We start from the raw sequence: 72,089 nt of genomic DNA, 5'->3' as shown, positions 1-72,089 counted from the left end.
TAGAAGACAAGGGGCCCTAGGAAGCTTTAGAAAGTGACAGTTTTGCTGGTCTAAAAATAATCAGACATAAACATCAATTCCATTTAAAAAAGGTCCAACAAAAAAAAGCTACCCCAAACCCACCCCCCAAAACCAACAAAAAACCCCCAAAACCCAAACCACAGAGGTTGCCTGTAGTGAGGCTGTGGTCATATCACCATTCCTCACAGACAAGAAGCATGCCGAGATTCTTGGTAAACACAAACTAGGTTGGGAAATGAATTCCTGTTTGAGGGGCCTGGAAGCATTATTTGTGCAAGGGGTACTGTCACGGGTTTGGACTTCCCCAAGATGCCTTTGGACAGCACCAGGACTTGGCTGATCAGCTGGTGCAATCTTTGGTGCCTAAAGCATGATCGGTTCCAAAACCTCAGCCCTTCTACCAAGTCCTCAACGTTTCCAGGCTATCAATAGTCCCAGGGGACATAGGGAGAAAGGAGCCAAACTAGTGGGCTGCTGGCTGAGGGTCCCGCTCCCTTCCTTTCGTGGCATTGCCTTGGCTCCATGCCTGTCCCCGCTCTCCTTTCTTCCCCAGGTAGGCTCCTATAGCGTGTCACAGGCAGCTAGTGGGCATATGGAAAATTCTTTACATGTCTGAGAAAAAGGAGATATTCAAGAACCTGTCTTGGGTCACTGTAACAGAAGTGTAAAATTCACAGTACATCTACTTCTGTGGCTGGACTGCAGTGTAGAGCTCTAACAAATGAATAGAAACTATCTAATCAGAGCAGCATGGGGCTGGGCACAGGCTTTTCTACCGTGCTTTGAAAAAATGTTAACCCAGGTAGACAAATACTGAGGAACAATAGATGAAATCTTCCACTTCTAAATGTGAAGGGCAGAAGGGACATCTCACCTGCCCTTTTGCCCAAGAGGCTTCATTATATACCAGTCTCAATGGATTAAGACAGTGCTGAATTCAAGGGTTTGGAGTTATCAGAATAAATGAATTTATCACCTCTTCTCAGTATTACTGAGAATTCGGAGTTCAACAGCAAGTCTAAGCAAAAATGCAAGTATGTCAAACACTCACTGAAAGTTGTTGGCAAACTTAATAGGTTGATTAAAATGTTTCTTGGTTTCAGTATGTTCGGTGGGTTTTTTTAATTTGATTGGAAAAAGGAGGTGAGGGAAACACATCTTAAAGACAATATCCTTACAGACCAGGCAACTGGCGCAGGATTTTGGAAAAGCCATCCTTTTAAGTGAAAACCTGAATAAAAGACCATAGACATGTCAGAATTTGACACAGAGGTCACGTGTTCTGAGCAAAGTAATGGAAATCAGTTTGGCCCACTTCATTTGGGCTCTAACTTAAAAGGCCCCACCAGCAATCCAAACAATCTGAAGACATATAGACATTCCTCTCGAATTTAGCCAAACAGAACAAAGCACATTTAAATAATACTTTTATTAGCATTTCATCATAACCATATGCAAAACTACGGTATGACATACAGTACTACACAGCAGTGGTTTGAAAAAGGAACAACAATCCCAGGCTTAGAATTAAAGCCAAAAACCATCATAACATAACTAAGAATTTGAGGATTTCACTAACATTTCCAGGAACTTCCCGATAACCTGGATAACATGAACTTACGATGGGCAGAACACTAGCAGGCTTTTTGCAAGCAACAGGCAGTGCCCACTGAGGGCTTGATGCTGCAATTTAACTCTAACTTTTGCAAGGACATTCAACAAGAGATTTTATTTTCCTGCCACTGAAAGTATTTGGCCTCATCTCAAAGTTACAACAGCATTCTCAAGGCCACACTCTATATCAGATACACGATTCCCCTAAACAAGCCAGTTCAACTCATTGACCTGCTTTCCTCCTCCTTCTCCCAGTCCATCATATTTTATAAAATTAATTTTAAAATATGATTCATCTAGACATTAGATAAGAGCTTATTAATACCTTAAGCCATGTCAGGATTAAAAAGAAAAAAAGATAGATAAGCGTTGATAAAATTACTCGATTTCAGTCAGGAAAAACATGCTTCTCATAAGAAAATCTACTCATTAATTATCCTGAAGATGATGGAGCAGGGAGGATACATCTGGAAGAGATATTATTTGCATAGTTAAAAAAGGATACAAATATAGAACGCACCAAAGTTAAGATTTTTCAGTAAAAATGATTGCACAAAAAAAGTGAAATGTTTTAAAGTATTAAAACGAGAGAGAAAACAACCAAGACATTTGCTCCTAATTACCTTCCTCTACTTTAGCCAGCATGCAACTATTTAAATAGGCTATTTCAGACTATCTTTACCTAAGTATTCTATCAAGAGAAGGAACAGTACAATTTTCTAGCACTGTTTATGGCAAAACACACATAATTTTCTTCAAAATCCATGGCCAACATCAGAAAGCGGTTTTCATTCCCAAAACACAAACAATTTAAATTCATGAACTATTTCCTGAAAATTTATATCATGGAAAAATTACGGAAGACGACAGCTGAAATGAACAGTATTCCAATTTCTGCTTCTTTTCTAACATGAAATATATTCTTTATCCAAAAAAGACTGTGATGGTACAGACAGATCCTTTGAAATCATGATATAACATTCATGTTCACCTCCCACCATCGGAAACCTTGTCTAGTTCTAAAAGAATTTTCATTGAGAAACTCAGGACGCTGCTTCCCTAAGGTCCTAGCAGGCCCTACTAGTGCAACCTATAGACATCAATTCCCCTAAGTATTTCAGAGGTCTTCAGAGAACCTCTGTTGAGGCAATACATCGTAAGACCGAACTGCAACCTGTCTTCTGCACCACCCTAAGCTCTCAGAAGGAGTCAGGCTCCCTCTCGCCCACACAGCGGAACCCCGTGTGTCACCGCGTGGCACCGGCGCCGCTAGCAAACGTGCAACAATGCCATCACATCAGCAAATAAATCACACGTGCCACCCTGAGGCAAACACTGCCCTTCCCTTCTCCAGTGCCAGGGATGACAAAGTTGCACTTGTGCGTCAGCAAGCCTGTGCTGCCAAGGGACTCACCCCAGCTTCCTCCAAACTCAGAGCCACGAGAAAATGGAAGAATCTGAAGTTCTCTTCCACTTTTCTTCCCAAAAGTTATACCACTTGACTGCTACAAATGATGACAGTCAGATACTGAAGCTAATGCCACATAATAAGCAAAAGAACATATACAGCGATTCAGCTTTTGTACCTATGTTTACACCTGCTTGCACGCATGCATTTCTGTGCAAACAGAAACCGTTGACTTTGAAAGGGAGCGCAGCGCCCATACTGCCAAATTCAAAATACAGGATACTTAAGAATTCTGTCCAGTATAAACATTAAGGGAATCATTACTCAATTTCCTGAGATTAAATTCACAACAGTAAAACTGTATTGTAAACTTCTTTACACTGAATTACTGTTCCTTCTAGCTGTAATTGGCAGGGAGCACCGAGTTAAGGGCGTACTGGTTTTGTGGGGTTTGGTTGTCTTTTAAGAGCTTAGAAAACTTCAACTCAAGAGATGAATGTTTAGGGAAGTTATGAGTGTGATAGCAAACAGAGAGTTGTAACAAAAAATATTCCCCACTTTTAACTATCACAGGAGGTAGCTGTGTCTGGTATAATAAATCCTTTACTGCACTAAGTAGTAAAAAAATCTATTCAACTGTCCTTAAAGTATTAATTTTAGTGCCATGATTACAAGACTATTATTACCTTAATGAAATTCATTCAGTTTACAAGCTAAAAAGGTCTATGGCTTGAATATTGGAATAATCCAGTTTAATTAGGATAACAATGTGAAAATCGCTCACATAACAATTGTGAACAATTTTCTAATGGACTTAAATTATGCACTTGTAAAGGACATTGACAGATGCTATATTTACTTTTCCTGGGAGCACACTGGAGATCTTTTAAGGAGGAATGTCTAAGCCAGAGCAGATTTAGATACCTCAACACGTCTTAAAATTGTGGGTCCAACCCAAAGGCATTATACGCAGATCCACTCTGCCTTTGGTGACTCGGAGTTAATAACAGTAAAGACATCCCAACTTTCTCCATCTCCCTCGAAAATAAAGAACAATTGTCTTAGACAACAACAATTATTAATGTCTATATGGCCATTTACATCTGAAAAGTGCTATCCAGGTAATTAAAGATAACAAGCAGTTGGATACTACCGTATGGCTGGTTAGTTGGATAAGCCCTCCCTTTTAAAAGTTTGAACAGTTACAGACATTAACGAGCCCAGCATTAGGTAAGAAGCATCCTTTCAATGACAGGAGAGAGAGGGTCTGAATTTCAGCAAACCCAGCTTAGATAATTCTTCACGTACTGCTCTCAAGGGCCAAGAGACTCTACACTCTAAATTGTGGACAGAGTGCTATTTAGGATCAGAAAGAATATTACTTTCTGATCTTAGAGGCCTCGTGCTTGGCTCAGTCTGGAGCAACACATGTTCTGAACATACTGAGCGCACTGACAACGCTTGAAAAATTAGTAATAATTGTCGAAATCTTTGCAGGACTTTTTCCTGTGCCATAGAAGAGAGTTACTGCAATCTGCTCCATTTTAAATTCCTTAAAGGATAGTTCTTGCGCTCCTGGCAGGCTACCAATTGGACCCTGATTTTGGCAAAGCATTGGGTCTTAAGCATTACACACAACACACAGCTTGCAAGGATGCATTTCCTGATGAAGTTCCTCTTCATGGCTGAGGGCAACAGCTAACCTTGGTTTAACTCCACTGATTTCAAGGAAATTGAACCGAAGGGATGAATTTGGAGCAGAGTCAGAGCTGAGTGCCATCGCATCACAGGGCAATTTATAATGAACGGTCTCTCCTTACGTTCTTGGTACCTTCTACAACGAGCAAAGGCTAAGCACTGAGGATTCTTGGACTTATTAGTGAAATCAAGATGAACAGGAAATTAACTTGATTCAGATCGTAATATTCAAATGAAAAGTCAAAAAAGTTTACCTATCAGAAGTTTTATGGCAAAACTAAATAATCACCCTCAATTTACACTCCAATAAAACAATCTATGGCTGTCTTCGTTTTCAAAAGTTGTAAAAACCCCAAAGTGAATTTAAAGTAATTACACAGGCAGGTGCTTACTTTAGAAGATGACACACCAATGCAAAGTGAGAATGTAACAACTGATTCAATAACTGGCTGCATTTAGATAGAATATTGTTCTGTATTTCACCATTAGGTATTTCTGAGCCTAGTGACAAGAGAGAGATAAAGAGCCTCTCCACAACCATAACCAGAAATTAAATTCTCAAGAAAAGAAATACAATGAGATGTTTAGTGAAATGAGAATATAGGGGTTTTTTTCAGAATAAATATCTATGTGTGGTTTTACAATCAATATACGTATTTATATGTGAGGTTTGTGTGTGTGCATGTGTGTCTACATACATACAGATTGTTTGCATAAATGTTTAACAGGTTTGCATGCTATGTGTATTTAATACACACACATTCGTGAATTCCTACACAGCACTATGAATTCCCCAACCTTTTTTCCCATTGTAAGTTAAGGGTTAACAATGTGATCAGATTGAAAAGAGCAAGTTTTAAACTGAACGCAGAAGTTAGTGGCTACTATAGACTCAGTTTGTTTTCATCTTCATTGCACAATGGTTTTGTGAAGCTGACAGAAACTACTGTAATATTTTCTCTTGCAAAGTCTGTTTGCTAATCAGTAGTGGATCTAATCAAGGACCTAATAAGTGCATAATGGTACATTTGCTTCCCAGGAGAAACCACTGTTTCTCATCATACCAGAAAGTACCCCCTTACAAGGTGCAGCCAGGATCCATGGACTCACTGCAACAGTCTAATAATTTAATTGCAAGCCCTTAGGCAGGGATAACTTAAATTACAATTAGAGCTCTAGCACCGCTGCTAACATCTGTGTTATGAACGCTGCACTGATTAAAGGTTTTTAAAAGAGAACTCAGCACTTCACACTCCAGAACAAGTCACTACACTAACTTTGAAGTCTTCTATCTTACTATTTTAATACTTGTGATGCACTCTGCCTAGTCTCTTCTGTGGGGATTCAAAGGATCCAAGCTCAGTGTGGTGTCTGCCCTTTGAAAGGCCTACAGGGGTGTGCTTATATTAGAAATACCTTTTTCGCAGGTGGAATACACACAACACAAGGCCATTCTGCAGCACTAGAAGATACGCACCATGAACAAACGCCGCCTTGCCACCACCTCCAAAACCACGATAACCTTCTGAAGGATGCAGAGATCCTACAGCAGCAGAACAAGTCCCTGTTCTCTGCATCGCAGCACAGATCCCAGTCCTACAGCGGGATTCTTCAGCGTGCACCCCACATACTGTGCAGAGGCCTGCGCCGTACCAGCTGGAGCAGTCCGAGCCCTCTAGTGGAGCTCACCCCGGTTTCACGCTCACATCCATGCAAAGCTCCGCATAAAGGTGGTTTTTTTGCACAAGCCAGTGATTTTCCTGTTGGCCTACAGGACTGCAGCACGTAATATGGTAAATCACAGAAATAATAGCATACGTGGAGCATGTAAGTATGTTCAAGACTAACCTAAGCAGAAGCGTTCATGAATGTTGTGACGGCGCAGTGACAAAGAGCGGTACTCGATAGCAGCCTTCGCAGTGGATGAAAGAGCTCAGCAAGCAACGGCAGCGGCACTGTGTAGAAACCTTCTCACAGGTTGCTGCTCTGTGCCATCTGGTGAAGGCGGAGCCAACCTGCTACGGAAAGACGTGCACGCTTTTTTACAGCCACATCCATAACAAGAACGCTGTAGCAGTGAGACCAAGCCTATGGTACCAACAACGTCAGCAACGCATAAAGCAACCACAAACACCTTCCCTCTGTTTTACTGCAGTCAACCTCGCCATAACACAGCAGCAAGATGATACCCAAAGAATGATAAGAAAGCACAGAACTGCTTCCAGATACTGCTAGGCTTCTGGATTGTCCAAAGGGAAAAAAATCTTAATCCATCTCACACACTTCATTTTGTGCCATGTGTAAATGTATTTAAGTAGCTTGCACTTTATACATGCTTTTCTGCTAAAAAGCTTGCACTTGGCGATGGCCTACCAATATTAGGCTCCCTACAGAGCGGAGCTCTGTTATGGGGGAAGGCCTGTAACACCCCAAAAAGAGAAAACATGGGTGTTCAAACCATTCCTCTGCTCCCATCCCCCATACAGCCCACATATGCAGATGACATGGATGTGAAACACCAATCAGACTCAGCCTTATCAAAGCTGTAGATACATTTTTCTTTAGTTTTTCCACCTTGACTGATTAAAGTTGTATACAAAAAGCCACTAGATCCCTTTGAAACCATGAACCGATGCTTTATAGGTTCTAGTTTGCTATTTCTTTGCAGCAATATAAAGGAGGCAAGAATATCAGGTAGGGCTCAGCACGTTTTATAACCTTTACAAAGCGGTAACGAACAACACAAAGCCAGCTCCCTTATCTTTCGACCAAGCAAAAAGATACAGTTGGTGCTTGTTTAGCCCCAGTGGCAGGACACCGCCCACTTCCGTAGCTCTAGTAAGAATCCAGCAACTGTGGTTTTTTAAACTGTTGGGTTAGAAAGGTGTTGGGTTCAAAACTGCTGCACTCTGTGGGAGAATCAAAACGGTCAAGGGTAAATATAGCACACAGACAACAGATTTGATGATTCAAGCAAGTTATTCCCCTTCCAGATAAGCCCTTTTAGGCTAGGGAGGGAAAGTTCGGTGGCACTAAATCTGTTTTTGAGGCAACACCAAAACCCACCCTCAGAAGACGACACAGCAGATTGTTTCCTTATAGGCAGTACCTCTAAGAGTCTATTGCTCTATGTTTATCTTTCTCCAATGCTAACTTAAATAGGGAGTCACTCCTTCAAGAAAAATTTGGAACTGCCCCAGCAGCAATACTGCCGACCTGCATACACAGTGGAGTACCCATTCAAGAGCTCTAATAAACCTTACCTTTACTAAACTTTTTAAAAGTCATCTCCCCATTCTTACTTTGATGTTCTTGAAGCCCTTCACAAAATGCTCTCCAGTGGGTAAATTACGGGAGACCCAAATGGCATCACCTCGCCAGTACTATACCGATGGCCACAGCAGTCAAGGTCTGTTATTTTAGAGCAGGAAGACCCCAAAGACCCAATTTCCAGCCTGTTATGCAGGTACAAAACTCAGCAAGCAACGAAGGTCCAAGTACCAAGTGGGCCATGAATTTATTCCAATCCTGCCCACAAAGACGTGGTGTCCCAGTATGCAGCTTTCCATCCCGAAAGCAGTAAGCCATCAGTGGATGGCCATATCATGAGCTAGTCCTTCTTCATGGCCTATTTTTAAGCAGCCCAGCTTTCCCAGCCTGCCTGCAGAGCAGAGGAGCTCCTGTTTGACCCACAACATGATTACAGCTTGGGAAGCAGCCTCCTCTGCTGGAGAGGGCAGCAGCCCTAGAGGAATGCAAATACTGCATACATGAAGCAAAAAAACTGCAATACGCAACTTTGATTTTGTGAAACACTACGCAAAATTCAGCAATGCATAAGGGTGACAGCTACACGGAGCCTGAAGTATGTGAATAAAAACAGTTTCCCTTTTCTGACAGGAAATTCCACTGTTTGAGACAACAAAACAGAAAGAGCAGCAGCCCTTAAGATACAGCCCTCACAAAATAAACTTTTTTTTTTTTTTAAGAGAAGAAGAATCTTGGCATATGGTAACAAAAACTATATAATTCTCTTGATCTTTAATCTCTATGCCAATGTCTGTTTTGCAGATTATGGCCTCAGCTACTGACAAATCTGCTTAGTGAGTTTTTGGCTGACAAATCTGGCAACACAAATGCTGTCTGAAATACATTCAAAAGGCTAAACATTTTCATAATAGCTACTTTACACAGCTTAGTAGGTTTCCCTTTAGGACACCAATTTGATTTTTTTAAAGTGACAGTGTTAATTTTTATGATTACACACAGAACTGAGATTTTTATTTAATACAGTGGGTCTTCTAAAGCTTTTCAAGGGGATCAACCACTTTGCCAACAGACGGGTGTTACAGCAGGGGTGATTACAGTAATTTTTCATGTAATTGGGAGTCACCATTTGGTTGCTATCTTTCACATGCTTGTTGCCTCATCATATAATCCTTCATAATGGGGGTTTGTTGTGTGTCACAAGAACGTGCCAAGCAGCCGGGAAATAATAAACACAGGAACCCCTGGCTCATGGGTAGCATGAGTGTTTCAACATCTGCCCAGCTTCTTTCAACTGCAATAAATTTCAGCTGATAGTAGTGACCCAATATGAAGGCATTTTGTTGTTGGTTTTAGGACAAAATCTTGAACATCACACTTCATTATCTCAGCTACCGTGGCACAATCCGTAAGGACACAACTTGCCAACAAACGACATTGCCTGATGTGAAAAATCATCATTCATTAGAAATTAGTAGAGACATCAAGTTCTTGCCCCAAGACGTCTGGGCTCTCTGTGAACAGCAAGAGTTGTCCTTTACAATTATTGGCTGCGGTTTGCTTGCATTAAATTATAAGTAATTTCACAGGAAATTCTGAAGCCATGCCACCTCTAGTTGTGATCTCATCAAATCTCCTCCAGCAAAGAAAGAATAAACAGGGTCAGGACGCTACAACAGGAGTTCTTACAGGGTTACCAAGTTCATCCTGACACAACAAAACACGTAAGTACCTGCTTAACACTAAACCCAAGAACTGCTCCATTAAAGTTAATAGGACCACTCATTGGCTTAAAGTCGAGGAAGTACAAACGTGGTCCACCAATTCCAAGCCTTTGGGAGACTGCTGGAAGAGGAAAAAAAAAAATCCCTTTGGGCCATTTATGTTTTACGGCTCCACCAGCCAGTCACAGAAGCATGTCAGTACTACCTGAAATAGGACATCATTGTTTTATGGTATAAATGGATGGCACTTGCACCAAAAATAAGCCCCGATATCATGCTGCAGCCTTTCCTCTATGCCAAAAAGAGATACCAAGACTGAGGAATGAGTAACCAGCAAAACGAAATTCAGGTATCGCAAAAATGTTTTCAACAATTTAATAGTATTATGACCCAACGGGAAACCAATGGCCTAGAAAACAGAGATTGCTGTATCACATTCTGGATAAGCTGTGCAGTACAATCACGACCTTGTCCTAATGTGGTCACTGCAGATCCTACGGGCCCAATGCCACTGTTAGCCCTGGGCCTGGGCAAATCCAGACCAGGGAGTGGCGGTCCATAAAGTGGACTGCCGATCCAACTATGGTTGCTACAGAGATGCCATTGCTTCAATGACACATGAAGCACATGAAAGACTCAAATATCAGTGTTTGGAATATTTAGCTGCCATTAACTTCAGTTTGGTGCTCTCAGTGACCTCATTGGACTTCAAGTATATTCAGCATATCCCAAGATAATCCCAAGGGATTCTGTAAATTTGGGGCTTTATGTGTGATGAAAGAAACAAAACCTACATTTAAGTCCTTGGTTTTCCTAACTTTAGAAAAAAAAAAACCAACCCCCAAAAACCAAAAAAAACCCCCACACAAACCACCGCCCCCTCAATTCTTTCAGATTACTATTAAAATAAACCCACCTCTAATACGTTACTAACTAGAAGAATGCCATTTACCACACTGAATTCTTGCTCTGACTTTTAGATTTATGTTTTTATATGTTGTCTCTCCAACTCTCATAGACAGAATGAGATGGACAATACACTGGCTGATATATGTAAGCCCTCTGTAGCCATCTATCCTAAAAGCAGCCAAATAGCCTATCACATAGTGCATTTTACCTTGCCTGTAGTCAGCCGCTGGAATTTCACTTCCTAGATCATTATAATGAGAGTGCAATTTTTCACAGCTATGCTTCAGTGAAATCGTCTCATATAACATCTACCTCTTGTTGACTAAGAAAATGCGTATAGATTCACATTCCAATTCTTGCGAAGCTTTTTAAAGTATGCACAAGCAAACAATACTTAAAGCTGTAGAACAAAGTCCTTTGCTGAGGAATAGTTTTAAAGAACACAGGTGACTGCCCTACTGGCATTTCTGTCTTTCCCATCCTGCTCAAGAGCATAACAGCATGTTTTGACAAGTCTAAGAAGCCTATTTCTTCATTACTTGTAAATGAATTCCACAGCAAAATGCAGTCCGTGCACACATGGTTGGCCTCTTTCATCCTTCATACAGACACACTGATGTCAGTAACAGTAATACAGCATCAATGTATGTATCGTATTAATGACATCAAATAGAAACCTACACAAAAATCTGAAATACAAAAGGCACTATTTACTACATTAAGAAAGACGTAAAACTGGCTAATGCTGAAGCAGCAGAAGCAAACTAGTGTATCTAGGGAGAGGAAGAAAAGATCATGCCATATCCCAAGTATTTTGCAGTCGGTGTAGAAGTTAACTCATCTCTGTCTGGACATTATTCAGTTTTGCATTAGAAACAGACAAAAGTGCCTTAGGATCTGAAATATTTTCAAATTCAGGATTTAAAAATAATGCTTTTGCTAATACAACAGTGGTGATACACGCTAACAGATACATGCCAACGTGAAGATGTCTTGTATCAGGAAAGGGAACAAACTGTCCAGGATGCACTGGGACAAGTACATTCAAACTAGCAAAATTATAGTCATAGTAAGGGTGGTGATAACATCTGTGAAGGAACTGATGAGGTGATGTAATGCATGTGAACACATAAAGACAGTGGTGAATTCAGGCTTTAGTCAAATAAATTAGGGAGCTTGTCGTGTAATGGAACAGATCCTGGAAAAAGTCAGCACAGAAAAAAAAAAGGAGGGTCAGGAGAGAAATCAAGAGACTGTCATGTAGGGGTGAGTGTAAACAGACCTGTCCGCTACTCAGGTGGATCCCAAGGAGGTGTGCAGGAAGGATGACCTCAGGGAGCATATAACTCCTGGAACAGAAGGGAGAATTGTAAGACCTGCCTCAAGTAAAGGAAAATGCATAGTAAATGTCACACAGAGTGCCTGCATCACACTGGAGGAAAAACCAGAAATTCCCAGGTCAGGACAAGGCACTCTGTCTGCAGTGTCTTTGAAATGGGACAGTTCCTCGAGACAAAATACTTTCAACTCCAGGATGTTCCTGTTAAAATTAAGAAATGTAAGGTTTTCTTGAACTTGGTAAGTTCAAACATTAACATCCTAAACCTGACAACATTTATCTTGGAAACAAATTGATTTTTATTTCTACTAGTCCCTGTTTCAATATTCAGTATGCCAGGAAGTTTTTGCATTGATTTTTGACCAGTTCCGTAACAGAAACTGTAGATCCCAGCAGCAAACAATGTTCAGGCTTTCCGTACCAAAGACAGCTTCGGAAGGTAGTCTGGGACAGCAGGACAAACATATTATCTTGATGTTCCTGCTAACTGATGGGTTGTTATTAACTGTTGAACTGCTTAATTAGGTTTTATAGTTAACAGCCTGTTATGATTAAAGGGGACAATGCATGTGCGTTGTTGAGCTATTGTTTCAAACCATTTGCAAATTCAGAAGAAGCATCACTCAATTCACGCTCGGGAGGCTCCCTCAGCAAGCTGAAAGGAGAGAAGCTTTCTCCTCTACAGAGGAAAACTCTCCATTTAGGCATGAAGCGGGTGGATTCCCCAAACCAACTACATCCCCAAAGGGCAGCAGAGCGCCCTGTTCTGGCACAAAGGGCCCTGACAGCTCTCCTCCTGCCTTGCAGCATCATCCGCATCTCTAGGTCTGACCTTCACCACATGGCAGAGAACACTGGCCAGCTCACCAGCGCTGAGAGTATGGTTTCAGTAGAGTGATTTCACTGAACTCCAGCACCTCAGCTTTGTTTCTGTTTTCCGGGAGTTAACACTCCCTTGGTTCACCTGCATTTTAAGTTACATTTTCCCTATGCGTCTCGATGGCACAGCACAGTCCTTTCCTGCTATTCTAGGCTCTTTCATACTCTCTTTAGAATTCCCATACAGAACCTAATTTCTACACTTTCTCCTACTTACCTTTTCTAGTCACCAGCTGGTACTTTTCATCTCTTTCTGGAAACCACTCAGTCTCCCAATTTAGTCACACATTCACTCCGTTTCTCCTGGCCAGCCGCCACACCTTCCAAGCTTACTTGGTTGTTCTCCTCTTAAAAGGCACGAAACCCTTCAGACAATCTCTGCTAGATTGTGTAGCAAACCCATCCCCTCCAGAACTGATAATTTCAGAAGGTACCATCAACTGCCTATTCAACGAATCACTGCTTGTTGTCACCCTTTCTTCTTACTTATTCATTTCTCCTCATTTTTATCCAGCCACACAATTGAGAGACCATAACTGCACTCTTGATTTTATAATTATACAAACAGTGCATAACTACGCATTGTGAAAAACTCTCAAAAAAATCCTGTTAAGTGAAGATAATATCGTAGGCTGCTTGGGGGAAAATCAGGTCAAGTTACATTCTGCATAACCTTCACAATCCTCTTTACTTTAACACAAAGATAATAGTGGGCTAAAGAATCTTTCAAGCCATCTGATTCTTCCCCTCCAACTATTCAGATCTGTTACACGAACTTTTGCCCCATTTTTATATAAGCACAGGTCAGCAGAATCAGCATCTGTACTATACAGCTAAAATAGTGCTCCATGCCCCTTCTACACCCTGTTCTAAAACCCTGTAAGGGCATATCCTCTCCTTTGTGCAAAAATGGACTTTTATGTAAAACGCATACTGCTAAGGAGCAAATTTCTCTTATTCACAGACTAACCAGTAAAAGAAGAGTTCAATTTCTTTCCACCTTGAGTCTTGACCTTTCTCCAGGTGGAAATTACGTACAATATGAGGTAGACATATACCTACTGAAAGACAGAACAACTCTCGCAAATTATTTCACTCAGCCTAGAGAAAACAGGTGGTAGTAATTTTCATTAACTACAGCTCTATGCTAGAGTTGATCCCACAACCCAGTGGTTAGAAGATCTCCATGCAAATTCTCAGCTGCTGCCATCTTTCCATTGACTTCAGTATTGATTGATTTCAATGGCACCTTGCATCCACGGATTCTGCCTCTAAATCCTGTTGTCCAAAGTATTGAAAATATTGAAATTGAAACAAATTCCTCAATTTTCTCTCCAGTCACCAGACAATAGCAGAACAACTTTAATTAATACAGTCATATAATTACTTGATGACATAAATTCCTGGCTGTGTACGGAACAGAAACTCCGCAGGTTTCAGCTCCGTGGGAATGCAACAGAATGGATTCCAAACAAATAAGGTTTGCCAGCTTGTTTGGGACACAAGGCCAGTATTCTTCTCTATTTCACTTGTTGCTGTCAGTCAGCTGTCAGAGACACGGATTTTTCAACAACCAAAAAAATGAACTCAGACATTAAATAATTAAGAGGTGTTTTGGCATGTTCAAAGCCTGTTTTGGCAATCCACAAAATGATACAAAGGCACCAGGACCCATTAGGTCCCCAGCCTGGGAAATATTCTTCAATACCAAGATAACACAAGTCTTACACCTCACTTCTCTAATAATCTTCAACAACTTGGCCCTTTCTTTTTTTTTTTTTTTTTTTTTTTTACCTAGCCCAGTCCTTCTAAATCTTTTAAGCAATGCTTTCACACTAGTGATTTAAATTAGAGCAAAAAACCAGCATATAAATCTAATGAATAAATTTCACCAATTGCAAGCTCTCTGCTGCAGGTTTTTCTGAAAGTTCTAGAGAAAAAAATATTGTTGCTAATTATATGTTATTTATGAAGATGGAAGACAACTGAAATGCTTCAGTCGTCAACCAGTACGTGCAACTTCGTGTCCAAATTGAGGCTGTTATAAAGCACTCCCTCCGAGAAGGCAGGAGTTCAGTCAAGTTGTCAGGCGCCAACTGGTAGTGACCACACACAAATTGAAGCCTTTTTCCACATGTGCAGGCCAGACAGTCATTTTTCTGAGCTATAAATTAATGCTCTGGCTTCTTGACAGACATGATTTTTTGGGGGGGGTTGGGGGTTTTTTATTAAGGTGATGATTTTCTTGAGAAACTATTTTGTACTGTGCTTGCTTTAAATGAAGACTTCAGAAGGGGTTTTAAGAGGGCCTCTGAAGTAATTATTAAGTACCACTATTTCCACGATAAACTGGATTTACATGGTAAGCCGCGATTGCACATGCGGATCTGCTGCAGTCCAGGGACTGCCAAAATGCACAAAGAGTACTGCTGCTCTCTGGCTTTCCAGGCAAACACACAAAATCTTTGAAACAGTGACATATGAAACAGTTTGGCTAAAGGGCAAGGAACATGTTATCCACATATGACATTACTAACTGCAACTAAGTACATGCATCTAAGAAAGTGACTGCACACCAAGTGCTTATTTAAGCACTTAGTGCCTTGAGATACCTGCTCTGGGACACAAGCAGCTTGACATGTGATAGCAGCTCTGTTCAACCCAACTGGAGATGTTTAGGAAACCCAAAAATGAGGTGCCATGTGTCAAAAATTGGCCAAGTGGTACAAAGCCTAACCCAGCTGCTCAGCACAAGGGAATTCTGTGCTGAATAACAGCGTGAAAGCTAAACCTAATCTCTTATCCAAAGGACAGAGAAAAGTAGTTTGGGGTTTTTTATGATGTTATTGCGTATACCTTGGTAGTCCTAAGAGTCTGGGAATCTGGAATAAAGTCTCTCATAAGTACACAGGAGAGAAGGATAAAATTGCCGCCAACTGCTACTTCATAAGGAAGAAGCCACTTAATCCTAACTATGCAGCGATTGGTGCTACCTCCAGCAACATCTGTCTTCTTTCTTCCACTACATTCCAGCTTATTACTATGAACACAAACATTGTCACTGTTTTCTCGAGCTCCATTGCTTCTGATTTCTTCAGAGCCAGTCTTGGTAGAAATCATCTTTCTTCTGCTGCTATAAAGGCTGCATCTGCCAGACACAGCCAGTGCTGACAGCTACAAACAGGTCAAGAGTGAGATTCAGTTCCTATAAAGTGAGTAGGAGTCTTGATGCTGATGTTAACGGCGACTGGATCTGGATCCAGAAGTTCTAATTTTCTGCTGGAAGCCTTCTGAAACCTCCCAAATGTCTGAGCTCAGGCGAAAAGAATGAAGATAGCCTCACTAACCAATGAAACACCAAGCACACATGCAAATCCCTATGAAAGGAAAAAAGATAAAAAGGCCTTTTTGCCCTGCGTGTCCTCAAACATCCTTTCTCCTACTCTTACCTGACTGTCAGGTCCCTTACACAGGCGTGGCATAGCACTTTGTAAAGAAATATTCATAAATGATTAGCGGGTGTAAAACACTACTGTTATATGTTGGTGTAGCACCTGCTGTGTACTTATTTGCACAGGTGTGAATGACGATACAAAGGGAAAGACAATGGTGAATCAGAGAACCATTCGGCACTCACGCTGGCATGCCGCTGGGCTCCAGGAATGGTCTGTCACCAGCTCTACCCCGACGACATATTGTGCATACACTGAACAGCAGCTGCCAAAGCCCCAGCATTTTCTTTCCACCCTCTCGCCTAGTGCACCTGCTGCCCAGAGCCCTCACTCCGCTCCTGCCAGAGCTGCTTGTTGCTTTTATTCCGTTATTTCCTCTCGTGCCTGAAGTGCGTAACACATTCCTTCAGTGGTGGCAGAAGGAATATTTAATCATTTTAATTAGCGGAGGATGGGCATTGTTGGTCAGTGGCTCACAGGGCTCGTGCCACATTTTGTTTTGTTTGCCTGGCTCCAGCTTCCCCGAGACCAGATTCTGGTCCTGCAGACTTCCAAGGTGGATGTGGGGACGGAGTGGTCCACCTGGACCTTGTTGCAGCACTGCTGCCTCTTCTGTGATAAGCATCTATAGATCGCTGCTATTTTACATCCTTGCCGCTATTGCTACCTTTGTGGATCTGCTGATCATTTTACACTTTCTATCACAAGCTTTCCAAGTCTGGATTTTCTCACAAAAGCAAACACCCCTTTCAATTTGAAAATACAACCCCTACAGCCATCTCTAATTGCTGCAAAGTTCAAAACCATCCATCCTCATCATGTAACAAAAGGAAAATGACACCAAAAAGAAAGTAAAACCCACACTTAACCAATGCTAATGGCCAGCACCACAAAAACAAGCTGAACTTATGAACCATAAGCCTCGTTTGTCCTTTACTGTGAGTGATCTCTTCTTCTGTTGACAGGGATCCGTCACGTTCTCAGCATTACTTGAACTCAGGGGTGTCTGTCTACGAGTGCATAATACAAAGCCTGGCATACAGTCTTGAAAGTACAAGTAGTCGCACTCACTGAGATCCAGTGAGCCTGCAGGGAGCAAGCTGCTTCACTCTGAGGAGCAGAAGTCTTTCATGACAGCCGCTAGGCTTTTGCTTTTCTTAAAATAAAATAATAATAAAAGAAAAAAAAAAAAAAATCAATGGCACAACTGCACCATCCCTGGTACTAAAAGGATCGGGCCCGTCTGGTGATTTCAGATGTTGCTCATTTACTCAGAAATTAATCCTCCCTCCCCTCATATTCAGAGCCACTTAACGCCAACCAACAATTATGCCATCTGATCACTAAAAATAAAATAACTTTTCTTCTTTGTCTCTGAATGTATTCCTTCAGGACCCATTTTTTTCTGCTGTTCAGTGAGCCAGAGAGAAGGATATTATGAGTTCCGGGTGTTTAACAAACAACATGACATGCCACACTCTTGAATACAAGTGCAGGTCTTCAGCTTTCACAACAATGGATCTCATTTGGGGGCTAAAAATAAAAGGCATGATTTTAAATTTGTTTAATCTTTTGGTTAAGTAAGAAATGTAGTCATGGTCACCATAATAGCACTGAAATACAAGTCATGTTCTGTCCAGAGAATGAACACTTATGTTTTATGCGCAGTGTTGAAAAGATAAACTGTGTTAAAAAAACCCACTCATGAAAGACCAGAATAAACGTTACGTTACTTTTGGTACATATGTAACAATTAGGAGCTAGGTCTTACAACGGTTATTCCCAACAATATCAGCAGGATTACTGAGTAATCCTCAGAGGGTTGCAGGATCAGACAATAGTGTTCTGCCCAGTTTTCATATAACAACATATCTCAACACATCTTTCAACATCTTCAGCCAGAAAGTAAATTGGTCATGTAGCAATTCTCCACTAAGGTAAAACAGAAAAGGCTGTCGTACCTCTCTGCACAGAAAGGCACCTTAATATTTAATGTGATTAATTGAGGGTAGATTAATGACTGAGTCAACAATAATTCCCATACGGAGTGTTTGCATAGGAGTGTGTGGGTATGCTTGCAGTAGTATACTTGCGTGCAAAAATCAAACACAAAACCTGATCACATGTTCACAGCTGGAAACAGTGTTAGGCTTTATTCAGTAAGGTATAAGGCACTATCATTTAGCTCTCCCACAGCAGGAGGAAAAATGGTGCCACAGAAGAGAACTATCACATCAGACACACTCCAGGGGTCTCTTTTACCTACATTGTTCCTCTCCCAAATGTAGCTCTTTAAATTTTAAATAGAAAAAGAACACACAGAAACATTGTGCAGTACAAAAATGTCACGGTGAAAAAATGTGGAAAACATTTCTCATTAAGCAAGGTAAATACCCTAAAGTTCACATGTAGCTTTGATGGTGCAGTGTGTGCCTTTAAGACTTAAAGAAACACCCACATCAAAGTGTTGTCTTAGGATGGTGGGGCTTTAGTTCAAACACAGCCAAGTTGTACAATAGATGATGTGGTAAATGGCTACACTATTTTTATACTGAATAAAATATGGCAAAAATACAGGCTGGACAGCACATTTTAAATTTGTTTCAATTTTTAAAATTTAGAGAGGATAATTAGTCTATGCTCATATTTTTATAGCGAGCTATGCCAAAAACATCAGCGCAGCCTTATACTTCTTACTTGTATTTAAAATACTGCCTGAAACATTCAGAAGGCTAAATACACAGAAACCTAGCAGAAACACTGGCAAAGCACAAGAATCTCACAAATGTAAAAAAATACAGAATATATTTCTTTATTCTGTGCATTTTTCAAGGTAGAAAATGCATTCTGAGAATTCAGTTCTATACCACTAAGGAAGATATTTCCTCTAGAAGATACTCAGTGTATTTCTCCCTCATCTTTCCTATTTGCGTATATCCATTTACCAATACAGTTTCACTGTGCTTTTTTTAATTCCGGTGCGCACAGACAACAAACATGCTTCTCTCCATCCCACCCCTGGCTCCCGGGGAGCACGGGAGCCCCGCTGCATCTTGCTGCTGGGGACGAGGACCCTGTGGTCCCCCATCTCATGCCCCACTGCTACATCAACCCCGGGAAAAAGCTATGCAGAGCCAAGGAAGGGGCTTTGGAAAGCAAGCAGGACATCACCCAGCTGAAGAATAAACGCTTACCACACAGAAGTCAGAAGAAGTTGGCAGCACTCAAAAAACTTTGAATATACTTTAACCTTCAAATTTCAAGTGTGAACCATTATCAGAGCTTTCTAGCATTGGCCCCATTTCAGTGAGAACGGGCTTTGGGAAACAACGAGTGCTCTTAGAAATCCCACCTATAGAATATTTCACTATTGGCATTAATACCTTTTATAGGAGATGCCTAGGATTTTAATGATAGTGCCTTGAGCAACTATTGTTTATTTTTATGTTTATCACATTTAGTGGAAATTGAAATACATCTGAAGAAAAATAAACTGTTGTTCACATTGCCTAATACATTTGTTAAATATCAGTACAAGACACTTGAAATGATAGACTGTAACTAAAAATAGGAGATGAAAAAATGTAAAATTACTGTTTATTTAGGAGAGCTAAAAAAGTTCACAAGAGAAATATTGTCAGAGTGCAAACATGAACTGTCAGACCTACCTTCTCTGGTATCAAATTCTGAATAAAAATACATCCATTAAACAAAGGTTTAAAGATAAATTATTTAAAAATACATCAATAAAACATTAAGCAATGCTGGTTGCTAAAGAAATATTCTACAAGGCCAGGCAATCACACCGTTAGATACCTTCCTTAGCCATGATGATTTCATAGAAGAAGGGGGGAAAAAAAAAAATGCATAAACCACTTCATGTAGCTCAGTGATGTATTATTTGATAGGGAACACTTTACTGCGAGTGTCCATTAACTGATGCTTACACTGTAACTCACAGTATATGACATCCATATGAATCTCAAATTAATTCACTACTATCAATGCTGTTTAAATGAATACTATGTGGATTGGGGCTCTTTTTTGAACAGATTGCATCTGTTCATGTACGATGATCTATATCTGAATTGAAGGGGTTGCAGTGTGCTGGGTACAAGGAAAATACAGAAACTAGTACGAGAGGTTTAATCTGGCAGCATAGGGAGATCGGGAAGCATGTGGATGTTCTATGAAATGGGAGGGAAAAAGCAACTGCAGAAGACGACAAAAATCAGATCATAGCAGTGATATTAAGAGCAACAGGAATGCACACACAAAGAATAGGAACTGTTATTGTGTATTGACAGAGACAGAGAAACAATGCACCAGAGGGTGAGGGAAAGATGCTGTTGGGAAAAAAATTTGGAACAGAAGGGAAGTGAACAGCCTTATGGTGTGTAAAGACTAGGTAGTGATTGAGGACATGGTAGAAAAACAACCTGTGAGGTAGACTAATTGTGACCAAAGATAAAGATAATAAAATGCCTGAAAAAAAGGGGCAGAAACAGATACAAACTCTTGTTTCAGGGAGAACAGCATAGGGCCAGTCTAGCATCCCAGGACAGGGATTTCTCTGGGAATGGCCCACAACCAGATGAGGGCAATAGAAATCAAACAGGTCTGCCACACAGGAAGAACAGCCTATCTGTTTCATACTTAGCTAAGTAGAGAGCAGAAATAGTAAAGGAACAGCCAAAGAGTTAGGGGTTAGTCCCACAGAAAACCATTACTTTTTATTCAGACAGCCTGCCAACTGAGCTAATCCTGTAACCAGCCACAATCCAACTCCATAAAGTATGACTGGAACTGCTGCCGCCGCCGCCGCTTGGAGCTCATGCCGCTCGTTCTTCACTTCATAGTGTTTCTAAACAGACTGTCTTGGGCTTTGAAGAGTTTACTCAACAGGGAGATGAGCAAAGAAGAAGAAAAAGATGTTAAGTTCTGCTACTGATACAGTTCAGAAGTAGGACTGGTTTACTTAAGTTGACTGCTAGACTTGACACTGCACTTTTTAATGAACACATCATTTGGGGGATTTATTCCCCGTAAGTGCTGGCTAGCACAGAAATAGAGTAGGTAGCCCAAATAGGCTGAACCGCTCTTTCTCCATAAATGCCAACACATGCACACACACAAAAGAGTGAACTGCAACAGGCAAGTGGCAGTTGTTAGGAGAGAAGGCTTTGTACTGTTTTATCCTGTCTAGGCCATGAGCGATTTCAGTTTTACATCAATCTGCAATCGTCAAAATAAACATATTCACAGTAAAGGGCAAAAGAAACACAATATACATAGGAGAGTGGTACTCCCTCTTACATTGTTTTTTCAGAAAAAAAGAGACCCAGAAATACTTCATCTTTCCTGTATGTCTCCATAAAAGCACAATATTTGTACTTCTTTTGTGCCAGCATTTTTAAAAATTGGTTTCTGCCTTTCTTCTTTGATGTTTTGCAACCTTCCTGTTAAGGTAGCTACTTTCTCAGAGAGACACACGCCAACCTTCCCTCAAGACAAATATCCTTGCCAAAACAATAAGCAGAAGTTTTAAAATTGCCGTAAAATAAAGCCTGTTGTAAAATAAATGGGGTTTGATACAGAGTTCAACAACTTAAGACCTGGAGCAGGTTGCCTGGACATCACTGGTTCGCAGTCTGAGCACAGCTCTGACATACTTTGTCTTGCGGGTGTTGAAGATAGCAATACAGGATCATCATTGCTTGTGTTCTCTGCTCTATGGACCGCTTAGATAACTTCAGTGGGTGTTTTATGACAAGAGGTTTAGAGAAGGTCTTGGAGGCTGGGACACAGCAGCCCCGTCTCCATGAGCAGGCATCGCAGTCCACAAAAAGCGGCGCTCTAGGGTGTAACAGCTGATGCTGAGGACACATTTGGGGGTATTTACTCGAAAACTGTTTGGTCTCAAAACCAAACGCCCATTAGTGGTACGTGCATACGCGGAGCGTACCTTCGTGTTTAGTGTCACACGGTTCGTGGCCAGTCCAAACTGCCATGCACCGTGAACCAAGGGGCGGGATATGGGGCCACCTGGAGATGCGCTTCAAAAGCGCGCTCCTGATCGCTGCTAAAACCCTGGAGTAGAGACACCCGCATTGGGCTGTCAGCCTTTTTGTACAATTTAGCTAAAACTGTTTCGTACTGTATTTTAAAAATACATGAAATCATTGAAAAATTGAAATCTAGAAGGGGGAGGGGGAAAAAAATCCTAACTGTTCCATAGTTAATGTTACATTCAACAGTAATTACTTAACACATACAAAGCTCAATTGCATAACCTACAATTCTCCCACTTTGTGTAGGCTCCTTTGCTTCTACTTTAAATAAAAGAAATTCTTTTCATTTTGTCAAGAAAACTTTTCTCTACCTCACTACTGCATGACAAGGGAACAGATGGCAATTTAAGGGGAGAATTTATGAGAGCCACAATCTTAATGTTGCATAAAGAAAAGAAAAAGACTCGCATCAAAACCACTGACAAATGTACTTGCTAATATTAATGCACTCCCCATTCATCCAATATGCTTCCTAATTGCTTTTCTGTACATAATAATGTGGCACCTGCTGCTCAACATTGCAAGCGCATCAGGATTTCTCCAAAGTCAAACAGCTCTGCAACTGGCCCTCTCCCAGTGATAAATGTAGAGCACTGTATCACGCACAGTTCCTGTCAGTGGCATAATTAAAATTTTATACTTACAGAAAAAGATAGTAAACAATCAGTTCTTAAATGGATTCACAAGAGGAACTCTTGTTACAGCCAACTTTATAATTAGTATGCATCATGTAATGCTAATATATCCATGACAAGAAAATAGGAAAAATGTAGAAACTCAGTTGTTCTCTTTAATGCAATGTTAAACTACACCAAAAAATGAAAGCAATCAGCCTATTGTTACTTCAGTCTTCTATTTTCTGCTCTTCATTTTCCATTGAAAATAGCTCGGCACATTTTGCACTGGAATGATGGTCGCTCCCCAGTGCCACATCTCTGGAATTTTCAAACAGCCACTAGGATAGGTTTCAGCTTTATGATGTTTATTCATTTTAATTTTACATTAGACAAAAAACCGTAATTTATTTTGAACAGAGTTAGGGCCAAAACACACAATCTTTATTAGCTGACAAGACTCCCACTGACAGAGATATCCAAAGCATTTAAATGCATTTTTCTGCCGATGTGGTTATGCATCATCCAAAATGTGACATGCTATAAGCAAAAAAAAAAAAAATAAAAAAAGCATTCACATCAAGTGTCCTAAATTAACTCCTCAGCCTGACAATATTAAGCAGAACTGAGATGCCATATGCTTTTTGTTTCATAGTGGTCACACTTCTATCTATTGATACAGAATACACATACATAGTTGCATAGTGCATGTATACTATGTACATTTCAGATTATGATCCGAATATTTTTGATAAAATTTCAGTCTGCATATATGCACCTGACGTATACTTTTGCTTACAAATACGCTGTTTACACTCATGCATGCTCAAACCTATGCACATGCATACACTTTTGCTTAGTTTGCTAATTGTTTTAAAATAATTTGCTAGAATAATTCTGGAAATATAGCTATGTGAGAGTCTGCTCTGCCCCCAAAAGCCATACGCTGTATAGGCACGAGTCTACAATCATTTAGTGCTCCAAAGTTTGAAGTAATATGCATCCCAAGACATGTATTTTTAACTAAATCAGTAGTTTGCATTTTTAAATGCAAACTAGGTACTAGATTTAAGAAACTTTTTTTTTTATTATTCATGGCTTCTATCACTTTGATCTTTAATAATATTTTTAATTATCTTCTAAGAAACAGGGCAGGAAAATTATCCTATAGCCTATTCAAAGAAACATTTTAACACACTATTATTTATGATACTACCAGCCAAATCACAAGCATGGGTTTGCACAACAATGCTTCCATCCTTTTTTAATGGAAACAATATGCAAAAAATAATTTAAAGGAGCAATATTTTCTGGAACAAAATACAAAAAAAGATTTACTTTTTACAAATGTCAGTGAAATGTAATACATGCTTGGAATATGTGTTGGCAGGGAGACAATTCAAAATGCACCCGATTCACAAAGACATACTGGTAGCCTGCTTAGAATATAATAGCCAAGATGTAAATCTTCTTTATCTTCACTTGGTGTGATGATGTGCATGCCAAAAATTAAAATACCCTTCCAAATCACTGCTGCTGTGTTGCAGAGAGGTAAAGATTTCTGAGCTGTGAGGAAACCCAAAGGTCTGAGACATACTTGCATTTACACAGTGTTCTTTTCTCTGTGCTTTTCAAACAAGAATTGTGGAAAGTTATCTCCATTTATAGCTTCAACATTTTTATTGAGTGCTATTTCTTCAAAGTAATATTGCAGAACATCTTTTAAAAATGTTCAAGAATCTGAAAAAACATGAATAGCAATGAATCCATTTATATCTAAACATACTCAGTGTCCGCCTAACTAGAGCTATCAAAAGCTTCATTCTTACAAGCAAGTGAAAAATTCTGAAGTCAGACTCCTATCACTTAGTTACAGAAATGGCCCTATTTCAAGGGTCAGAATTGCATCGTCAAAACAAGAAAAAGCAAATTTTTTTTTTAATTCTTTTTTTAATGTAAATTCCCATGAACAAGATGGTCACAGGGTGTAAAGGAAATCTGGAGGTGGCTTCCAGTATTTTTTCTGAAGAGTAAAACAACTGCTGGGCTACAGGTATTTGGAGAAGTTTACCATTTCAGCCTTTAGTCATCTGGGAGAATACAGCTATGTAAAAAAAAAAAAACAAAACAAACGACCAAAACCAAACAAAAAAAAACCCCAAACAAATTCAAACAAGGGAGCAATGTAATCTGTGACTGGGAATACCTTTTATTGCTAAAGGATGAAACTGGCTCACAGCACACATCAATGCAATCTCCTCCACACTCCTAAGGTTTTCTATATGGACTGTGACAAGGAAGTGCAGGTGTTAGTACAGGCTGGGACAGGGGGCACACAAAACAAAATAAAATAAAAAAATTAAAAGCCCTGCCTTACCAATTTGTTTTCCGTGATGGAAAGAGCCATTCATGCAATTACTCATCCCAAGAGAAAGCCAGGAACACCAAACAAACTTTGACACTTAAAAGTCCACTCAAACAGATCAGCGAAGCCGGAAGAATTGCAATTGCATGCACAGAATTGTAGCCTTTGAGAGCAGGAGGTGAATCCCGCACAACTGATCGTCTGGCTTTATCCATACTATGGCAGTCAGAGCTATGGAGATCCAAATGTTTCCAGGTGGAATGAAAGCACACATTTGTGCAACAGGTTGGAGTGGGGCAAATTCGTGCCTGGTGTAACTTCACAGGCACCAAGTGAACTGCATCCAGAATAATTTTAAGCAGTAAATATAAAGAGACGATCCCTTTTCACTGCCCCGCTAATCCTGCTCTCACTGCTGCTAAAACCCAAACTCCCACTGTCCTCAGCGATGCAGAATCTGGCCTTCTCTAAAGATCTCCTAAAATCCCACCCCCAATATTCTAAAAGCGCTGTATTAATGGGCAGAAGAAAAAAAAGAAAAAACCCTGTTATTCTCCATTACTGACAAAGGCTTTTTCAAGTGAACTAGAAGAGGCGGGAATGGCATTCCTATGTAAATAACAGGGAGTGGCACTGAAGTATTTATTGGGTATTTCCCCCCCTGCTTTACAGGATCCCCCTCAGCAGGAAACATTCTACTTTAACACAGATTTCCTGGATTTCCAGCAAAATCCCTTGGCGATTCCCCGTAGACTGTACAAAGGAGTCAGACAGCACTCGCAATTCTATTAAGCACCATTTTAGATTAACCCAACTTCCATAGCCTACCTAATATAACACATAAATATTAATACGTTATACTTAGTTCATCTAATTAGCTTTTCATTGTTTTAACCTAAGTGCAATCTCACATCATGTTCTTCAGTTCTCTAATACTAGATGTACTCAGCACAATATGATAAATGAAAACATGTACTAAGCTAATTAAAACATAGTTAAAAATCTGTCTTAGCAGAAGCCAAACTGAACCCCTCAGTCTCTGGCAAGGACCATTTTTTAATTCTGATGATATGACTTCATGTCACTGAAAACTTCTTCATATGGAAAAAGCTCCAGCTTGTATTGAATGTGGCAGCCTGCCTGCTTAGAGGACAAGCTGGTAGGAACGTAGCATCCCAGATCTCCTCTGAAGAGCGATTCCAATTCAGTGTCCTAGCCTTGATCTTCAAGGCCTACCACGACGTGCCAGGCTGAGACTGCAGCAAAGCATACTTGCCCTTTCCAAACAGGAACCTCTCCTAACAAATGCATCAATGTAAACTCTTGTGAATAGACAGCGAGCTTCACGATATTTGCTGTTTTCCCTGGGATACGACTGTCTGTCTCGTGGCAGACTGACCAGGTACTTCACCAAGCGCAGCCGGACAGCACCTGGCTCAGACATGCCTTGCTCATGGTTAGCTTGAGCACAGGCAGGACCCAGCTGGGGTCCCTCTGCAAAACATCACATTGACCTGTATTTTCTTGTTGGAACCTGTTTATTATCAAGAAATTATAATTTTCAGCCCTCCTGGTTACACAGAAAAACTGTAAGTATGTCCCAAGTATATACTTCAGAAGGTTACAAAAAAGGTGGCAAAACACCCAACACCAACAATGTATTAATTTAAAAAAAATGCAGCCCTACCTCATGATTTTTTTAATGCTTGGGTTTCCAACAACACAAGTGCTATCACGGGTAATAATAAAATTTTAAAGCAACAACAGTGATGCCTGCAAAGAACAGGAAACCCAGATTTTTTGGCAGAAGGGCCACAGGTGTGGAATGTACTGTCACAACATATTAGAAAAGTTGCAAATCTCGCCACATTCAGGGCAATGTAAGACCCCTCACTTCACAGTAGTTCAAATACCTCCAGGATATGGGTAAGAAGAGATAAGAAAGAGAAGTTTAAAAAAGAAAAAGAGAAACAAACTAAAATAGTTGAACTGAGTGACTAAGTAATCATTCTAGAGAAATACAGATAACCAATCTCTTGCAACTTCTCACAGAGAGAAGAGATATTGCAAAAACATGAGGGTTGGGTTGGTTTTTTTTTCCTTTTTTTAAATAGTGTTTCCTTACAAATATCTTCCCACCTTGGGGAGCATCTCAAGTGTTTAAATTTAAAGTTAATCTTATGCATATACATACACTGAAGTCACTATCTAAATGTTAAGCATATACCTAAAGCATTACTAAATAAGGGTACCACTCCAAAAGAAACATACTGCTGGGCATTCTTAAATGCCTTCCTGCGCTGTGACCTGACCTTCCTCGTGGTTACTTTCCGCTAGTACATACGACTGACAACTGATGGGACCTTCAACAGGACTTCTGTGGAGTGTTTTCCAAAAAATCTATTCTCCCTTTCTCAACGGAAATACACTTATACAAAGTATTATCACTTGGTAAAATTCTTCTTTGGCAATTCTGCTCCTCTTAAGATTTTCTAAATTGGATTTTTTTTTTTAATTTAACCCCCCCCCCCCCCCCAAAAAAAGAAGAAAAGTCACAGCACACAGCGTAAATATGAGCTCAAATTTACAAGATACATAGCAATAACATGTATGCATTTAGAAGTTTAATCTGCAAAGGCTTTGTCATATACATTTCAGGGGGACTTCCTGTAAGAATAAAGAACTGAGGGAAGAGGCCTTTACTTCTGATGCCTTTCAGGAGTAGGTAGAGCAGAGGGAAGACTTTTTTCAGCTCATCTTTCTGTCAGACCTGTTATCTTATTACACCATCACAGGATGAATGAAGGTTGGGATATACTTTCCCAGACCATTAAAAATATGTCATTAGCCAATCATATTTTAGTATGCCAAGAGGAAAAAAAGGCAAGCAAAAGCCCCACTTTAACAGATTTTTCCTCACATTAGTCAAAGCCTTGAAAAATTCTAGAAGAACTGCTACTTTCAAAGGGGTTCAAAACATGTTGTAAAATTATTATAACACATAAGGAGTGCAGTTATTTAAGGTACAGCCTTTCATGTCAAACAAGTGAGTCCTCCTTTAGGTATCATACTGATAAAATAACTATACAATACTTTACAATTTAATATGGACAATGATTCAGAAAAAATGTTTTTCATGTTATTATTATTAAATCCATGTTAAATGTATTATGTGCTATATGTCATTTTCTACCAGCCCTGCCATTAACTCCATAACAGCTGGTGCTAACTGTACTAAATTGTAATATAATGAGCTCATATATTGCTAGCAATTACAGAGTTAAGTTGAATAAATCCTCTGAGCGCAAAAATAAGTCTGCTTTCTATCTAGCAATAAATTAAAGGTAACACCTGCTTTAATTTAAAATTGACAAGGTTTTATAAATATATATAAGCCAAAATATATACAGATACAACAGCAACAAAGAAGAAAAAAAGATCACAATTGAAACAACTTCTCAAAAGCAGTTTGATTCCACTATTCTTCTCATGTTTGTCACATGCATCACCACAACAAATCATTTAAACGCTGGTTGCGCATTTCTGGCTTATGTTACGGTAACTATAGTGTTAAATGTTAAACACCCTAAAAGTAAAGATCAGGCATGTTTATTTGTTTGCTACACCATTTTGCTATAAAATTTCTAGATCTTGTGATTTTAACATCATTTTAGCATGCGACACTACTGCTGGATGCAATTCTGGAAACTCTTCAGCGTTAGTTGTGGGCACTGATCTTCCTCACACTCGGTTCTTTCAGCTGCTTTTATGAAGGAGACAAAGGACAAAAGTGCAGTGTGTGTAAGCCAGCCAGATCAGGACGTGATGAGCATTTCTGGACATCACAGGTCCAGCCCAGAAACAAAAGGAGGCGTCCCCAGCACCTTCAGGGGAGCATGACATGGCTCCCATCAATCCTCCCTGCAAAACTGGGTGTACAGGCTCAGCAGAGGCAGCGGCGCCCAGGCACCAGTCACGTCGTTAGACCCACAGAAACGTGAGGCCAGCCAGTAACCCTTTCACCTGCTTATGACCATAACATCTGGGAAGGGCACAGCACACATTTGTCCTAAAGAACAAGTCCTAACACCCTAGAAAGGGCCATCATTCAGCAGCAACCCTGTAATACCAATCTCCCTCTCAATCTTCCAGTCCATTTCTTGGGATCCATCATTACCAAGAGGGACTGTAGACAAAAAGAACGTCTCGCAGCTTAGGAGTCTGCGTGAGGCCCTTAGAGCCGCAGTGAGGCTATCCCATTTGGTAACTACTACGTACGCTACAGTATCAGAGCCACTGCGCCCACATAACTTACATCTCTCCCACCTCCTAGAGGGACAGGGCTTATCACACAGCATTGCATCTCTCACACACTGCATGAAATACCAATACCTTTCAAGAAAAAAAAAAAAAAAAGAAAGGATTAGCCGATTAGCCTGAGCACAAGGCTATTTTGACTATTTCAACAGCTCTCAGGGGATTGCTTACCTCCTGTAGTGCGTTGTGTACAGCTACAGGAAAAGAACCTGGGTCCAGGAAAGAGCTAGCGTTTGTGACCAGATACCTTCCAGACAAGGGCATCATGACAAGATACCGCCACTTGACTACAACAGTGAAAAGCCACTATAATATGATGCTATCATTCTTTGTCATAAGCTAAGAACAAAGACAGGAAACAGCCCTTTTCTTAACATTAAAGATGTCATACCTTTGGGAATACAAATAAAGCTCAGATCTACAGGACCATACTAGACACACTAGCAAGAACCATTAAAAGCATTGGCCATCATGATACAAAGGTCTTCCACCGAGGAGAATGGGTGGAAGAGCCCACGCCATGAATGGGCTCCCCAGAGATTCATCCCAACGGAGTGGGCAGCAACGTCCTGTTGTGCACCCCAGGCAACTCCTGCACCTGGGATGGAGGAGGATTCCTTCACTTTGCTATGTGCTTTACATTACACGCTTTATCTTGCTGGGATACTTTGCCAACTACAAATTCAGGTTGTCTGCCAGTAAGTGGATTTACCCCAAGGCTTTTCACATCATAAGTGATGAAGAAAAAGAGTTCCTCAAAAACACAGTTCTCCCAGTCCCACGCCATCACCCTCTGGACTGTCTTCCCCCTAATTATGAGTTAAACCAAGGTCCCATGTCCCAAGGGAGAAAGACAAGAGCAGAGGAAGTAACCAGCTTGTGCCAAAGAAGAACGGACATGATGAGACGCCACAGCTGCACGCTAGTGAAGCAAATATACCTCTACTGCTATTAGTATACTACTAATTAGTTTTAAAGAGAGAACAATGGGCTTGTATGAGAAATACTCTGACTGCAGACATAGGGTCTCTATAGAAAGTTTTCTTCACCTTGGGCCATTCATTTCAAAACAGACTACACGTGAAGTAACACCGTACCTTTCCAGAACAAGAAGAGCAGCATCTGGCCCCACAGGGCCCCGTGTATTTAGGGAAATGACTGCTGTTATAGAGAGAGCGTGACTGCTGGTTGAAAGAAGCATTTGTCCCTGTGAGAACAGTTTACAAGAGTAAGCAAAGTTATAGTGCATGTAGGGCAGAAAATAAATTTTTGACGACTCTAAAGTGATACATCTGTGCATAAGTATATACATATGCACACACTAGAGTGTTAGTCTGTAAAATAAATAACAGTATTTCCTTCTGGATTGAAACCCAAGTTTCAATAGTCCTCTTCTTAACACACAGAGTATGGGGTTAAACCTTTTTAAAGTGGCTACTGATTTTGCACACCTCAAATTTTAGGGGCACAGTCAAAAATGCTATTACTGCTCCTGAATTTTGAGGAGGGATCAGCACTTTCAGGAAAATGGCACCTTTTGAGAGCACCCAAATTGGGCATCCCAAGTCTGAAGTCATGGAACACATTTGCCATTTCTGCAGTTCCACAGGTCTCGGGTTACTGCAACAGTTTCCAGCATTGCTGGGCCAGTCTTACCCAATCCCAGTGTACTTACAAACTCCTGAAACAAATCTCAAGCATGGCATTTGAGATCATGTTTCTTATCCATCATTATGAACTCATTAAGACCTTCTCTGAATCACTCCAGCAGCTTCCCTGGCATCATCACCAGAAATTAAAGCATTTTGCCCTTTCTTTGATGGAATTTCACAACTCTGCCTCTTCCCCATCCATCTACTCACATTTTAATGCATCACTGGCAGCCTATGTAGCTTTGATAGCTATGAGAACTCCCAGACTGCAAGGCCACAATCTCCTCTCTCAAATCCCTCCTTTAGATCCCTCTCTGCCACAATGTTTATAAATAATCACCTAATTCCTTACAGCCAGCTGGGTGGAATCTAGCCTTTACTGCACGCATACATATAAAATATTTCTTTAAAAGGCAACGTGCATAAAAATATAAGGGCAGGAGGGTTCATAAGGAGAAACAGTATGTTTTATTTGACCAGTTGATACCATTTGAAAAAGTGGACATGTTCATTTCTTGGCTAGATCAACTCATTTGATAAATGAGATTACCTAATCCTTCCATCTCTCACATCCAGAGGGCAACTGCAGCAACGGTCCTACTATAAAAATGTATACATTTCACTGAAACCCTTCTCTTAAACCAGTTCTGCTCCTGCCACATCAAGAATCCACAGCAGGAAACAGTTCTTCACATACGTAGTGCACACAGGACAATCAACCTCTGCTTTGGTTTAGAAATCTAGATGTTGCTGAAGTTAACACAGAAAAAAAAATATTACAATAGTCTTGATACTGTATAAGCATTCAATAAATAGAAGGATACAAACATATGAGCACATATTAAAAATATACACCTGCATATTATCCACGTACATGTATACATGCTCAGATCATTACATAAAGTGACATGTGGGAATATTACAATAATGATGATGATGAGCGAAGGTATATTATGCTGTGGGTAGAGGGCTATATGCATGTGTTATTCGCTTGAGTTACAGTGAGTTGTGACTGGCTACGACATTTGACCATACTGCAGTCTCCAATAAACATAAAACAAAGTCTATACTGCCCCTTTAAAGACATGTTCTTCATTCATTCCATAGGACTGAAATGTGTTCTAATGCTTCTGAAGGGTTTTAATAAATATGAGTATGTATAAAATGCTGCTGATGATTCAATTACTAAATCACTAGTAACAGCTGTGGCGCTGTGATCTCTTTTAAAATAAATTATGTCACGGTGATTACCTAAAAAGAAAGGTGCATTTCTCATATGATGTTGTATGATGCATTATAGATTAAATAGGGTGCGTACCATGTATTTATTCTACAGCTTGCATTTAGTGGAAGTGGGTAGAATATATAGTTGAGATATGCATGTGTCATTTCTATTATGCTGTATGCACATCTGTGGGAAGGACACACATATACTTTTTTGATTCCTATGCTAAATTTGCTCATTTCATCAGTCAACATTTCCTTTTCTTGGGACTGATCAAGGGTTTAAGAAAAACCAGGGGTTTAGTCTCTCCGTTTCATCCAGTGCATTATCATTGTAACATTAATCTTTCTGGAATGGATTTCATTTTATCTGGTTGCATTTCATGGCAATGTAAAAGTATAAAAAATGCACTTTGATTTTCTAAGGGAACATTAGCACCTAACATTAGTAAGGGTAGAAGTAAAGCTCTTGTTCTAAATAAATTTAACAGACATGCTGGCATCAGAGGGAGGCCCATAATATCAGTATGCCTTTATTTTTGCTTTAACTGATTATTTTTTTCTAAAAAGAGGTTCTGTGCCAATAGCATAAAGGGGTGCTGCTTCAGGAAAGGCTACTTCCCACTTAAAGAAAGTACAATATTTTTTCATTATTAGAAGCAGCAATGGGTAATTTCCCTCAAAACAATACACCATAATTTATAACATTCTAATGGCAGTATTTTAGAGATGTAAGAAAGTAATAGGGCACTGACAAGGTCCAACTGAATATAATACAGAAGTCATTAAAACACAACAGAAGTCTTCCTAAAAGTTAAAAAATGAAAATATACAAGAAATAATTAAAGGCAAGTAGAAGAAAAAATCCTCCAATGAATGTGTTACGGTAAGGGTTCCTTTGACTGCGTTAAGGTCAAATGCTAAGGACTATGAACAACATAAAACAATCTTTTAATATTATAAACATACTTTCAAACACTCCGTTAAACTTTCCAACCACTGGCAAAAAACTTTTATCAACTTTATGTCTTAAAAATGAGACTTTTTGTGGCAGGCCTCTACAGATCAGTATAAATTCAATCCAATTTAAAGCACAGTAACGATGTGGGCAGTCTCAGACTATTACTTTCAATGGGATAGAGTCCCTAAGGATGACATAGACTTAGTCCCATTGAAAGTAATGGGGTAAGCAATCACATGCCATTACTTTCAAGGAGACTCAGTCTATACTATCCATAATAACATGGTAATATAAATCTGTACTGACTCATCAGCATGAAGAATGAAAATGTAAAAGAATGGCAAAGCGGCAAACGTGCACCCTGAGACAAAAAACAGCCCCTTGGTTTCTCTGCATCCATAACTCATCAATGGTGAAAGTTTATTACAGGAGAGCTAAAAAGGCATATGAATGCAAGGTGAGACGTTAAAACCAAGATGAGGCTTCAGCATTTTATAGTACTGTTAGTCTTCATTGCCCCCCCCCCTTTTTTTTTTTAGTACTATACAAATAGTTCTGGTCCTTAAAGTCCTCAATTTAATTTTTTTGTTTCCTAAATCCTGCAATATGAAAAATATTTGTTCATGGAGAATGTTTCTCTATAAAGCCATTTATTTTTCATTTTTTCCCTCAGTGTACACCACAGACAGCTACAAATAGCCTCTGCAATCTTCCACTCTGCAAATCAAAGACATTAATAATATATTAAAAGGCTAGATAATTCTGAGCAGGTGGACAGGGCGGTGATTGATCCATTACTGTGCAAAAACCTTGGTAATGGCTTGTAAAAACTTAAGATCCACAAAACAAAGAGATAACAAAGCTCCACCATTAAGACAGACACCCATGTACGGCTAGTAAATTTTATACAGATTAATAGAAAAGACCAACTCAAATCCTCCTCTTGATCTCACAATAATGCTCGAGTTAGCAGGGCTCAAGAGTAAAAGCCGTTGGTAAAAAGTAAAGCAGATCACCCTGCCTTGTGCCTGTGGGGGAGATATGATGATTTATTTTGATGAGGAAGTTGCCACAGTTTTCAGTAGATCAGTCAAAAGCATTTCTACACTATTCACACAGTATCTCAAGTCCCTCTGCTGACCTGCCAATACCTTTACAAAAAATAACCCTAATAAGAGCACCTAGTTTGCATAAAAGCAAACTTTTTTATTTTCCATTTCCTGCCACCTTCCTGGGGAGTTAAAAAATATGAATATAAATGTTTATATATGTGTATTAGAACACTTCTTCCCCAATGGAGTGACGGAAGAGAAGTCCTCTGGCTACTGAGCAGTAATTGAGAACATTGAATCCTTGCATTCTATAAATTGTTCAAAGGATAAAAGCTAGAGCAAATCACAGGCACCCTAAAAGTTTGGATAAGAATCACAGCTAGGGTTACTCATTTCAGTCATGTAACTGTTTTCAAGGGAATTACATTGCTGTGATGCAGTGAATCAGAGTTTAGTGGTTGTGGAGTTGTAATTGTCAAGGAAAACTCTAATCCAGAATGGATTTTGAAGTAGGGGCCAGGGGATAAACCATGTTTTGAAACTAAACTCTTGCTCTGAATCACCAAAAAAATTATAATACAAAATTTAAAATACCATAACATTAAATAGCATAATACAAAAACATAAGTACATAAAAATAAGAATATAAGTATTATCTGAAAGTTGTTCTTTAATGGTAATTCCTGCTTTGCAGAAGAGGCGGACACGAGCTAAAGTTGGTTCAACTTCAGCTATATAAAACCTCCATAGCTATCATTGAAGGTTTGTGGCAAGAATCGAACCCTACATTTTTCATCCCATAATAAGTTTTTCCACTGTGAGGTTACTTCATCTGTGGACCCATTGCACCTTTTAATACAGCCTCTGCAAATGCCATTTTCTCTGAAATTCTCAAATCCCTGTAGTTAAACAGGATCTCTTACTGAAATAACTGTTGATTTGACTGTTGACACTTCCCCAATTTTAGCTTGCTCTTGTAAGTGAAGAACTAGGCCAGTTCTCAAAAGGGCATATTTTAAGATACATAATCATAGCAATTTCACAAGCATAATATTGTTACACTGTAAACATTTTAATATACTACCAGTTTTAGCTGCTTTGTCCAATAGTACAGAAGATGCTGCCTTGTGCATTTCATAATCCTGAAGCTTTAACCAACTGCCACCTTTCCTTTGTATGAGTATAGCCAGATTTCAGCATCACAACACTAGCTAAAAAGTATAATGAAGAAAGAACTGATGGATTAAAACAATCTTGGTATGACATTTCCCTTCTTGCTATATACATATATACACACTGCAGTCTCTCCTTTCTCTGCCTTTTTTTAAAGTAGTTTCCTTTTCTTAAAAATGAAAAATCTTTAAAAGAAAAAAACAGAAGAAAAAAGGTCCTTTCAAGGAAAGGAAAAAAAAAAACAGACTATGATTCTTAAAAAAAAAACCAACCCACACTTAAACACTTTTACTGAGAGAAAAACATTCTCTCACCATATGAAGTACTGAAATTAGACCACAAACAATTGTAACTTTGAACAGGACCTGTTTACTCAAATCTCTAACAGTGCATATGTAAAACACTGGTCTTAGTAGAGCAATATGATTTTTTTCCAAAAATATTTTTCTGTCTGTTTGTGCACCTGCATCTTTGTAAACAATTTTTAAGTGACGAAAAAAAGCTTTGACATGCAGTATCACATTTATAGAAACAGTTTGTTCTGAATAGAAATGTATTTGGTACATGGTGAAAAATAGAAAAGAGTATGTATTGTATTAAAAAAATGAAATGATTGCACTTTCAAGTGATTTAATGTTATGTATAATTTCATGAACAATAATTAATGACGACAGAGGTAGCATAATGAAAAGTGCCAACTTGCTTAGAAAATATGCTATAGCATATATATAGCACAGCACAGCTGTACTATTTAGTTGTGTTGCATCACGCAATAAAATTAGATTAAAACATGATAATGCTCTTAATCTTTTCTTATAAAGTTATGAAAATGATTGCACAAACACAAAAAATAAAGACCCTCAAAACTAATTTTCCTGAAGCATTTCCTCCCTTTTTTAAAAAGAACAAAAAAAAAAAACCAACCACCACCAAAACCAAAACCCAAATGAACAGGAGGTGCAGACAAGCTCCTAGGAGAATGTGTACCCCTTTCGATACTGTTTTGATACTTTCCATTTTCAAAACGCGCTTCCACATTCGAAGGGTGGCTATGGTTTCAGAGTGGACCGTTCCCGTGGGTTTTAGCCAAGGGTGGTGTTAGATCCCACACTCGGATCTCTGGGCATAAGGACCAGCAGCCGCTGCGCGTCCTGCAGTGCTATCGCTCCTGCCCATTCGGAGTGACTGACTCTACCCCACCCGCCAGGCAGCACGCCCAGGCGTCTCAGGCAGGGGTGAGCCTTTAGACCTCTTCTGCACCTGCTGACACCACTCACTGCGCTCGCCCCTTCCTACGTGGTTACAATAGCTCGTGTCCAAATGATACGGGTTGTAGCACGCATCTTTTTTTGTTGTTGTTTTCAAACAGAAATCCAAGTTCTTTTCATTTTTTTGGTAGATCTGAAGTATGGTAATAAAAGAGAGAGGGGTTTTTTTGTGGTTTGCATATTTTAAGATCACAAAAAAATATGCAGTAAATAAATCATTCATACATTAAGAATGATTACCAGTGTGTAAAGTGGAATGTTGAATTACCTTAGATATATTACCCACAATGCTTTTCAAGGCGGCAGCTAATTAGCAGGAGAAAGGTCATGCAAAAAATAATGTGATTAGAAGAGGTTGAAAGAAAAAAAAAAGCCACGTATTTGGACATAGACCAAATTTCCTTTTTGCCACTGTAACTGAAAACCATTGCTTCAATATTTAATGAAATGCTTATGTTGCAGCACCTGGTCACATTGTCAGCATTGCCTAACCACTGCCTCCCCTGTGGGTCATTACTGCAGCCATCTGAAAGGGGGCAAACTGTTCATCGACTACAATAATGCCAGTCTTTAAGAATCTACAGCTACAAAACAGCAGGAGACAGAGTTACTTTGGCTCTGATCTTGGGAAAAATGGCTGGGGGCAAAATGCTGTTTCCTACCATCAGAGACTATACAGTTAGCAATAATTCTGTAAGTCAAAGCCCATGCACAAGACCCAGCTTGGCTGCCCTGTTCTGCTTTTTCTCCCTTTGCAGAAAGCTAGCAGCTCCTGGTGAGAGATCCTTGTCAACAGGAAAACAGTAGTTCACACTACCCTGCTAATGATCCAATGCATCAATAGCTCAAACAATCACAACAAGCAGATGTCCTAAGTTAATATAGACTTTCCTGGGATTTTACTTGTGAAACATGGCTTTAAAAGGCATTAGTCTTTTGTCCTCACTAGAGATCTGCTAAATCCTGGCACCAATTCCTTGGGTATGTGAACCCCAGCCTAATGGAATTTAATTACTTTAGTGGTATTAATCATCTGTACAGTAGAGCAAAGAGTATTTTATTACCACTTTTAAGGGTTATCGGCACATTTATTTCAAATGAACTGTCAAACTGCATTACGTGTAAAGCATGCCAGGTTTGAATACTGCAGCACAGGTGAAAAGACATTTGCTGCCTCGAACTCTTTGACATAATGAGGATGCCGCTGCTTAACACAGGAAACATGGATGCAGTTTATTTAAAATGAAAAACAAACTATCATCGATTTTAATGATTTCTTTTTGCTCTTGTTGGTTTTTTGTCAACTTCTAATTTCTCACAGTTTTACTCCGAGCTGGAAAGGCTGCTCTTTCCCGAGGAGAACAGAAACACCAGTTGGCACCAAATAACCTGTGACACTATTACAGGATTAGTTACAGAAGAGCAATACCACTCTTGTCCATTATCTAGCAACAAGCACTGGCTCAGTAACACAAGGTTTCTCTAATTCACTTAAATACATAAAATCCTTTGCATTCACATACACAGAAAAGCACGTTTTCATTCATTTTCATTCAGTGTCGCTCCTACGGTTTCTTTGAAAGAAACTACGTATTCCTAGAAGATGCTCATCGGGTCATCAGCACCTTACATGAAGAGATGCACGTTGTTAGGAGTTTACAGCCCCAACAACCTCAAAACAAACCAGGGGAGACCTCGGTGCTCATTTCTGTTTGCTGGGCACGTTGCAGCATATTTTGCCTGCTGCCAAGTTGCAATTGTAGCTAAAACCTAGCAAAAAAATAGTACCTGTTGAAAGATTTTTTTGATCCCTTTGGTGGGAAGTTTCTCATTTTGTTTGGCTCCTGGACTCTCCGTAGGTTTTAGACCTGTCCTACACCTGGTTAAAGCATATCGGTTTGCACTCATCGTCTCTCAGACATTTTGCACTGAATAGCAAATGAGAGCAATTTGTGACACAAGATACTACGACATGTGGGAAAGACACATAATTAGTGTCAGAATGAATGCATTTGCTTTTTAAAGCCTATTTGTCCTAGGATTTCGAATGAATCAAGCTGCTATGTCTCTCTCAACAGCTCCATACTGCTGTATAATGAATTAAAAGCTAGTGTTGCTAAAATGTGCAAGCTTCAGGAATAAAATGACTACTGTATGCATCTCAAAACCAGGGATGAGAGGATCTTAAAAGGCTCTAAACTCTAATGTAGCCTATTTTAAAGCTTTCCAAAAAACTATCCCATTTTGCTAAACAGAGAATTCTCAAGTGAAATCACCCCTTTCCGTGACAGATTACTATGAATTTACAAAGCTACTTTGAATCTTGTCTTTTTAAAAGGAAAATCTCACACTTGCGTCCTCTTGCCCTACACACATCATTCAGGTTTGAACCCCCGGCACTCTGCATGCAGGGCACACAGTGGCATATCTCAGTGCCCCATGTATACGTGGTTCTCTGGCCTCTCAAACCTTTCTTCCCTCTTGCCAGAGAAACGTTCTCATCTGTCACCGTTTCCTTCCCCTCCCATCCAGATATTCAGAACCATCACCTGCCAGAGAAGGGGCACAGCCAGCGACACCGTTGTGCCAGTGTCCCACACCCAGGGCTGGCTGGGACATCCCTGAAGAGGAAAGGGCGCTTTGGACTTCTTGCCCATTCTCTGTATTTCACTTTGGACTTTTTGCCCTTTCTCTGTATTTACACATTGGCTGAGACTTTACGAGACTTATCTGCAAGACAGAAGTCTGCACCTTTGACCACAGGCCACCCCTATTAATATCTTATTAGAAAAAGGAAATCAGCTTTTGACAAATTAGAACAGAACTGACTTGGAAAACGAGGAAGGCTCTCGTTGTGATTACTTGTCCTTTTTGGTTTCCAAACCCTGATGATGTTCCTCAATGCCATATGGCCTATATGCTATACCTTGACTTCTGAAATATTGATACTTTGCCTTTCTGTATTTTAAAGATCTTCAGTGGATTAAAAAGACAGAAACGTGACGCTCAGAGTCTCTTCCCCCGACCCTAAAAACGAGTTGGGAAGTGGATGATAGGGACCCGAGACAGCATTTTTCTTTCAGGCACTTGTAATCTTGATTCATTCCCCTTCTATTAACTGAGGTTGGTTGTAGCAGAAAAATGACTCTTTAACAGGACACGAGGTTCTCTTAGAATTAACATTCTGAATAAGTCCAAATACCTAGGCTTTGATCAGAGGAATAATAAATTAGCGACAGGAGAAGAGAGGGAGCAAGCAGAGCATCTCCACAGCTATCCTGCTGCTGCTGACGTCACATACTGGGACAGCAGGAGCGGCGCCCAGCAGGTCACAGGCCCATTTGACACTCCTGCGGACAGCACGTGTGTTTTCAACTATCTCCCACAGAAAGCCCCTTCGGAAATAGGCAGGGTCCCCTGCATCCCAGACCCACCAAAAGCCCTCATGAGTTCCTGCTGCAACTGTTCTCCCCAGCTGCAAAGGTGCCTTGTATTTTTCAGCCTCAGCCAGCTGTATATACAGCTAGATGACCTCATCAGCTAATAGGAAAGCACCATTTTTAAATGCCACTTTATGATTAGGTAACAGAACCAACATGCACACGTTACCACGAGATAAATGTCGCGAATGCAGTCTGAGATACAAGGCACAGCCAGATGCCTTCAGTGACCCTGAAAGAATGTTATCTTAATGTAATGCACACCTTTGGCTTTCTTGTTGTGTTTAATGCATAAAGTCGCCTCAGACACGGGTTCAGGAAGAGTTGTGATATAGCCCACACGGTAAGTACAGCACCGGACTAGTAAGTACTTCATTTCAATATTTAGAAAGATATTGCTAGACCGTGTACCAGGTAACAAGTTGGTTTTATCACTTTATCTGAAGCATCCTGTGTATCACAGCTCAAGCCCTGCTGCGGTGCTCCCACAAGCAAATCCCCAAGTAGTCTCAGAAGGCGTTTTGCTTACGGAAAGAGTGCAGAATCAGACTTAATTTAAGATAGGAAAAGCAATACATACTGAACACATACTTTAAAGTGAAGATTCAATTTTAAAAATAAGGAAATGATTTATCAGTAGATGTCATGAAACTATATAATCACACAGTAAGCCCAACCTCGTTCGGATTAAAGCCAAAAGGAGTTTAGTAAAAGGTGGCAGAATTGGGCCCAAGTGTTAGAGGATTTGAGACCAATTTTCTCTTGTAGCATTTACAGGAAAGAAGAAAGCCCACCTTTTCCAGGAAGAAAGGGCATGTTTCTTGCCTTGTTCTCAGCATTTTGTCTTCACTCCAGCAGGTCTCTGGCCATCTTTTTAGCATCTGTGGGGTTGCCCAAGCTAAACACAGGGAATTAAAATCACGAAGTTCAAAGTACAGCTCTATTAGCTTTCAAAGGAACTGTTAAAAGCAAGCATTTGATGTGCCAGGAGTGTCAAGACTTGCATATAAGCTGAATTTTACGAAAATGAGGACTCATGGAAGTCAATAGGATTACTTACAGTGCATAAAGTTAAACATGTGCGTATATTTCGGGAAGCCTCATGCAGGTTACAAACACCCCTTACTACTGCACATTGCTGAACCTCCTTTTAGCAATTCCAAGCTGGCAGAGGTGTCCTTTCACTAAAACCTGAGAGTGTGGCCAAAGTCTGATGTTTTATAGCTCAGCCTGACCTACGGATGTTTTTAAAAGGGAGCCCACATCAGCCCAAAGCTGCCTGAAAGCAGCTGATGCAAGCACTTTGCTGGAATTTTCTGGTGCTTGCTTTTCCAAACCAGTCTTCCCCTTCTAGTTCAGGTTTAGGAGGGTTTGTGGATTTGGGGTTTGGTTTGGGTTTTTTTTTTTTTTTTTTGGTTTGGGTTTTTTTTTTTAATGTACACAATTAGTGGTTCTTACAGGCTTCTCTTCTCAATATTAAGATAAAACAGTGTTTGGTACTGCGGAGGATTCTCTGACTTGCAAAGCTTACTTGAACATCGTTATTATACTCATCTTACTGTTATTTGCCTGACACCACAGAGGTGTGCCTCTCATTGCTATGTTACATTCCACATAGTGATCCGGGTTCTCCGCAAATAATTGACGCCAGAATTAAACACACTGTTATTATTCATTGTAGTTAAGACAGGGTAGTGTTACACTTTTACGACCTTGCTTTTTTGTTCTTTCATGAATACGTTCATAGAGTTGGTGTCAACAAATGAAAATGCATGGCTCTGGAAGCAGAAGGGAAGAGTTACAGAGGAGAGAGTGCACCACAGGCACCGGTCTGCACTTCTGGGGCCCCTGGAAGGGGGCCAGGTCCGGGCTCCACAGCAGCATGCCATGCACTGCAGCAAGCATTCGCCTACGCAGTAGCTCCCCGAGCTCACGTGTGCACCTAGATGATGCTTCAGCATCTGCTAGTAATAGCATAGCATTTGCATCAAGCCTGCAGCCCCCTTCAGAGAAGGGGGTTTCCTGCAGCCACAGAGTGGGTGGCCAGTGGGAACATGGTTCTGCAGACACAATTGTGCCTTGGGTTCACAGGCGGTTTAGGTCTGTCCACAGGTAACAAGTCCCTGAGGATGTGCCAAGGTACAAACAGCTTTGGGAAAGCTACTAGAAGCTGAAATCCTGACCCATTCCCCAGACATCTGCAACCCAGTGACCTTGTCCATCTGATATATGATCTGGCTGATTACTAATTTCAATTAGTTGTGCAAGAAAACCACAGGCTACAGAGTCAAGTGAGCTATCAGCATGCCAGAGGCTCCTCTTAGACTGAGCTGCAAGATGACTATGTAAATGTTTACCGGGCCGACAAAAAAAACCCACAAAACAAAAACCCCTCTCATCATAGATGTCTTTCCAACAAAAAAAAAGGGGGGGGGAAGAACACAAACCCCAAATTCAGAACCATTGCAGAGGTGAGGAATACAGCCACACTTCCAGACATGCTTCTAAAGGGGCAAGTGTTAGGAAGCATTAAGTATGCAACACTCTCAGGGAACTGCAAATACTTTGTGAGCAGTCAGCCCCACTTAGATTTTGCCCCAAATTAACTATTCTCAATTAAGATACCTGATGGATTGAGTTTGTTTTTTTTAAAAAAAAAACCTTTATACTTACTCTAATCAGAACTAAGATTTTTAGAAAGAAAGTAATTTTGCAAGAAAACACAGTTGAAAATAAAATAACTCCTTGAAATTTTTGAGGACCAATTTCGATCTGACTTTCCAATTCTTAATTAACAGTAAAGTAAGCAGTGATAAATTAAGAACACTTTGATGTTCTTCACAGAATTTTGAATTATTCTGAAGTTAAACCACATCATTTAATGTGATCTCTCACTGCCTTCAAGATATTTTATTGGAAAGTAATTGTTTCTCATCTGCCACTTTGTAAAGAATACCTGCAGTCACACCACAGCCAATATACTGACTGAAAACATTCAGACAAAATATCCTCAGGTTCTGTTTAGAGCCATTTTATTTTTAGCAGATGCATTTGTTTTCTAATGCAAAAAGTATCAAATATACACATCTCTTCTAATTTGTATGAAATACATGTTCACACACCTGGGTTAGCTCTGCACCAGGACAGACACAGTTTTGATGGAAAAATATGTTTGGCAAATGGATAAAGAAAAAAACCAGACCGACGTGTCCACACAAGCAAGCTGGCCTTTGCAATGGGAACTGGTAAATGTTTCTTAAAGCTGCCACTTCAGTCGCAGGTCTCAAGAAGGGCTCCTGTGCCTGAAAGATGGCCTGAGATAGCAGCAGCCATAAAGAAAAGAAATACCAGCACTCCTTTCAGACTTTAAGCCCCTTTGAGAGTCTGCAGTACTATGGCATCATGAAGAACATCAAGGCAACAACATTGCTCATGTTTCCTATGTAGAGACAGCAGACAGGGCAAGAATTCTTGGACACTCTGGGCACCCTCCATGGTCAGCAACCCAAGGAGTTTCTCGTTCCTCAGAAAAAGTCAAAGGCTCAGACAAGCAATGATGGAAATAAATGCAGATAAATTAATTTTGTGAGTAAAAGGCAGTATGGAAAAAAACAACCAACCAACAAAACAGTATTAGAAATTTGGTTCCCTGAGACTAACCAGATACGTTGATTCCATGTCTACACCTTCAAAGAGCTGCATGGATTTGAGCATCCATGCTGGGTGTTATGAGCACAATAGTTACATACCTTTAACCAACCTTAATTAGACAATTCCTCCCACATGTAGATGACTTCAGGCCAAAGAAGGGGGAGGAAGACATGTCTTTATTACTCACTGAAAATACAACTGCTGCCAACAGCAGGTGTGAATACACCTAGCACTTCCAACAAGGTCTCATCCAATTCAAAACACATACTGAAGTGTTTCAACTTAGTTTATCATGACGAGGAACCTAAAAGTGTCTGTTCTTACTGATCTGACAGATAGGAACTGACAAGCTATAGTTTTCCATTTAGGGCTCCTGTCCAGAGTAGACTAAGTCAGGTGCAGTGCATATTTGTCACTGCTTTGTCACACCTCACTCACTTCAAACCAGAGCACCGCAACCTTGGGGATCTCACTCCATACGCTACCCTACAGAGAATTTTCCTTCATGCTTTTATGCAACCCTGTAGGCATCCAATGCACTTAATCATACAATTCAGGGCGATTTTTTTTTTCCTGAAACCAAGCTTGATTGGTTAAAATGCAAGTAACTTTGAAAACTGCATTTCTGTCCAACAGATGTTATTCTTACTGTGTTCAAATACTTGGTTGAAATATAAAGCCTAATTTTCTCTCAAAAAAAGAAAACACAACAACTTCTACCAAAAGCAAACTGTGATAATGAAAGTACTGTAGTATGTGTCAGTAGATTCCATTCTGGAACTGTGTAATGCACGGCGGATTTGTCTCATGATTACCAAAGAATGAATGTCACCAATTGTTTTTATTATTATATTAAGACTCTAGTCACATACAAATTCAAATCCATGACTGAAAACCTACAGATAGAATATGACCACCCTTATTCTTACTCTCTTAATGATCTTTGAGAGTTGCATCTCTTCCTAGTAATGCAGAATATCTGTAAAGATCAACTTCTCCATCAGGCACCATTTCTTTTGGAACATTTTAAAAAAAAAAAAAAAAGAAAAAGAAATTGTTCACCTAGGAACATCCCCAGTTTTAATTTTTAAACTAAGCAACCAAACCGTGTATAAAATGAATAGCAGACAATCATGAAACAGAGTCCTCTATTTCAAATTAAAAAAAAAAAATTCAAAAGCCAGTTTTCCTTAAAGAATGTAGGAAAATGGCTGTTGCAAGACAAGCTTAGAACACAAAGTCGGAAGTAAGATCAACCGTCAATAAGTGTTATTAGAGGAAGAAAGTAATTTACCAGTAGCGGAGGTTATTTTAGTATTGCATAAGATTTCCCAAGCATATCAAGCACGAACAAATTGCAGACACCGAGGATTTAAAACAAGTAGTATCGCTGCACATGACACCTGCATGGGACCCTCAATGCAAAGTGTAAATGTTGTACCAATTACTGGCCCTTTTCCCGCTGCCCATGTAGGGAAGCTGCGTGGTGGTCCGGACACCGGATGAACTGGGCGGTGCGCAAGCAGGCACTCTCATGATGCCTGATCTCTGCCAAGGGGCACAAGGGGAAAAAAAAAAAAAAAAAAAAAAAAACAGACTCCCTTCGCTACATCTTCTTTCAATATTTGCACACCACTGGGAAAAGCCTGGCCAAAGTAACTTGATGCAGATGAACACTCAAGACTTCAGATGTGAAAGTTAATTTGAAAAGACAGAAGTTGACAGTCTATACAATCAGTTATTTAGAGGTCTAATTGAAATTGCTGATACAAGCAGTCTGTCACATTGTATCAAGAAACTTCACTATTAACAAAAATCAATAACAAATCAATAAGATTAAAGTTGAATATGTACTCTAGTAACAGTAACAATGCATCAGGAATTTACAAGCAACACACAATGCTTTTGCCAGCTTTCATCTCTGGATTTTGTATAATGTCCGGAGTTCTTAAAATAACTGTGCTTGAAAGAAAAAAATGTGTAGAGATATATATATAAAAAACCAAAATGAGAACTGAGCAGCTAGTTGTATAGTTAGCACTGTCTACAGATAATTAGCATCCTGGATGTCTCCACAGTACACATGTTGACTATCTTTTTTCAGATACGAGCAATATCTGGGCTTTCGTGTTATTTAAATGAGATAAATGCTGAAATTGTCTCTCACGCTTACATTATGCTAAAGAAGAACGTCTCCTTTGTAAAGACAGCTCACATCTCAAGACCTGCAGACTCTGTTTAGGTGTGTGACACAACCATAACAGCCAACAACAAAAGTAAATAAAAAACATGGACCACCATATAAGATACTGAAATGTTTATATGTGCAAATAAAATACTGATGTTATGGTACTTTTGTAATTTTTCATATCCGTGACATTTCTACTGTCACAAACACTACAGTTTATAGTTCCTGTTTCCCTTCATCCTCACGTTGTTCTATACTCCACAAATTTTGTTTCTTTTAGAACACTGGAAAGCACTGCAAGAGGGAGTAAAATGCTACATTAAAAAAAAAAAAAATCTTATCAATCTGCTTCAAACATCACCATGAATGCACTGGTTTGGCTGGAAATTGAGATATTGGGATACTTTCTTGCCATTCCCAACATAAATAAGTTGAGGCACCAGAAACCTGCACTTAAACTTACTCTCTCAAAATTCATATTTTGAGGGCTAAAATGATTTCTAAAGTTTCCAAATACCAGAAAAAGCATCCATTACCATGCCTGGGTTGAAACTAAGAGGCTGGCTCCTTATAAGGAGCCATCATCGTGGATACAAACACAAAAATTGTTTTCTCAATCTATAAAATCGTACACACTTCGCACCAGTCTACAAAGTGTAAGGATATGAAGAACATAGCTGAGTGGTATGGAAAAAGAAACCAAGATGTATGGTCACGCCATGTGAATCATATGACTATTGTTTTAGATGCTGCGCAAGCAATATGATATGAATGAGCTCATTAGAATCCCAGTGTTTGGGATTTTTTTTCCAAGTTAGTGCTACCTCTCTTCAGTTTCTACATTCCCCAGCATATGACAAACCCATCCCTGAAGGAGGGAAAGCTCAGTTTCATTCCATTATTGATCTATCAGACAAGAACTTAATCAATCTTCTTTATAAGCAATTAAAGCAGAGCAAGAGAAATGAACTCACCTGATGCATTCAACATTGATTGCTTCTTTCTAAGAACTGAATGTCAGCCTTATCTGCTACTACAGCTGTGATTCAATTTTTCAGAAACAAGTTTTTCCCCTCATTAGCTCCCCAGAAATAGTGCAATTAAAAATTTATTTTAGACAAAATAAAGAATATAATCAAAATTAAATGGACAATATTTTCTTTTAAATTTCCTTAGTTAAGCATGTTCCTGGGAGCACTGAGACCACAAGATCAAGTCCAGTGAAGGAAAATCTCCTAATAAAAGATAAGCTAGCCCATACTGTGACCACCCCATCACTCATTTTGGTGGAAATTCTGCATGCCAAGCAACTACGGAGTCCAACAATAGGAATTTCACCTCACTGGATCTATTAAAAAAAAAGACAAAAACAAACAAAAAAACCCCCGCAAACCATACTTGGTACAAAACTGAATGTATTCAAGGGATTTTCTATGTTCAAGTTATCATTTTAGGTCAGTTTAGCAACAGTGGAAACATTCTGATTTGCTGAACTATACCAAAATAATTCTTTTAACGATTCAAGCTTATGTTATGTACATCCACGTCCAGTAGCAGCATACCTCCTGGGAGCTGCAGCTCAAGTCCTTCCTTTAAAACCTGCCACAGAGCCCAGCAACTGAAGCACCTTTCCTTCAGCCCCTTCCCAAGCCCTCCCTTTAAAGGAGCTGAAGGTCTGTAGGGCTGTAGGTGGAGCATGGGAAGTGTAGTTTACAATTAGTGTGCCTAATTCAGACGGGGGAAAAACCTGGTGCAAATTATGGCTGAATTACAGGTCTTATCACCTCTGTTATTACCTGTTCTGTGGTGTAGCACCACAAAAGGGAGGAAGCTGGATGTGGAAGTGATTGTAGAAAAACAAACATAACATTTCTATTTCATAAAACAAAGTGCTGGGTGCTTTTAGCAATAAAAGATTTTGATATAATCAAATTTATTTGTAGGTGTTCCCTCTACTAAACATTTTGATAGTTGGCAGCTTTTGTGTGATTTGAGATGGAAGCAGTGATCAAAATCAGAACTTCCAGCAGATAGAAATCATGGGTTTTTTCCTTGCTTTGCCAGGAGTTAATGTATATATAAATTAGGATTGTAAGCTTATGACAGCTGAGAAATACCCGAGTAAAGTTACCAATGCAACTTTACTTTCATTATCCCTTACACAACTTGTTATGGCTTCTGGTTTTGCTATCAGAGCACTTTTTTTGTGTGTGTCTTTCCTTTTTGTCTTTTTCTTTCTCTATCTATAGCATTGAAATAGCAATATTTACGTCCTTTTTAGAAGTCCTTGAGATGCAAAAACTATCCACTTGTGACTATCCACTTCTGTAATTAAATGCTACGCTTTTATTACTGGCCAAGGAAAAAGGACAGAGAGAGACTTCCAAGCTCCGTATTAAGTTCCTTGTAGGATGCAATTTTGCAGGTTTTCACACCCGGTCCACCATTTCTGTTCTAGCAGAATGGAGAGCTGGTGGAAACCACTATCCCGACTGGTACAGTGACAGTGCAGTTTGGTAAATGTGGGCATCGCTCCCCTAAACATGAGAAATGACTCTCATGACCACTGCAGATCTTACGACATCCGGATAACAAAGTGGACTTTCTTTTGCTAAACTGAAGTGCCCTCATTTACTACAAACAATCTTTACCATGCAAGACGCTGGAACTGGAAGGAAGCACAACTGCCACGTGTCTACAAATCTTCCTGGAATCTCAGACAGAAAAGAATGGAAAGCATTTTGCCTTGCCAAACAATGAAACAAAAATGTTGCTTTTGAGCTCTTTTATTTTTTTCCTTTTACTAGAAGGAAAAAAACCAGCCTTTGCTATTAAGCGCGTCTATTTTCATGGGAAATCCTTCCATTTGCAATATCTGCATATCATGTTTAAATATCTCCCCCAGGAAGATATACCACTTAATAATGCTTCTGTTTATTTATTGCAAAAATCAAGAATAGCTGGAAGTCCATTATGAGAATCTTTTAGCAAATTTAATTAATTTGTAATTAATTTTATTGGTATTTATGAGAGAAATCTTTAATCAGCATAATTTAGACTGAAAATTACAATATTAACTAATATTAATTAAACAACAATGTAATAATTTCAATAGTTTTAATTATTTTTAGATTAAATTACCTGCTAGTCAATTCTACACTGCTTTTGAAATTAATTAGCCAACTTAAGCATGCTCTGTACCCGCTAATCTAGCAAGGATAGGACACAATGTCTAAACAAGCCAAGAAAAACTACTTCCAAATGTCAGCTGCATTGTCACAGTTTAAAAAACTTCTTTTTAATCCTAATTTTAAATAAACCATGTTCTGTTTACACTTCGGGGCATGCTTTCAGATAATGCAGGGCCTTGGACTTTGGAGCTGACATTCCTTTTAGTTGCTTTCCACCTCATGACTGTATCATCTCTTCTTGATAGAGCAGAGTTAGTGTAACCTTATTATTTGTACGGGACACTGCAGAGGAAACAGAAGATATCTCATCTGTCTCACTTTACACTAACTCTGTTCTTTTGCCAAGGCTAAACATTAAATAATCACAGTTTAAATTGCTACAGCTTCACCTCTGCACTGTGGCCCCGTTAAAAAAATATGGCAAATAAACACTGGATTCTTTTATTTGCCTCCAGATCTGGGACCCTTAATGGCTTACACTACTGAGACTTTCTCCACCATCACAGGAGTATTTTTAATGAGGGAAGGGGATTTCGTTGAAGAGCCTGAGGTTCCCACAATCATAAGTAAATTTAGGTTTCTTTTTACACATGCTTGAAGTGAAAAGGGGCAAAAGGGAGGCATGTTACCTCCACACATAATGGGAGCTACTAAACGCTGCAGCAGACAGGCAAGTGTCCATCAGGTTATCAACAATACAAGTCCCCCATACAGAAAAGAGAGTTTCTGCTTCCTACTGAATTCTTGCAGCTGGAGAAGGCCTTCTCTTTCTCACACAAAGTCTGCTGTCACAAGACAGACTCAAGAAAACAACTGTTCTGTGGCTCAGAATGCTTGGCGCTAGAATGCAGTTAATGGGAAAAAAAATGTTACGCATCACACGGCCATGAATCGCCCCAGTTCAGCTACTGATGGTACGGCTGTAAAGCTGTAAGTTCGCTCCTATCTGTAAGCTGTACTGCAGTTTGCATGGCTTTCCACCTTTGAACTCTTCTTGGAATTTTCCATAAAGTGAAGAAAATGTGAAACCACAATGTTTCTTCTGGTTCTTAATATTCTGAGTTTCATTGTGATAATACCATGCCTCTCAAATACTGTCTACAACCAGTAACAAAAGAACAAATCTTGTCGCATTCACCGCTCCCTTTCTTAACCAACAATATTCTTTTTATCTGTGAGGAACAGCGTAGCATTTGCAGGGTATGGATCTATATGTGTGCTGGCATATAGCATATACATGTTGGTTTAGAACCTTGGCCTCCTACGACATCAATACGCTTTCATCGATCCCTGGGTCACCTAGATGAGGACCAGAGTGAGTAAATATTTCAGTCTCACAACAACTTCCATTCACCAGTTTATACTTCAGGCATGGAAATTTGCTGACTGAAAACTCTTTAAATGTTAGCCTCAGTTTTCAAGAGCAACTAGTAATTTTGGGAATCTGAGTTTTATGTTCCTGACCGGGAGCTCCTTGAAGGGATGTGAATTTCAAAGGGCAGCCTTGCAAATTCTGAAACTTGGGCAGGGCAAATCAGCTTGGAGATTGAGGGATTAGTCAAAGTTGAAAAGAATGGTGGTTATTTTTGCTTTCTATACTTACTTCATTTTTTTTCTGTTATCAGGCCAGATATTAAACAGATTTGATCATGGCAAAGCTGTTGTAGATATAGAAAGCAGGATATAGAAACAAACAGTGCTCAAAAGGTAAAGTGTATACCCAAAGCAATACATTATCTGGCAGGCTGTCATCCTTATTTGCTTCAGAATTTCTCAATAAAACACCCCCGTGACCTTAAAGAAATTATTCAGAATTACTCCAATGAATAAAGACTAGGTTTTCAAATGTATTTTAGCAACTACAGTTTCGTAGGTGCTTTGGGAACTCTTACTGTGTGTTTATTTAGACCTTTAAATTTCTAAGGATCTTAGAAAACCTCTTTCTGGGTGTTGCAGGACCAGCATTATTCTTCTGAATGTCACAGCAGAGACTTGCAAGAATACAGTATGCTTTATGGGGAAAAAAATTAAAACAAAAAGCTGACCTTTAAATAGAAACCATCCATGGTGCAGAAGGTCAGGTTGGCACCCACAGAGTTAAACTGGCTAAGTCTACAACAAAGGAAAAAATATTAGCATTGCTATCTGTGTAAATGACATTAGTAGCAAGACTGAATTATCTTCTGAATTATTTTATTCCAATTATATTTTGATATAATTCAAGGTCTAGTGATTTTTTTAATGTTTGCAGTCCCCCAGTTTAATACCAGAAAAGCAATCAGTCATTTGTTTCTCAGACACCAAGTGGCTGGAATAGTTTTTTCATCCATTTGAAAAATATACAATCTGTATTTGCCTTTAAGTATACATTAGATGACTACTGTAAGTGATTTGTAATTGTTTTTAAATTGTTGAACTTACTTTAATATATATTTGCAGTTATATAGTTGTTTAAATGTTCATGTTTTAAGCAGTTTTCTGGATTAACAAATTGTTCATTCATCTTTTGGTTTTTAAAAAGGGTAGATAGGAAAAAGACTAAAATGTGCTGTATTAGAGCACATTGTATTATTTAGCTTATTGAAAATCTCCTCTGTAACAACTGGTAATATAAAAAGATGAAAAGAGACCTAGAAAAATATTCAAAATGACCCATTTGGAAGACCAACACTACTTCTGTGCTGAAAGGCAATACAGGGGCCAGTTCAAGACCTAGGTTTTTAAGTAGCTCAATTTTCTGAGTTTTCAAAAGTTCCTCTAAATACAAAGGCACATTTGTTTACCTAAAGGTGTAATTTTAAACTAACGTAATTTGGTACCAAAGCAGGCACAGGTATTTTGCTTAAACTCGCTTTATTTTGGTTTAGGTTCATGAGAAAGCGTGTCTGCACAAAGAAAACATGCATTAACTTAGCTGAATCGGTACAAATTTGTCTATGGATACATGTTATATTAATTGACATTCTCACCAGCACCGCTGACTATCAGGAATGCAGATGCCAGTCCCATTCCACAGAAGGGTTATAGCTGTGCAATGGTATCTCTGTTAAAAAGGTTTGTGCTATCGTATCCTATTCTAAGTGCAGTGTGCCTAGTCTTAGCAATATGAAATGATACCCATTTTGCTGCTGGGTTTAAAATAAAGTATGCAGCAAGTCAGATACTCTTTCAGCACCAAAAGTCACTCAAATGCCTTCTGTCAAATATGAGACATTGAGTATACACACACACACTCACATTTACGTATGTCCAGAAAGGTTAATGTTGTCATATGAGACAATGGGGAAGTAAGAAAAGCTTGGGCAATATCACGTACATGGACTACAACACATTGTTTAATAATCATGATCTGTATTCTGCTTTTAAAGTCACTCAGCGTTAGACAGGATTTGTGGCATACACATGTGCCTGTAGAAGTAGTATCTCATATTTTGTTTGCAGTGTAATTCTCACACGGATGGGTTGTATGTGTCTAGCACAGCTAGAATAGGACAGAGTGCCTTGTCTTTATGCTTGTAAAAAACTATGTTCTATTTTCTCTGCTTGTACTGTTTTGCATACGTTTTCTTGTATTTAAATACCAGAATATGGAAGAAGTCATGTGATCATATGGCCCTGTGTGGTAACACACTTGAACACTTCTGTCTGTCTTATACGACCCCCCTCAAAATTTCATACAGCTCTAATACACTCCCATGATGCCTAGGAACCCTCAGTGAGAGGGAGACTTCACCGCACAAGGTGCCTGATGTATAGCGAAAGGCAATCAATCCATCATGAGCTTAAGGTCAAAATAAGAGATGGTACACAGGGAGTGAAGACACAGGGAGATGGCGTGACTTCACTGTCACCCAGCAAGCCTGGAACAGAGACCCAGCACAAGCCTAGAAAAGCCCCATGTCAGGCCTCAGCCACCCAAACTCAGCACATTCCTGCTCCGAAGAGATTTTAGCAAAAGTGAAACTGGTAGTAAGAGAAATCCTAAACACAGATATTAAACTCCAGCAAACAAACATTTCCAGTTGCTCACGTCTGCATAACTACGCCATCCAAGAGCAACCCTTCCAGTGCTGAAACAGTTTTTGACCCAAACTGAAATTAAAAAGCAATTTACAAACTTACTATGCAATAAGAAATTGTGAATTATTCCATTTCAGAATCGCTTAAACATGTCCAAGCAGCAAGCGATCCAGGATCAGAGCCAGCCTGGCTGTGCTCCCGTCGGGCCAGGTGCCCAGCGGTCTGATGCAGTCACCTGTGTGCCCCCGCTCACGTCTATGGTCCCCACGGGAACCCTGGCACCCATGAGCCACCAACTGCCTGGGGAGGTGACCCTCAGCTCCTTGCTGACAGGCAGCAGCTCATACGAGCCAGCTGTGCCCTCATTTGTCCCACCAGCTGCTGGGCTGTGGATTCACAGTCTTTAGCACTAGATCTGTGCAGCGCTGGAACATACCATAGCATTAGATACATCATAAAAGTGAGTTTTAACCTTTTCTGAAAGTTTCTGACACTCAGAGATTTTATGCGTGCACACCTCTACACAACAGCTTCCAACAGAAAGCATGCCCATACTTTTCTATTCACTGAAAATGTCAGAAATGTTACCTCAAAATTTCTGTATGTCATGGCAGCTGAGTAAAAGACGTATTAGCAAACCATGTATGTTAATACATTTTCAAACTATGCACATCAGCTCTTTATGTACCGTTGCCAAGAGGTCGGTACACACTATTTTACTGAAGTACACTTGTGTCTATCTGAGAAGAAATGACCGTTCACTCTAGCCACCCCGTGGGCCAAACTCTGCCTCCTTATATCCTGACACGAGACTATTTCTGTTAGGCGTTCAGTTGCTGACACAGTGTTGCCCAGTAAGAGTGATGTGAGCATCCCGTCTGCTGCAGTAGTTTTCAGGTTATAAGCACGATCTCTTTGCATGCCTATGCATTCACTTATATGTGCAGTGTTTGCAAACTGTATCTTACATGCATAAATGAAATTACTAAAAAAACTTGTTGGACCAAGAAAATTAAGCAGAAATCACATGTGAATGAGTTTGGGCAAATTCTCTCTTTTGTCCTTGAAAAAAGTAGTACACAACACTCACATTCACAGGTAAAACCCAACCTGCATGCTACACTGCTTAGCTGTGCACTAAGAGAAGCTCAAATGAGCCTACTTTGCAAAGGTGGCCCTACGTGCCTTGGTGTTCCCTCTTGAGGGAGGCACGCTCCAGTTTTTCATCACCTGCACCAGCATCTGATTGGCTTTAAGAGAGATATTCTGGATTTATGAAGTCCAGGTACCTGAGAGACCAGATGTCTTCTCATGTAGTAGGTATCAGAAAAGACACTTGAACTAGCAGTCTATCGCAGACAGCATGGTATTTTTTGTGAAGGCTAAACATTTCCTTCCTTATTGACGTGATGAAGCCCAAGCTTATTGACTTTCAGAAGCCTTCCGCAGTCTTATTTATTATCCTTGGCATTTGAAAATGGAAGAGGTTTCATGGGATCAAACATAGGTCATTACTGTCTAATGGCCATTTCTTAATCTATACAAACTGAATTTGGTAGTTCCAGGTCCAATTCCTAATGTATGTTTGCCATTATTATTTATCACCACCAACACACCTGACAACACTTTTAACGGCGCTCTCAGGAGAGAAGCGAGGGGCTGAACGGACCAAAGGAGTGAGCTCTCTCTTAATCTCCGAGTGCTGGTTGCTCCAGCGAGGGCTGGGGGCCTCGCAGCCAGGCAACAGGGGGAAGCTGCCCTCTGGTCTCCCAAATTTCTAAGAACAGTTGTTTAAAACTATCTTGACGTATATGGAGAAAGTGGGTAAGGCTGCACACACGCCTGCAGTGGGTAAGCCTGTACATTTACACATAGCATACTGATCATGACAGACACCACTCGAGCTTCATTTTCACAGTTACCTTGACACATATCTATAGCTCTGCAATTATTATTTTTGCAGCATCTCATGCCTTCCTTCGTCTCCAGGAACTATTTACATCTATTTCTAAACACGCTGAGCTTCTCACATGTATATACTTGATCCTTACACCAATTTCAGACATAACCTTTTGCAGTATTCTAGTGTATATGTGGAGATAATGAAGTCACCCCAAAGGGCATTCACATAAGCGGTAAGCACCTCAGAATTGATCACAATCAGTTACACTATCAATTCAAGGTAACAATTATCCTTCTTCTTTTGTTCCTTTTTCTGTATGTACTTAAGTAGCAGAATTAGAAGAGAAGCAGTCCCCTTGTGGTTAATAATTGATTTTCTACCAATCAGAGCTCAGGTTGGGCTCAACCAGACCTATGATATTTTTAAAATTAATTATATTTTAGACAGGTCAGGCTATAGCCCCCAAGTCAGTTGACAGACTGCGTAAAGCCCAGACAAAGAGAAGAACTACACAACAAGCTGCAATGTTCATTACTCTCACTGTTCCTATTATTGACTAATTTGAGTAAAATCTATGGCTAATTGTCTTTTAACATTTAGTAAGCATACATTTATCTAAATCTTACAAGATCAGATGACACTGGATATGATCATCTGAAGCATAAGTTTATTTTAAGCTCATTTTTAAAGCTAACATACTTTTTGTAAAGAAACAGTTTGGAATAGAGGGCCAGATGATGACAGCCCTCTCATGAATGTGTGCACAGGCATGGGGCAGAAAGAGCCCCTGCCCGTATAACCCCCCGGAGCTGCAAACACAGTCCTGCCTCCTTCTCTTCAAGGCTGGAGAGCAGGCAGGCATCTCCTTGGAACGGCTGGCCGCTCCCAGGAACACGTGTCCTTCCTTGCTTCCCAGCCCAGTGTGGATATGGAGCAAGCTACTGGGTGAATACACAGAAATAATCCTGACCCTGTCCAAAAGTCTGCTGCCTGGAAGTGGAACTGCGTGAATAGCCATGGTTTTGTTTTCTTGGTCTATGCCTATTCAGGTGAAACTAGTATTCTGAATTTACACAGTGATATGAGCTGCTAGGAAAACAAAAACCAGAAAATGGCAACAGCAAAATATTAATATGGGGATAAGAATATTTCATGATACTCCAAAATTAAGAATAAAATTTCAGAAAAGGTTATTGTAAATTTTCTTTTAAAATATTAATGTGGAAATTTAATTGAAACATTTATATTTAAAAAATCCAACCTTGAAATCTGTTGGGATTTTAAATTTTGACTGGCCTAAATTCTTCTCTCAGATGGCACTGCCTTGAATTGCAGTGTGAATAGCATATACATATTAGAAGTTGGCAACCAACTGATTTTTTTTTGTTTTTCTTTAAGGAGCAGGTACAGTATACCTCTCCAAAATGAGCAGGTTAATTTGCAGATGTAGCCTCAAAAGCAATGCTTTCCAAACCCACCAGGCTTTCTCCCCAGCTCATTACAGAAGACGTTGCAATATTCCCCAGATATTCACACTACAGCTTGTTTTGAGTGTGCAAACTGCTTGCTTTGAAGTTGGTTCAGAGTCCATAAGCAACCCGGGAGACACGATTTCCTTACAGGAACTACGGTATGACTACAGGTCAGAGCGGCAAGTGAGTTGGTGACTGTGTACATACGTGTGCGTACGTAGGTACACACATCTACAAAAATAGGCAAGAAGTAAGAGTATAATTGTTTGGGGCATACATATTTCTGGTAGGATGAACAACACAAGGAGAAAAGGCTCCTTTCATTGTTCCAACTAAAAATTCTCTGTAGCCAACAGCCCTACAGTGGTGGCATGTGGGTTAGACATTTGTTGCTTTAATCCTGTGTGTTGTCCTAGTAGTCTTGTATACAAGCTGGAAAAATTTGGGAAATATGTTGTTATCACAGCAAGTGAAATGCTTGGTTAAGAAATGAAGTATTTAGTCAAAAAAGGTTATTATAGGTCTGCCATTTATCAGGTTAAAAATCTAGGCAATTCATGCGTTCTGTTTACACACAAATACATTATTGATTTCTAGCAGTTCATTCATTTGCATAAAAAAATCTGTATCTAAATATGATCTTCAGTTTTAAGCCATATGTACTATGAGCTTGACAGACTAGATGGTATTTGAAAGTGTATGCCTTACATAAGGCAAAATGGAAAAATATTGAAGTTCTGCATTGCAGAAAACAGAAGATTTTTAACAATGCATAGGAATATGTGGTATCTTGGTTAGGTTTTACCTGTTCTCAAGGCACTATAGCTACACACTTGAAATGTATCTTCTTTCAACAGCTTTGTAGATTTCCTATCATAGTATCACTTCAGACATTTGTTTGAAGGCAGACAGCAAGTCTGTTTTAGAAGCAAAGCCATTTAAATCCCATGCAGTCCCAGATTTTTGCATCAAATTCCTATTGCAATGCCTACAAGTTTCCATAGTACAGAACAAAATAATGCTGTTCTACAGACACACATGTACATAAATCTTTAAGAAAATGTTCTAACGTAAACAAATGAGGTTAAAGAGAATAGCAATAGAGACACCGTCAAGTTTTAATTATTCAAAACAATAGTTTATCATCTGTTCCTACTTCTGAGCTACATATGTGTGTACTCCAGAGCTAACAGTGGGGACGGCAAAACACAGTTGCTGCAGTTTGCTTTTGGCTTACAGGAGACCTCTGAAGTTTCTATCCTGGAGACAGCACATACATAATCGACAGAGAGGCAGCCAGGTTTGGATCTTTGGCACTCATTGCTGAGGCCTCCTGACTATTTAACCTCGCCCCTTTCCCTCCTGTCTGTTATTAATCTGAAGATTCCCAAGCTTCATGTTCTGAAACTTCTTTTTCTATCAGTAGAGTTAGTTGTTTCAGGTAGATCAGCCAGTTGAAGGGGAACAGTGCAAAAAAAATTGGAGTGCTCGCTGGCTAGAGCAGTAGAATTATGTTTACAATGCACATATGTGAAATCCCTGGCCTCTATTTGACAGCCAAAAACGCATGTCAGTTTTCTATGGACCAGGTCAAGACTATGTAGCTACATAGGGTTTATGGATCTATACCTAATCCCAGAAGGGAAAAGATGTAATCTTTTACTTACACCATTTACTTACTTAGATTGTGCTCAGCGAACACGATGAAATCGTCCTCTTTCTTCTATTGCTGTATATTTAACTTTTCAAAATATTCTACAAATATGCTACAAGACAACAAAATGAGGGGTGACACAGTCAGCCTGCCTTTGGAGTACGCTGACATGGACCCTTGTGACAAGGTCTGTAGCAGAGAGAGACAGCAGGTCTCTGTCTCTGGGCAAAACGAATATTGCTAGGAAGAGCAATGGGCAGGGACTCATTTTAAATTGGAAGGGAGAAAGTTGAACAAAGAGAAGCTGAAATAAATGAAAAATGCAGAGTCAGTGGGAAATCCCAGGGTGCGCAGCCTTTCTGAAATTGAGCTACTTTTGCAGACATCTGAAAAGTCTTAGGAAAACAAATGTCCACCAGAACTTAGAACACCTATCTTTCGGTAGCCCAACTATGCCAACAGCAGCTCATTCAAAACAGCTGAAAACGTGAACTCCACTGGCAAAAATCAAGCAGATGTTTACCTGCAATGAAAGGCAAAGCTGTCGTTTTGATATATGAAAGAGAGTGGCTTACAAGAACAGCTTGTATTATAGCCGAGATAAAAACTAACTCGCTCTCACTCACATCCCTATATCTGCTAAACTTGAGCAACTGGAGAGACTTGAGTTGAATGGGAATATGCAGATCTGAGTGGCACCTATATATTAGTCAAAAGGCCAGACTGTCTTACTTTACCCTCCTAGGAAGAGAGAGAAATACTGACTACTCAGCAAGAAAGAAGCCGACCCACTGAAGGACCTTCCTATCCATCCCTGCAAGCTTTCTCAAGCAAATCAACAAAACCTTTATGGATACTTTACCAGTATCGATCTAGAGATCAGCCACCATAGATAATAATGCCGTCTCTGTAGTGCATCCATGCCTAAAACCAGACACGTACAGGTAAGAACGACTAGTGAGAAAAAGACACAAAAGTTTATTGAAGTAGTACTACTGTAAAGCTTGGATGTGAAGGAGAATAATAAAACTCTGATTTCATCCCTAACTCTCATTTTAACCTGCTGTATGTCTGACTTCCATAAATACACAGTCAAAGGGTTCTGTGGCCATTCTAAGCCACAAAAGAGTCATTAATTTCAAACATACCGTCCTGTTCATTTCCATTTAAGTCCCTCTACTGACATGGCTGATACCCTTTCAAATATTTAAACACTGGGATTTTTAAACAAATCCATTGAATTTCACTGGAATTTGGGCACTGATACCCTTTAATCTCCTTTCAAGATTCCAGTCATAGCTCCTTAATGTTTAAACATTTTCTGTAATTTATTAACTCCAGAAATACTTAGATATAACAAAAAAAAAAACCCAAAAACCCCAAACCCAAAACCCCAAACAAAACCAGCTTTTAAATGAACACACAGGACAGTGTATAAAAGCAAGCACACAAGTTCGTATTTAGGACTAGATCATATTATGGACTTTGGAAGGATTTACAGGCCTCAGTTGCTTGTTGTTTAGTATAACACACTGCATTACGTTCATGTGTACCATTGCCCTCTACAGGATGGAATTTTGGATTTATGTAAGCATTGCAATTATTTTGCTTTCCAGTAGCAAGCTCACAAAGCAGTACATATTTAATTCCAAAGGCGGAAGTCTGTAATTTTGTCACAGGAGGTTCTAGATTCCATATCTGATAACATATTCTATGATAGAAAAGAGTCAACCAAGTATACAATGCAGGTCAGCTGTACAAAAATGTATTCAGAATCATTCCTTCAAAGAACAAATATGATTGTAAATACAAATGCAGAAAGCACGTAGCATCTTTACCCCCCGATAATGTCTTTCTTTATATAATCAGTACTTTGTACAGGACACGTCCAATAAGCACTTTACAATATCTAGACTATTTTGAAAATATGTCACATTTTCAAAATGTGAAATGTGAAAAGCATTTAAAACATACAAGTACAAGAAGAAACCTGCAAATTCTGATCTGGCATTTTAAGTGTATAGTTCTAACATTTTCTTTCACCATTATTTGCATTCACAAACCTGCCACAGCAATTCTGGATACAGAAAAATAAAATAGTTAACTTTCACATGACATTACTTACACAATATGCCCGTATTTTCACTTAAAATCTGACCACCGGGCACACTTAGAAAGCTGGAAAAGGTCCACAGTGTGTGTTTATAAGTACAAACTGACCCTGAATGAGATCTTAGTATAGCAAATGAGAATTTTTGGCACCAATTAAAAAAAAAGGTAAAGTTCTCATGGAATTCCTATCTGTACTTTATCTGAAATTTCAGGCTTTAGAAAGTATTTATCTCTGAAGTTTAAAGTGCACAAAAATGAGTTTAGTAGAAACACTGAGATCATCTCAACTTCTATCTCTATCTGAACTATCACATCTCCAGTTTCATGTAATTTTCAGTTCTCAGATTAAACCAAATGATTTTTATAAAGAGAGACCAAGAGACCACTGCTTCAGATTACTTGTTAAGAATGTTCCCTTTATTTAGAGATTAAACTTCACTGTGTAAACCTCATACGTATAAAAATTGAACAGGTACACGTAAGCCTTCTAAAACTGAATGAGATATCCCTATCAGGACTTTCACGTGTGTCAGTGGTATATGGATCTCTTTTATTATTATTCGTTTTGCTTTTTGTTAATTACAGAAAGGGAAAGAATTCCTTTATGGAAAGAAAAGTTCTCTTAAAAAATACATTTCAGAAAAGTGTTGAACAAGACATTAATAACAAACTGAAAGGATAAGCAGAATGGAAGTCTGAAAAATTCTATATTTGTATTATACAGGCATTGTTTTCATTCTTGGCACCTTATTTTTCATGTACATAAAGAGAACGCAAGCTACAGCAGGGTGAGACAAAGATCAATGCTGAATGTATTACTTGGCATTGGTCAGACTCAGTTTAATAAGAAAAGAATTGATCCATTAAGCTAAACCTAATTCTTGGCCGAAAATGGTTGAAATCTCTTCTTTATACTGCTAGCTTCATAAAGACCTATAATACTTGGAAGAAACAACTCAGAGCTGCGTTTAATAAGATTAAATGTATTGCAAATATACTTAACAAGAATCTATCAAGTTGTTAATGATTACTATTAATATCAAACAATTTTTGTATAGAATTTTTTATTAGAGTAGTTGTAAAATATAGCCATGTGAAATGCAATATAAAAAGGGTTGTAGGTAATTTGTAGCAGCTACAATTGCAGAACCAAAACCTTAACCTATAAGATATAGTAATTTATTTTATCAATCCAGTTTCTCATACAAGTGCAATTCAATTTGTAAAGTATTTAAGTGCCAGTCATTAACACTGTATAGCAAAGTGCAGAAGGACAGAATCTACTATATGTGATTGTGTTATTATATGTGAAGAGACTGCAAAATAAATTACTTTTTCTGTCAGCAAGGCTGGAGACCTATTGTTAAAATACAACTTCAGATTTCTATGAACTACTCTACAAAGCACTGTTTCATAGCTAAGATAGCTAAAAGCAGTTATTGGTACTGTAAGGATGCCCTACACTGTCAAAGGGACATATTGACATTCATTTGCCTCTGTCACTGCTTCCTCACGGATCACGTCCCCTTTGAAGACCAGAGGTGCTCTGCATCGCCAGCGAGCCACCGTCCCAAAGCTGCGGCAAGCTCTCACCTTGCATCAGCACAGCGTGGCCAGGGCAAGCCAGGGAGGAAAATCCCCACCCCTCGTGCAAAACGCCAGCGGTCTGTGCTGAAACACGTTGGCTGCGTCGCCTTGGGTAGCCCGCAGCCATGCTTCTGCATTGTGCCCTCTCCTTGGACAAATACAGGACCACGGGTTAAAATGTTGCCCATCAAACAGCTTTTATAACTGCTTTGAAACACGTTGTATAGACAGGATTGTGTCTTTAAACAATATATAAAAGAATGAGAGCAGGAATTATTGCTTCACCTAGGATTTGAACAGGAGAGGACATAACTGGAATCAATTCAGCAGTGGTTACAATCTAGTTACAGTTCTAATTAAGATGACAATGCGACAAAAATACATTCACACAAAAAATCAAAACTCTGAATTCAGTGACGAGAATTACTGAAACGATGGGTGAGACTGAATGGAAAACAGCACTGGAGGAAAGGACAGAGAGGGAAATGGAAAGTACTGAAAGTCAATTATTACACGCCCAAAGGTTATATGCGCTGTCTAGCATCAAAACATTGTGTGTTAAAATATATATTGCGGATGGAGAGGAAAATACAAGAAAATTAATTTAAGAAAAAGGCATATTTAAGGTGTAAAAATATAGATAGTGAAGACAACTAGAAAGATTATATGAAGTTAAAAGAGTGTAACATACTGATAAGGAAAGCAAAGGGGGAAAATGAAAGGAAAAGTTCACATAAGGTGAGGAAATCGTAAATAAAGTTTTTTTCTTTTCAAGCACGTAAAGAGCGTAAGGTCACTGAGAGAAACAGAAGCACACCTATGAAATGGCAAATGGCAGTTTACTAGCAGGAAGGAGTGACTGCTTAAAAATGAACTCCCTATTTTATTGTCCATAAACCAAGGTTGGGACTGATGACAGGATCAGACATAAATTTCCTGGGGGAGGAAGAATAAACACCAAAGAAAATCAGTAACATGCCAGAACAGCTCATCAAGAAATTAGAAAGTCTGAAGGTTGACATAACTCCAGGAATAGACGGAATTAATTCAGAGCTCAGAAAGATATGTCAGAAGAGATAGAGGAATCATTAGCAGATATATTTAAAACCTGTTCGGAAATATGAGCTAGACTGAAGAGAGGTTAGCGATAACCACTATCAGGAAAAATACAAAACCCTGACTTCACATCTATGCCATACTCTTGAAACATTATTATTTCGGGAAACAATACGATTAAGAGTTTGTATAGCTGCAAGAGAAATTGCTAGCACAGCTCACCAAAGGGATATCATGCCTAAAAATTCCCTCAGCACTTTTTTAAGAAGAATTACAAATTATTGATCATAATGGAAGGTACAAGCATATATTCCCCACTCTTTAGAAAAGCTTCTGATAGATTAACGCATAGAAGACCAATCTACAAGGTCAGGAAGTGTGGGAACAATCAGTAAGACAACAGGATACATTTGAAAGAGGAAAAACTGGTAGGCTAGTCAATGAAAAGAAACGGGATAAAATTCAGAATGACTGAAGTATACCCAGGCAGACTAAAAACCTGCCAGAGTAGAAGTGCGGACAAATTAATTCAGTGTAGACAAATTTATGCTAATAAAACTAGCAGCTAATAACAAGCAAAGGGGCTCTACCCTTGAAAGGCATAAAGTTCAAGTCTCTCACATTGATGTACTCCATTAACTTCAAATTTCTGGTTTTCACAAGAGAAAGAGGTGAGAAGCAAGCCCTCTAAACATTAGAAGAATTAAGAAAGGGAAACTTTTTTTAAAACCCAGCGCAAATTGCAAACGATGCAGAAGTAAGCCTCCTAAATTTTCTCTATCACTGTAATGTAAAGCAACATGAGAACATGCTGGCATACTCGAGGATCTTGGGGATTGGCCCAAACCTGACAGAAATCAGTGGGTTTCTTCGCCGATGTCAATGCACCTTTAGGTCAGACTATTGCTTACTTCAGAAAATTACAGAATTTTCAGTAGAGGAAAAGAATGATACCTCTTAAAAGGAAATCAAGACATTAATATGTATGACTATTACTATTGGGGTGATGTGCTAAAAAGCATGGAACAGGGCTGTCCCACAATTATTTCTCTCTAGCTTTCAACTGTCCTTAAGCCGCTAAGTGTTCTTTTCCTTCGGTTGTCCTCTGACACTACCTGCTCGGTTCCTTTGGTTAGTCCTCATTAGCAAGTCCTTTGGTATTTCTAGCAATTCTAACAGGAGCACTTCCTCCTTAGCGGAATCAGAATATTCTATATAAACCAGGGCCATTGATTTATTGGCATAATATTTTAGCAATATTATTCATCCCATCCCACTAAGAAACTGATCATTGCCCAGTGAAATCAGCTGCAGTATCGCCACTGATTTAAGTGGAAGCTGGATCAGGTTCAATAGCCAAGTTACCGGGGAGAGTTTTTCATTGATCTGTCTACAATGACACAGAGATCTCCACAAGAAGTTAAAGCTAATACAGAATCTGGAAAGAGATTTTTTTTAAAAAAAGCTTTCTAATATGCATTTCCAAGAATTGTATCTCTCATTAGCCTGTTAATTTACTCAGCTTTGGCAGATGCTTCTAAAATTCCTCTCCAGACTTTTAAAATCTTGATTACCCTAGATAGCAGCATGTCATCTGCAAATTGTGTTCAAAGTTCACCCGATTTTGAAACACAACAATATTGAATAACACCAGTCCTAATCCAGCACAGCTGATGATACCATTGGTACAAGCAGCAACTCTATCACTTTAGCCACAATTTTTGAGTATATTTGAACATTCCAGTAGATTAGAGAATGGATTAGATTTTTCTTTTAAATAATACATGTTGATCTATACAAATCACAAACTAATTGCAACAGAATACTCTTTAAAACTAGGCACATTTTTTAACTTCCAATTATCCAGCACAGTAGCTGGTTTTAAAAGGAAGTTATATTAAATGATTATCAACAGATCAGTTACAAGCAGTGGAATGGTGAAGTGATGGCTACAGAAATGGGAAACTGATAGTTAAAATGGAAAGATACCATGAGCAAAAGAAAAGGGAAAATGATTTCTTAACTTCACCAGCCATAGAAGACAGTCCCTTTTACAGAGCAGGCTGGCATGTAAGATCTTCAGGAAAAAATGGGGTGAGTGAAAAAACACTTATATGTTTAATCTAGATATAGTTACTGCCAACGTAGAAAGTAATCTCTTCAACTAAAAATTAGATTACCTAACTCCAAGCCTTGACATACAAATTCTCTTACACCAGTGAGATGATGTGTCTTCTCCTTTACCTCCATTTTCTACGTCTACTTTATACATTCCTTCCTAATCAACACAGCTGCCATTGGCTTCAAGGCAGGATGTCATTCAGTGCTATTAGAAGTCTTACTTTGAAGTAGAAGAATGAAGATGGAGTTCATAGCTGTTTGGTTGTTAATGCTTAGATAAAGAGGTTTGCCAAAAATTGCTTTAGTAAAGCAAAAATCATATATGCACAATTGAAAAAATAACTACAAAAAATACGCAGTGTGTGGTGTTCGAAAGTACTCAGCTGGCCTAATCCGGTTGTTAATGGTGGAATTCCCACTGACTTCAACAGATGCAGAGTTAGGCCAGCACTGAGCACATCTGAAAAATCACTCCATACAGAATGAACTCTGATCAATGAAGGTTTATTTTTTAGTGACTTAACGGCTTGTGAATGGAGCATATTGGCAGCTCTCTGTTTCTATACACAGCACGTCTTGTCATGAACCAGTGCAGCACAAGCTTATTTATGAAATTAAGGTATCTCATACCTATCCTTTAGAAGTGAGGAGACTTTTCTCCATGTCTGTCCAACCAGATGAGAAAGCTACCAAAATGAATATGAAAATTGGTCAGTTTTACAATGAACACCTTTCAAGCAGACTGATCACGTAAGACATTGCATGGCCAGCTGACAGTCAAAGCTTTTAATCAGTACCGAGAGGGATTAAACGGAAATATATCACTAGTTCCTGGAAAAGCTTTTGCATCCAGTGCCTAATTCTCAGAGTGAGATAGTTTCTGAAAAACTCAGGGGGAAAAAGAAACCACAGTAAAAAAAAAAAAACACAGAGACCTCTGATTATAGCATCGGTGATTTCTGTCATGCCTATGTTTCACTTGCTGCAGTTTTAAGGGACTGATTTAGCCCTGGTAGGTGGAAAACAAAGAGGGGTGCCTGAAAACCAGCATTTATTATGCAACTTGATTCACGGAAGACTCTTTGTGTTTTCAAATGAAGCTGTTAAACCATCCCAGAAAAAGTTACAGGAAAGTATCATGGTGGCAGAACATATGTGTGCAGTGTATGTGAGGTGTAGGTGGTGGATAGGGGAAATTGTTAGTTAAAAGGACCAAACGACTGAAAGAGGAAAAAGAGAAATTATGGTACAGCTAATAATATGCCTGTTATACAGTGAATGCTCTTGCATTTACTCCATTTGAAATCTGTTACATGTTATTGTCTATTTTGCTTTTTAATTTTCAGCATGGTCTCCTTCACTGGTATTCGTGTTGAACTCAGGAGTTCCTTGTTTCAAATTGTAGTGGAAACCTCATTTTGAACAATTTAGTCGGGCAATGAAGGAAAGCTGGAGGTAGTCAGGCAGCAGAAGTTGCTGCTATACCTTAGCATGCTGTCCTGATTATAGTGCTATTATAGTTTGCTGTTCATAGAAATCAAGGAATTTATGAATCATTAAAAGGTGCAAGTGATAGAGAAGTTATTATAGTAGCATTCAGAAATATTACAGGAACTATCACAAAAGCTGCAGTGTTAACACCATTGACTGAATATAAATGCAGTTGTGAAACTGTGTGATAGCTGAGGATGTAGATGTGCCAAATTTTCAGCCAGCCTCAGACCAGTCACTGGTCATTTGCACATTTCTGATATACGGCCCCTTTTGTACAAAACTGGTGTGGGTGTTTAGGAAAGGTACCGACACTCATTAAAAGTACATTGTGATTGTGTAAAGACCCTGGGCTGGAGCTTGTGAAAACATGGGCTTGTGAATATTAACAGGTCTTATACTAAGTTACTCATTTTCTTATCTTTTTCTCAGAATCCCCCAATGTATTAAAAATATATTCAGTACCAAACCCACTAGCCCTTCATTATATTAGTGACCAATTAAGTATGAGCGCTGTTCATCGCTGAGAAGACGACTTCTTACTTTATTTTTCAGTCATTCAACAAGGCTTCTATAGAAAAACAGCTGAAGCATTTCTCTGTGTGTGTGTATTCAAAAGACAGGATATAAAAATTGCGGAACATCACTATTTTGGCTATCTGAAGACCTTATTTCTAAAAGCCTGACTTTCTGAATTTCAAACATGACTCCTGAACAACAAGAACAACTAGTACTTAGCATGCAGTGCTACCACCACCAACGGTATCTATTTTTTGTTATTGATATTATTATTTTAGGTGCATAACCATAAAACTATCAAGACCAAAACCAGACCTCTTTAAGCATTATGCTTTCAGAAAGTTATTCAGCTGCATTTTAAAAATACACATCCTTTGAACAAAAGCAGTAGAAATCGAACAAGATTCAAGAGAAAGGATGACATTTATTACATGTAAATAGAATTTGTTGTATCCGAAAATTTGCTGACTTTTTTTTTTTTTTTGCTGGTCTTTCTTACACATATCATTTTAAATTGACTGTTTAAATTTCTGCAGGACCCAACAGGGCAGAACCACAGCTATTCTGCTCAGCTGCTATGGAAAGTTCTTAGCTACGGTCATTTTGCCTCATATGACACTCTTCCTGCTCCTCATATTAGCCCTCACATTAGTCCTCTGCTTGATATTTTTCCAACATCCTTTAAAACAAAGAGTCAAGACTCCATGCAACAGAAAAACAGATGAACCCGTTAACTATAGCCCAATTCCCCTTTATACGCTTTGAACTCGAGAGGCCTGACAGTTCGCTGAAGGGGTGCGGCAGGTCAGGTTTGAAGTCCATTAATACAGCTGTGAGGGCTTGCTTGCACAACACCTTTCCACACTGTCTCTCACTCTAGTTAGAGCTACAGTAAAACTTCCTTTGCTTTGATGAACACTGAAATTCATCAAATTCAGCTCTCAGAATACATTTAAGACAGAAGGAAAATAACTATCTTTACCAATCTGCACCAGTTTGGCTTGACTAATGCATGGGACAAAATAGGCAAAATTCCTCAGTTCTACGCTAGCTATATTACCGTCCTCCCAGGGGCACCTCGGGAGAGTCCTTTCGTTTCTCCGAGTCCCGGTCTACCCATCTATAATACAGGCCTCCATGACCAACTGCGCTGCAGGACGTGAATCGCTCTTCCAGGCCCAGCCATTTCAATACTATATTCACAGATTCTTAAATTTACCAAAGAGTATACACGACCGAGAAAAAAAGCATTTAAAGGATGGTCATTCCTTTCTCGCCGTGTTCCTCAGCTGTACCTGGCATCATCAAATGCAAAACACTGGCCTATATGGAAAAGATACACTGCTTGCATAAAGATCTTAAAGGACAGCAAGCAAACTATAGAAAAGATGGTGTGGGGAAGGAGGTGTTCTCTACCTGTGAGGAGTCATTTAGTTGCTGACAAATCCCTAGTAATAGTAAGCTGTAGTTTTACTCTTCATCCTAATGGCCGGGATAGAGGAATTCATACATACAGGTTTTCACAATGTTTTGTATCAGAAATATTTATCGTTATAAGAAACAATAGATGATATTCCATAATGCTACCTCTTACTGTAGTTAACACTGCAGGGAAGAAATCTGTCTCTGTCCTCAGGTTCCATTATAATAAAAAAAGCAATAAAAGAAAACTAACAAGTGCATATAAAGTAAACAACTATTTCTGACAAATATGTATTTGTCATCATAGCTGCCAAGTGATGTAATCACTTACTCTTCTATCTACTAGACTAGCCCCCCTGTGACAAATTCTTCCTAATACCTAATAAGAATTTCCCCTGTTGCAGCTCGTGTCTGTTGCCTCTTCCCCTTTCACTGTGCACCTCTGAGAAAAATCTGGCTCTGTCCTCAAAAAGACACACACATCAAAAAGACACACGCTCTCTCGTTGCATTCATGAAGACAGCAACAAAATCTCACTTTAGCCTCAATTCTAATTGTTCAAGAACATTCCAAAATACCACATGAGACAAATTACTCTGTACTAAATTTATCTATCTCTGAAGGAGAAAGTGTTGTATCAATCCAACGGGGATTTTAACTTTTCCTAGAAACACTTCTGATAGAATTACTCATTGATAATTGATGAATTTAAATTACTTCTGACAATTAACAAAATTACAAGTGCAAAGCACTGCTTATTGGCAAATACAATGTGCTGGAATCTGCCTGCCGCCTTCATGTAATATTCCCTGTGCTGGCTCCCCAGTGGGAGTTTTCACAATAAAATAAGCTGGTTTGTGCCCAAAAAGCATATGATAATAAAGCTTTCCCTTTATATAGCTTATATTGTGCAACACATCTTGTTTATTGTGTAAATTTATATTGTGCACTTCTGGATGTATTCAACCTCAGGTCAGAATTATTAGAGAACTGCCACAGTTACATGAACACAAAATCTTTATTTAGCAATGATGTGTAACAGAACTTCTGGCAGATAACATGCCTGCCTGGCAAGGATGGATGCCATTCAAATAAAAACGGGTGGAAGAAGTGAAGACTCTCAACATTCACCTGGTGAAAAGCTGAAGAACTGCAAAACCTTCAAAGAATCTGAAAAACTCGCAGGATTAGGATGCACATGTAAAAGATGACAACTCCTGTATGTTAACTCAAGTGTAAAGCTTGGAAGTGTTACAAAACCAGCAAATGTTTATATTTTTTAATGGAAAACAGAGTAGGAAAATGACACAGAAACTGACCTTGACGGTTTCACAGGGATAGCGCTTCTATGAAGAGGATCGGTTATTCTCATTGTACTGATTGCCACAGGGCTGTCCAACAAGAGAGAGATGTCATCTTTTTTTACTTCTCAAATGCAAGGATTTGTTGCAGAGAATGCAAAAATGCTTTTAAGAAAGAAGATGCTTTTAAATTTAAACCATTTAAATATGGGTCCAACATAACCTGAAGTTACTCTCTCACATTTGGTTCTCTAATCCCTTACGTGCCTTGTTTTCATTTGCTGGTTTCAAAGACCAACTGGTCAGGTAATGCTGTTCTTCTGTTTTACACAGGTAAAAAGCACCATGCAAGAGAGAAGAATTAGGCTCCTGCTACTTAATCATTTCTTCTACCAGCTTTGTGCTTTTAATGAAGGATTGATATTGACTTTCTCTTTGGCCTTTGAAGCTCCAGGTCACTTAGCCAAATATCCAGATGTGTGCACTGGTGTCAATAACAACATCTGGGAAGATCCATAGCAAAAAAATAGCAGTACATCTTGTTGAGGCTTTTCTTTCCCTGGGCAAGTCAATCTCTGCATACTTCACTTGATGAAATGTCGTCTTTATTTCTGAATAGACACTTCTTTACCAAATTTGATGCTACACTGGTCATTGCCAAGGAAAGACAAAACCTTCAGCCCTTTACCTGATAGTTTCCATCAAAATATGTGACCAGCCTATATAGTGCAGCTGAACAGCTTGACCTCAAACCATTGTTAAAACATACTTGCATATTTCATTACATTTAAGGCATGCCTATAAATGGGGCTCCCAATTCTCTTAACTCAAATGTTTTAATGAAACTAACAGTGAGGATCAAAGGTTCCTCTCATACTCTGCTTTGTTACTAAATGCATAAGGTCCGGCTGAGCTAAATGTCAGATTCTGACTTGCTTGATTTAGCCTTGCTATTTAGTAGTAATTATGGACAGAAGTCTCATTTAGGTGTATTGATCCAGTCTTTAACATGAGGAATAAATTCAGCAGCTGAGCTATGGAAAACACTGGATGAATTCTCAATTCACGAATCTCTACAAAGAACAAAGAAGCAGCAACACATTTGCCGTAGCACCGATTCTTACACACGTACGTCCGTAGTTAAACATGCTAAAAAGCTTTTTCTCAGGGAGAAGCCACATCACGAACAACAAAAAACGCGTGGCCCACCAATAAGCCATGTATGTGGAAGGCTCCAGTTCTGCCTTCGTGGAAGACAGTATCCCAGTTCGGGCAAGCATTTAATCATATGTTTCGGTCCATCAGAATTCATGAGAGTCCTTAAGTATGTGCTTATTTTTAAAAGATGCTTAAGTGCCATTGATTTCAAGTACATGTTTAAGTGCTGTCCTCAATATAAATGATTTCTGAAACCAGGGTAGATGGGAGTTTTATCACTGATTTTAATAAGAGCAGAACAGGAACTAAAGAATTTTAAGAATCCCAAATGCTTATCCAAATTGAATGGCTGCATGACAATAAGGAAATTATAATCATATAATGTTGCATATTGATATTTCAGCTACCTAAATAAAGAAATTCTTAAATTAATGAAAAATCCTAAGCTCCTCATGCTAACAAAAGACACTTATCTCTGAAGGGATAAGAACTCTATCTCTGTATCACCCTAAATTTTTACCTTTACGCATATTTTCTTATCTTAGAGGTTTGTGGGTTTTTTTAAGACTAACAATACAATTTTCTGGTTAAATATACTTATTTTTTAAGTTATAAAAAAATCCATAATATAATTCTATGAGAGTTACCATAATAGACTGTAACAGCTGCTATGGTCTATTGTGTAAATAAGTAATTACAGAATTTACAGACTATCATGTAAATATGTAATTATGGACTTTTTAAAATGTGCATTATTTCCTTGATAGTCTATCGTTTAAATATGTAATTATGGAC

This window comes from Pelecanus crispus, chromosome 3, assembly GCF_030463565.1.
Source record: "Pelecanus crispus isolate bPelCri1 chromosome 3, bPelCri1.pri, whole genome shotgun sequence".
NCBI classification, from domain to species: domain Eukaryota; kingdom Metazoa; phylum Chordata; class Aves; order Pelecaniformes; family Pelecanidae; genus Pelecanus; species Pelecanus crispus.
Note: the sequence above shows the minus strand (reverse complement) of the source record.